Genomic DNA, 62183 nt, shown 5'->3' with positions numbered 1-62183 from the left:
TAACTACAATAGAAAAAATGTCATAATATTTTTAACGACGCGTTTCGCTTTCAACAAATTGACATTAGATTTACCAGAATATCACAAGCTGCTTACTGTTTCCTTCACTTTAATTCAGGTCACAGGAATTACAGTTCGTCGTCTGAGAACTTGTTTGATCTACAGACCAGAGCGCACTCAGGCCAATGTCGACTCTAAGCGTTCGGAAACGATTTGATTTATAAGCCATGATCCATGATCTGATACATATCCTGACCGGTTTCGACCATAATTTCTTGCTGTTTTAACTTTCGAATTCTCAGTTTTTCGAAATTTTAGTTTGGAGACTTTTCAGTTTACTGCTATTTATTATTCAATGTTTGGATTTCTCAATTTTTCAATTTCTCGGTTTTCAGTTTTTCTCTTCAATTTTACGATTTTTAAATATCTCGATTTTTCAATTTTTGTCTTTTATAAACTCTTTATTTGTCGATTTTTCAATTAATTGATTTTTCAGGTTTTTTGATTTTTCAATTTTTCTATTTTTTCAGGTTTCGATTTTTCAACTTCACTTTTTTGATTTTTCGATTTCTCAGTTTTTCAATTTTTTAATTTCTCAGTTTTTGGACATTTCAGTTTTCGGATTTTTCAGTTTACTTATTATTCAATTTTTCGATCTTACGATTTTGCAGGTTTTTGATTTTTCAATTTTTCGATTTTTTTAAGGTTTCGATATTTCAATTTCACTTTTTTGATTTTTAGATTTCTCAATTTTTCGATTCTTTCGGTTCTCAGTTTTTCGATATGTCAGTTTTGGCAGTGAGTATAGATTTAAATACAGTCACTGGTTTAGGGATTTTTCAGTTTTTCGATTCGTCAGTTTTTCTTTCATTTTTCAGTTTTTCGGTATTTCAGTTTTGGGATTTTTCAATATTTCTGTGCTTCGACTTTTCCATTTCTGAATTGTGGATTTTTAGATGTGTCGACTTTTTACTTTTTCAATTTTTAAATTTTAGATTACTCAATTTTTTGGTATTGTAATTTTTCAATATTTAAAATTTTAGATTTTTCGATTTCTCGATTTTTCATTTCAGCTCTTCCATATTTCAATTTTTCAAATGTTTCGATTTCTTAATCTTTCGATTTTTCGACTTCCCGGTTTTAGATTTCCTGTTTTTCAATTGTCGTTTTTTCAATTTTTCGATTTTTAAATTTTAGATTTTTCAGTTTTTTGACATTTTAATTTTTCAATATTTAAAATCGGGAAACGAAGAAGCTGACAGGGCTGCTAAAGAAGCAGTCGAATCGGAATCTGCCGCAGAAATTTTGTTAGTCCCAGCACCTGACGCCAAAAGTTTATTTAAACAGGCTATCATTCAAAAGTGGCAAACAGACTGAACCTCTACGCCTACAGCATTGCAGCTGATTAAGCCAGAAGTTAACTGTATACTTCCACTTCCGCCAGATCGTCGTGATCAAGTCGTTTTAACGCGGTTGCGATTAGGACACACTCGGCTCACCCATGGATACCTGCTCAACCGCACCTCCCCAGCTACTTGCCAGCAATGCGGATGCCGTCAAACTGTCCAGCATCTCATCTGCGATTGTCCCCACTGGCAAACCCAACGCAAACATTTCCAAATATCACCCAACCTCGCTGAAGCGCTAGGAAGTACCATCCCGAACATGGTCAACATCCTTCTGTTCCTTAAACATATTCAGCTGTTTGAATGCATATAGAAGGGTTTTTCTTTTTACTAAGTGTGTTTTCCTACCATGTAAGGTTGCTAATGACCTAGCTGTCGATGCGACCAAATGTACAAATAAAAAAAAAAAAAAATTTTAGATTTTTCGATTTCTCGATTTTTCATTTCAGTTCTTCGATATTTCCGTTTTTCATGTTTTCGAATTTTTCAAATGTTTTTATTTCTTAATCTATCGATTTTTCGACTTCCCGGTTTTAGATTTCCTGTTTTTCAATTGTCGTTTTTTCAAATTTTCGATTTTTCAATTTTTCAAATTTGACATTTAAACTGTCAATTCTTCGATGTTTTGATTTTCCCATTTCTTGACTTTCGAGGGTTTCGATATTCCTGTTCTTCAATTCTTTAATTTTTCGATTTTTCATTTTTTAGTTTTTTTAAGGTTTCGATTTTTCGACTTCACTTTTTGGATTTTTCGATTGCTCAATTTTTCGACTTTGTAGGTTCTCAGTTTTTGGATATTTCAGTTTTCGGATTTTTCAGGTTTTCCATTTTTCAGTTTTTCTTTCATTTTTCAGTTTTTGGATATTTCAGTTTTGGGATTTTTCAATATTTCGATTTTTAGACTTTTCGATTTTTGACTCCTGGATTTTTCGATGTTTTGATTATTTTACTTTTTCGATTTTTCAATTTTTCGATTTTTAAATTTTAGATTTTAAATTTTTTAAATGTTAGATTTTTCGATTCTCAATTTTTCAGTTCAGTTCTTCGATATTTGAATTTTTCAAGTTTTCGAATTTTTCAAATGTTTCGATTTCTTAATCATATTTTCCAATTCCCGGTTTCAGATTTTCTGTTTTTCAATTGTCATTTTGTCAAATTTTCGATTTTTTAATTTTTCAAATTTTTTACTTTCATAAACTCTCAATTTTTCGATTTTTCAATGAATCCATGTTTTGATTTTCCCATTTCTTGACCTTCGAGTGTTTCGATTTTTCTGTTCTTCAGTTCTTTAATTTTTTGATTTTTCAGGTTTTTGATTTTTCAATTTTTCGATTTTTTAAGGTTTCTATTTTTTGACTAGACTTTTTTGATTTTTAGATTTTTCAGTTTTAGAATTTTTCAATATTTCAATTCTTCGGCTTTCTATTTTTGACTTCTGGATTTTTCGATGAGTATACCTTTTTCCTTTTTCGATTTTTCAATTTCTGGATTTTTAGATTTTAGATTTTTCATTCTTTTGATATTTTGATTTTTCAATATTTCTTAATCTTTCGATTTTTCGACTTCCTGGTTTTAGATGTTCTGTTTTTCAATTTTTCGATTTGTTAATTTTTCATTCCCGATTTATCGAGATTTGATTTTTCAGGTTTTTAATTTTTGATTTTGGCCTATTTAGGTTTCTCAGTTTTTCCAGTTTTCCATTTTTTTCGTTTTTTGATTTTTCCGCTTTTCCAATTTTTCAACTTTTAACCTTTTGTATGTCGATTTCTGTATTTTTCGATTTCTCGTTCTCTTGATCTCTCAATTTTTCAATTTTTCGAATTTTTCAAATGTTTCGATTTCTTAATCATTTTTTCCAATTCCCGGTTTTAGATTTTCTGTTTTTCAATTGTCATTTTGTCAAATTTTCGATTTTTTAAATTTTTCAAATTTGACTTTCATAAACTCTCAATTTTTCGATTTTTCAATTAATCGATGTTTTGATTTTCCCATTTCTTGACCTTCAAGTTTTCGATTTTCCTGTTCTTCAGTTCTTTAATTTTTTAATTTTTCAGGTTTTTGTTTTTTCAGTTTTTCGATTTTTTAAGGTTTCTATTTTTCGACTTGACTTTTTTGATTTTTAGATTTTTCAGTTTTAGGATTTTTCAATATTTCAATTCTTCGGCTTTCTATTTTTGACTTCTGGATTTTTCGATGTGTATACCTTTTTCCTTTTTCGATTTTTCAATTTTTGGATTTTTGAATTTTAGATTTTTCATTCTTTTGATATTTTAATTTTTCAATATTTCTTAATCTTTCGATTTTTCGACTTCCTGGTTTTAGATGTTCTGTTTTTCAATTTTTCGATTTGTTAATTTTTCATTCCCGATTTATCGAGATTTGATAGTTCAGGTTTTCGATTTATCAGTTTTTTCTTTTGGCCTATTTCGGTTTCTCAGTTTTTCCAGTTTTCCATTTTTTCGTTTTTGATTTTTCCGCTTTTCCAATTTTTCAACTTTTAACTTTTTGTTTGTCGATTTCTCTATTTTTCGATTTTTCGACTTCATCACTTTTCGATTTCTCGTTCTCTTGATCTCCCAATTTTTTAATTTTTCGAATTTTTAAGTTTTTTGATTTCTCGATTTATCGAGATTTGGATTTTTAGATATTTTGATTGGCAATTTCTCAATTTATAAATTGTTCAATTTTTAACTTTTCGATTTTTCGATTTTGGCCCATTTCGGTTTTTCAGTTTTTCCAGTTTTCCATTTTTTCGTTTTTTGATTTTTCCGCTTTTCCAATTTTTCAACTTTTAACTTTTTGTTTGTCGATTTCTCTATTTTTCGATTTTTCGACTTCATCACTTTTCGATTTCTCGTTCTCTTGATCTCCCAATTTTTTAATTTTTCGAATTTTTAAGTTTTTTGATTTCTCGATTTATCGAGATTTGGATTTTTAGATATTTTGATTGGCAATTTCTCAATTTATAAATTGTTCAATTTTTAACTTTTCGATTTTTCGATTTTGGCCTATTTCGGTTTTTCAGTTTTTCCAGTTTTCCATTTTTTCGTTTTTTGATTTTTCCGCTTTTCCAATTTTTCAACTTTTAACTTTTTGTTTGTCGATTTCTCTATTTTTCGATTTTTCGACTTCATCACTTTTCGATTTCTCGTTCTCTTGATCACCCAATTTTTTAATTTTTCGAATTTTTAAGTTTTTTGATTTCTCGATTTATCGACATTTGAATTTTTAGATATTTTGATTGTCAATTTCTCAATTTATAAATTGTTCAATTTTTAACTTTTCGATTTTTCGATTTTGGCCTATTTCGGTTTTTCAATTGTTCGACTTTTCGACTCCACGATTTCTTGATCTTTTGATTTTCGATTTCTCGGTTTTTCGATTTTCCAGTTTTTCGATGTTTCGATTTTTCAGTTATCCGATTTTTTAAATTTGGCAGTTTCGATTTCTCGATTTTTCGTTATTCGGTTTTTAAATTTTAGATTTTTGAATTTTACATTTTTTCGATTTTTTGATGTTTCATTTTTTTATTTTCAGTTCTTCGATATTTCGATTTTTCCATGTTTCGGTTTTACGATTTTTTAAGGTTTCGATTTTTCGATTATTAGATTTCTCGATTTTTCGAATTTTCGATTATTTTAATTTTTCATTTTTTTGTTCTCACTGTTAATATCATCTAGTGTATCGAAAACAACCACAGAAATTGTCACCAAAAACATTTAAAAATTCATACAAAATAGAACATAGTATTTCCAAAACATTTTCCCGAAAAAAATCCATTGGGTTATTACGATTTCAACAATATTCTTAGTTTAAGACGTTTGCTAGTATAAAACATAAATAAAGAATTAATTCTTATTAGGTAGACAAAATATGTAAAATCATCTAAATATTTGCGAAAAATATTCGCTTCTGAACGCTTAGAGTCGATATTGGCCGAAGCGCGCTCTGGTCTGTAGATCAAACAAGTTCTCAGGCGACGAGTTGTAGTGAAACAAGTTTTTTTATTGGCATCTACTATTTAAATTTGGCGCTTGTCTTTGGCGGTTGCGGACTCCAATGTCAATAAAGGTGCTTTTCCAAAATCAGCCTGTATGTCGCATCTATATTAATCTATGCTAACAGTCATCTTATAAATATTTGTGTTCAAATAAAATCAAATTAAATTACAGGTGGATATTGCGAAAGAGGATTGCCTCAAGAAAATAAATAGAAAAAAATTTACATACAAACTAAAATTACTGAAGTTTTATAGAAAAAAAAACACTCTGCGTGAAGCTACGTAAGCTGATGGAAAAAATGTGTAATGGGTTAAAAAACATGCTTGAATCCCTCCTTACGCGGCGCCACTGACCAAAACACCGACTTCTGTTTTCAATCCAGGAACTTTTATTTTTCACTAGATCGTTGAATGCGTCCTGCGGATATCGCTAGCATCAGAACCAGAACTGACGTAAGGAAAATTGTGCAGGTTTGTGGTTCAGGTTCTCACAATTGTTGGTGTTTTGTGTTGTAACAGTGCTTTTATTGCGGTAATAATCGATACAAGAAAAATTCAGATAATCTGAAGTACCGTTTTGCAGTTTCCCCCTGTGACAAACGGAGACAATGAAGTACCAACTAATTACATTGTTTGTAATTGTAAGCGTATGTCAGGGAGCAAAACTGGGTAACTTTCAAATTCTTCCGTTTTTATATTGTTCATTGACGACTTTTTATAACTTTTTCAGTTGGCGATAGTGTTGTAATCAACGGTCAAACAGATCCTATCCCATCAGTAACTGAAATTACACCGAACGGTAATGATACTACGACAGTACCAACAACCTCCACTTCTACTCGTGAGTATAGTAATTAGTTAATTAAAGTTTTGCTGCAAACGAATATAAGTTGTATGCATTTCATAATTGGATTTTAATTTCCTGATTGTGATCATGTTTAACAAGAATTTAATGTTGGAAATGAAAGGTGATGTCAGGGTCAATGTAATGCTGCCACATGTAGGTATATTGTTGATATCCTTGTTTTATCTTTTGTTTACAAAAACAAACGTTTCAATTGTCACTGTAAACAGAACTAGGTGTTTTAGTATTATATATTATTGTAGACCTTGACTCATTAAAAGTGTATGAACATAGTAACTACGTAGTATTGGTTGTATTTATCTCATGTGTTGTTAGTTTGATAAGTTCAAATACTGACCTTAGAATCAACTCTAGCAATATTTTGTTACTTGTTTTGAATATTTAATTGTGGGATTTTACCATCACTGTAATCACTTCCCTTTACATCAATTTTGTGTGCAGTCAGCATATTTTTTAACATTTTAACTATTTTAATTAGTCAGACTTGGCGATTTCTAGTTTAAATCAGAGCTATCTAATGTTAGCCAAGCATAAATAATTCGGGAGTTTTTAAATTTAAGGTTATTTTTTGGCCAAGGTAATTATAAAGGATTGTATATCAAGTTGGCTTTGAAATTTCGTATATTTGCCGCTTCGTTTTGATGAAGGATCACTGCTCGTCGTCGCCGGTCATAAATGTCATTGATAACCTAAATTCTAATTGTTCTGTGTCTCATGGAAGCGGCAAATTCTTATTATGCACTTTAAACATTTAGTAACAGTACTTACATTAATACATAATCAGGGGACGTCTGGTATGTTCTGATGGTAGCTACCGTGCTTGTTTATTTTTGACATAATGGACATACGATATATGCTATTACAAACATAGAACAATAATTAAATAAGAATGTTTCCGTTATAGTGATTAATATGCAGTTACCGTTTCATAATGAACATGTCTAAAATAAAATGTTTGCTTATACTATTGTTTTTTAGCGAAGCAATTTGTATAACTGTGATCATAATTATAAACGAATTATAATTTTAAACCATAAAATTGGATTTTTCTGCACACGTTTTTTAGTAAAATAAGAAAATTATCGTTTGTATATGTTTCAAGTAGGAGTAATATAAACTGGTATTAGATGTGGGATTTTATTGATAGTAGTATTTTTAAAACATTACAAAATATTTGTTCATTTACAGTGAGCGTCGACAGTATTATTTGGAATGGTGCTCGTGTGAGTAATAATTTGTTAATTCCAGAATCAAATCCCACCTACGTTAATTCTCGTTCCACCGTTGAATAAATTTATTCCAGCAACATGCTCCATATCTCATAAACCCAATAACCTCTGCGCATTTATTCGGTTTATTTCCATCTGGATGCTCGTCTGGTTTATAATAAATGAGAAATTTGGCGTCGTTTGTTAGTTACAATTGTTTTATTTTAGGTGTCAACATCTATTGTATTAATTGTTTCTCACCGTATTCAAGAGTTGAAATGGTTGTAAAAAATTACCAGTGCTAGATTTTTGGACTATTTCCAAAAACTGACGGCTCAAATTCAGTTCAGTATTTTTAGTGTCGCTTCATTGTGCTTCACACCAAGTCGAGTATCGACATTTGTTTCGAATTTTAGTTAGTGAATTATTATGTGATATCAAAGTACAAAGCGTTGAACCTCTCGAGGTCAGTTTTTTTTTATTTTTATTATTCTTGTCAGTTTGTGTGAGCGAAACGTAATGCATAAAATATTAAACAAAGTGCCAAAATAAAACGGACTTAATGGATCTTTAGGGATACATTTTAAAGTTATATTCAATCAGAAAAGTTAGGTTATTGTTGTTATTTGTGACAAAGGTAGAGTAACCATTAGTCATCACTAGACAGCGGATTTCTGTCGGGCTACGTCACGATATAGGTGGGGACGCGCTGCATCGCCGGGACTCAGTAGCGGGTGATAGGTAATCACTGAATTTAATTGTCACTTGATTCCATAAATACAATTAACGATTTATTAATCAAACGGCTAAGTAAATGAGAACTGGAATTAACAGCAGAGTGCAACGAAGCAGCGTTATTCTAATCTCAAATAAACGAAGTGCAGCCGGTAACTGCAATAAATTCCCATCCCGTACGAGCCGTACCGAGTTTGGCCTTGTCTAGCCCGACAGAAATCCGCTCTCTAGTCATCACAACAAGGCGGCAAAACTGAGGAAATATCATAGGCAACTTGATGCACGTTCGGTTATAATCACCTTCTTTAATAAGATGTAAATTATGTGTTCATGAAAGTAAGCATTGTGTGTATTCCACCACCTACATTTTGTAATTATTGACTGGTTTTTTAACCACAGAGGTATTAGTACGTAGAATAATTGAGTAGGCTATTTAAGTACTGAGTGATTAAAAAAATTCAAATTAGAGTGAAATGGAAATACCATATGATCGAAAAAAAACGTCATCTAGTGGAATTAATTAAAAAAAATGTGTCTGTAAATTCCGCACTATCGCAGCTGTTCGTTTAATAACCTTGGATAATAAAAAAAAGTTTGTTTTGTTTTAAGCATGTTTTTATTCGCTGACAATACCAATGCCAAATTGATAAGTAACTTTAATAGAAAACAACAGTCCTGTCACCACAAAAAAGTAGGTTAGGTTTAACATGGAATAAATTTAACTGGCACAATTTTCTCTACAATTACATTAACGAAATTTGAAAGCATTGTCAATTGAAGACGTTTTTATAAACTGTTACTAAACAGGCAACAAATATTACTACGGATTCTAAAATTAGATTTAGTGCTCCTTTTTGGAAAAACTGTTATAGAAAGTTAAAAATCACATTGTCAAAACCGATAATAGTTATTTGTTTACGTATCAAGGGTGTTGTGAATTTTAATAATATTCGTGGTACATACACAATTTTATGTCTTACCGTTTAATTTTTGATGTTTACAAAAAAGTCTTGGCACATTTTTTTATTGGTTGCATTTAGTGGAGAAACACTAATTTATTTCTTCGGATTTAAACGGGGAATTATCATAAAAAATAGGATTTATGTTTCTTGGGTTTCTTGGATTTTTTAATATTTTTCGATTTTGTAATTTTTTTGGAATTTTGGATTTTTTAGTTTTTTGGATATGTTCAATTTTTTGGATTTTTGAATTCTTACATTACTTGAGTTTCTTGTTTTTTTTCGATTTTTTTGGATTATGTAGATTTTTTTGGATTTTTTGATAATTTTATCTTTATTTTCTGATTTTGAATTTTGTGGATTTCGAATTGTTTGATCATTTTGATTTTTTTTTATTTTCTGATTTTTTGAATTTCGAACAATTGGATCTCCCGAGTTTCTTGGGTTTTTTGGATTGTTTGGATTTTTTAGATTTTATTTTGATTTTTTTGGATTTAGTGATTTTTTCAATTTTTTGGTCGAGTTTTATTTTTTATTTTTTTTCGGTTTTCTGATTATTTGGAGTTTTTTGGAATTGTTGGATTTCTTGAGTGTTTTGAATTTCTGGAGTTTCTTGGGGTTTTTTTTATTTTTTCGATTTTGTGATTTTTTGGAATTTTGGATTACAGTAATGTTCGGTTATAACGAACCTCATGGAACTGGGAAAAGTAGTTCGTTATATCCGAAGTTCGTTATAAATGATCTCAAAAAAATCGATACATACATAAACTGAACTATGTATTTCAGGATGCAACATTTAAAAGTATTACAAAAATATAAACATGTAAAGATAATAATACAGTAGTACATATAAGAAAAAAAAACTTGATTAATAAAAAGTTGATTAAAAATAAAAGTTGTTACTTAAAATAATCTCAAAATTTACGTTGCTTCTTGTGAGAAAGATTAATTTAAGAGGGTTTTGGGATCGTTCCCTCTTTTTCTTCTTCTTCTTCTTCGTTATCATCATCGTCTTCAGTCTCATCTTCTGTTTGAATGTTGCATTGAACTAATTCTACAATAGCAGCATCATCCAAAATTTCAGACTTCACTAAAATATCGTCAAAATGGACGTATTCTTCGAAGTCGATATCAAATTCATCGTCAGAATTGCTTTCGTGCTTTCTCAGCCATTCAGCCAATAGTAGTTCGTCTTCTGGGGTGGAATTTTGTTTCTATAACGATAAAATATCGGTACCGATAAAATGTAGTCGTCTTTTTCTTTCGCATCTGAAATTTATATTTTCGTCCTTGTCATTTATCGCTTCGTATCGTATCGTATCGGTAGAAACAAAATCCCACCCCTGGTTCAAATTTTTCCTCACACTAGAGAAACCCAGCATGTCGAAAACAATTAGCAATTGTTTGTTCTGATACTTTTTGCCATGCCATACTGATAAAATTGACGGAATCTAATAGATTCACACAAAAGTGTTCCTGACCATTGTCGAGATAAAGCTGACTGATTAAAAAGTTCGTTATAAACGATTTTTTTTTCTTAAATATTAAAAATTTGGTTCGTTTTATCCGAAAGTTCGCTATAAGCGGGTTCGTTATAATCGGAAAAAATAACATGTATCTTATGGTACTTCAGTTCGTACTTTGCAAGTTGGTTCGTTATATCAGGAAGTTCCCTTTAACCGGGTTCGCTATAAGTGATCATTACTGTATTTAGATTTTTTTGGATTATGTAGATTTTTTTGGATGTTTTGATATTTTTTATTTTTATTTCTTGATTTTGAATTTTATGGATTTCGAATAAACGAATTTTTTGAGTTTCTTGTTTTTTTTTGGATTTCGTGGGTTTTTTTGATTTTTTAGATTTTTAGGATGTTTAATTTTTCGGATTATTGAATTCTTATTAGATTTCTTGAGTTTCGTGGGTTTTTGGTTTTTTTGGTTTGGTTAATTTTTTGGATTTTTTGATAGTTTATATTCTTTTTTATCTTCTGATTTTTTGAATTTTTTGGATTTCTAATAATCGGATCTCTTGAGTTTCTTAGGTTTTTTTTGAATTTATTCGGCTTTTTGGATTTTTTGGATTGTTTGGATATTTTAGAAGTTTTTTTTTCGGATGTTTTTGGATTTATTGCATTTTTTCAAATTTTTGGATAATTTATATCTTTTGCTTTTTTTCTATTTTCTGATTATTTGCAGTTTTTTGTATTTATGGGATATTTTGTTTTTTTTTTTGGATTTTTTCGCTTTTGTGATTTTTTGGATTTTTGAATTACTCTTATTAGATTTTTTGAGTTTCTTGGGTTTTTGGATTTTTTAGATTATTTAGATTTTTTGGATTTTTTGATATTTTTTATTTTTATTTTCTGATTTTGAATTTTGTGGATTTCGAATAAACGAATCTCTTGAGTTTTTTCGGTTTTTTCTGGATTTCGTAGGTTTTTTTGATTTTTTAGATTTTTAGGATGTGTTCAATTTTTCGGATTATTGAATTCTTATTAGATTTCTTGAGTTTCGGGGTTTTTTGTTTTTTTTTTTGGATTATTTACTTGTTTGGATTTTTTGATAATTTATATTCTTTTTTATCTTCTGATTTTTTGGATTTCGAATAATCGGATCTCTTGAGTTTCTTAGGTTTTTTTGGATTTCTTCGGCTTTTTGGATTTTTTGGATTGTTTGGATATTTTAGATTGTTTTTTTTTCGGATTTTTTTGGATTGATTGAATTTTTTCAAATTTTTGGATAATTTTTATTTTTTGTTTTTTTTTTCTATTTTCTGATTATTTGCAGTTTTTTGGATTTATGGGATAATTTCGTTTCTTTTTTTTGGATTTTTTCGATTTTGTGATTTTTTTAGATTTTTTGAGTTTCTTGGGTTTTTGGATTTTTTTAGATTATTTAGATTTTTTTTGGATTTTTTGATATTTTTTATTTGTATTTTCTGATTTTGAATTTTCTGGATTTCGAATAAACGAATCTCTTGAGTTTCTTCGGTTTTTTTTGGATTTCGTGGGTTTTTTTGATTTTTTAGATTTTTAGGATATGTTCAATTTTCGGATTATTGAATTCTTATTAGATTTCTTGAGTTTCGTGTTTTTTTGTTTTATTTTTGATTACTTACTTTTTTGGATTTTTTGATAATTTATATTCTTTTTTATCTTCTGACTTTTTGAATTTTTTGGATTTGAATAATCGGATCTCTTGAGTTTCTTAGGTTTTTTTTGGATTTCTTCGGCTTTTTGGATTTTTTAGATTGTTTGGATATTTTAGATTGTTTTTTTCGGATGTTTTTGGATTTGTTGAATTTTTGCAAATTTTTGGATAATTTTTATTTTATATATTTTTTTCTATTTTCTGATTATTTGCAGTTTTTTTTGATTTATTGGATATTTCCGTTTTTTTTTTGATTTTTTCGATTTTGTGACTTTTTGGATTTTTTAATTACTCTTATTAGATTTTTTGAGTTTATTGGGTTTTTGGATTTTTTTTATTTAGATTTTTTTGGATATTTTGATAATTTTAATTTTTTGATGTTATAAATTTTTTGTGTTTCGAATTATCGGATCCCTTGAGTTCCTTGAGTTTTTGAATTACTTCGGTTTTTTGGATTGTTTGGATTTTTTAGATTGTTTCCTTTTGGATTTATTGATTTTTTCAAATTTTTGGATAATTTTTAATTTGTTTTTTTCTATTTTCTGATTATTTGCAGTTTTTTGGATTTATGGGATATTTTTGTTTTTTTTTTGATTTTTTCGATTTTGTGATTTTTTTGGATTTTTGAATTACTTTTATTAGATTTTTTGAGTTTCTTGGGTTTTTGGATTTTTTTAGATTATTTATATTTTTTTGGATTTTTGATAATTTTAATTTCCTGATTTTTTAAATTTTTTGTATTTCGAATTATCGGATCCATTGAGTTCTTTGGGTTTTGGGATTTTTTGGATTGTTTGGATTTTTTAGATTGTTTCCTTTTGGTTTTATTAAGAATTTTTTTAAATTTTTTTGGATATTTTTTTTTTGTTTTGTTTTTTTGTTTTCAAATTATTTCGAATTTTTTGGATTTGTGGGATATTTTCGGTTTTTTGGATTTTTGGAATTGTTGGACTTCTTAAGTGTTTTGAATTTCTGGGGTTCTTTGGTTTTTTTTCGACTTTATGATTTTTTTGCAATTTTGGACTTTTTAGATTTTTTGAATGTTAAATTTTTTATATTTTTGAATTATTAGATTTCTTGAGTTTCTTGGGTTTTTTTGGATTTTTTGATAATTTATATTTTTTGATTTTCTGATTTCTTGAATTTTTTGGATTTCGAATTATCGGATCTCTCGAGTTTCATGGGCTTTTTTGGTTTTTGAGATTGTTTTATTTAGGGTTCTTTTGGATTTACTGAATTTTTTCAATTTTTTGGATAATTTTTATTTTTTTGTTTTTTGTCCATTTTCCGATTATTTGAAGTTTTTTTGGATTTGTAGGATATTTTCGGTTTTTTGGATTTTTGGAATTGTTCGATTTTTTAAGTGTTTTGAATTTCTGGGGTTTCTTGTTCTTTTTTAATTTTTTAGATTTTGTAATTTTTTTAATTTTAGATTTTTTGGATATGCTCAATTTTTTGGATTTTTGAATTATTAGATTTCTTGAATTTTTTGGGTTTTTGGATTTTTTAGATTTTTCGATAATTTTTACTTTTATTTTCTGATTTTTTAAATTTTTTACATTTCGAATAATCGAATTTCTCGAGTTTCTTGGGTTTTTTGGATTTTTTGGATTGTTCGGATTTTTTAGATTGTTTTCTTTTGGAGTTTTTTTGGAGTTATCGCATTTTTAAATTTTTTGGATAATTTTTATTTTTTGTTTTTTTTTCTTATTTGGAGTTTTTTTTGGGTTTGTGGGATATTTTCGGTTTTTTGTATCTTTGAAATTGTTGGATTTGCTGAGTGTTTTGTATTTGTGGGGTTTCTTCTTGGCTTTTTTAAATTTTTTCGACTTTATGTTCTGTAATTTTGGATTTTTTAGATTTTGAAAATGTTGAATTTTTCGGATTTTTGAATCATTAGATTTCTTGAGGCTCCTGGATTTTTTGGATTCTTTTGGATTTATTGAATTTTTAATTTTTTTTGATACTTTTTATTTTTTGTTTTTTTCTATATTCTGATGATTTGGAGATTTTTTGGATTTGTGGAATATTTTCGTTTTTTTTTATTTTTGGAATTGTTGAATTTCTAGTGTTTTGAATTTCTGGCCTTTCTTGGATTTTCAGTTTTTTTTTGTATTTTTTTAGATTCTTTGATTTTTTGGAGTATTTTGGATTTTTAGTAGTTTTTTTAATTTTATTTGAATTTCGAATTATTGGATTTCTTGAGTCGATTTATCCGATTTTTTGGATTTCCTCAGTTTTTGAATTTTTTGATTGTTTAGATTTTTTCGATTTTTGGATAATTTTTATTTTTTTATCTTCTAATTTTTTCGGATTTTTTGGGATATGGTCAATTTTTTTGGATGTCTGTAATTATTGGATTTCTTGTGTTTTTTTGACGTTCTGGAGTTTCTTGGAGTTTGTAGATTTATTGAATTTTTTTGGACGTTTTGAATTTTTTAATTTCGCTTGATTTTTGGCCTTTTTTTATTTTGTGGGTTTTTAATTTTTTGGATTTTTGGAATTATTGGATTTCTTCAGTTTCTTGGGTTTTTGGATGACTTTTTGGAATTTTTGGACTTCTTGGAATTAGCGCGGTTGCCGTATCTCTACAACTAGCAATACACTAAGTAATCATTTCCGGTCAAATACGTTACAATTGCAACTATTCTTAACACCCAAGGGTATTATTTGGTCAAAAACGAACGTCAGATCCACGCCATTATTGATCAATAAGAATACAGTAAGACATAAAATTTAATATATCATTGTTAATAAAATCTAAACAAATTCAAAGTGTGAAAAGACTAATACGACATGTCAAATATTATAAACTTTTAAAGAATTCAGTGCTTTAAACTAAACTGACAACAGCGATCTTAATCTATAGGTATAGAGTGTCCCAACGGTCTCTTTTGTAATAGAATAATGTAATAGAATTTATTGTATCTACAATTCACCCATATTTTAAAAAATATAGACTGTTCCATTACATACCAAAGATGTATTTTTCAGATGGAATATTCTGTAAGTACATTGTTATAGATTTAGGTGTTTTACGAGAAAAGTAACACCAAAGGTGTCCGATGCAAGTTTTATTGTTGTCAACAGTTTTCAGGACTATTTGCATTTTTATTAAAAAATAAAAAAAAACAATTGCAATAATTTTTTCTCGATTTCAGCAAAGACATCAACTTCGATACCCACTACTACCAAAAATCCAAATACTACGACGACGGTCAAACCAACTCCACCACCAACCAACGCTACAACTACTGAAAAGCCAACTCCTACAACAACTAACGCAACAACGACAACAAACAAACCTACTCCAGTACCTCCCGTGACAACAACAAAGGATACACCAACAAAGTCGCCGGTAACGACTACGGTGGCACCAACTCCGGCCAATAACCGGAAGTTCGACGGTCCGAGTTTCGTTGGAGGGATCGTGCTTGCGTCAGGTCTCATGGCCATCGGTTTCGTTGCTTTCAAATTCTACAAAGCACGCACAGAGCTTAACTATCATACTCTATAACATGTTTTGATTTTTAGAGTTTTGTGAAGGTTTTCGAAAAAAATGAAAAAAAGTAAGATTATTTCAATTGATATTCGAATTCGAAAGAATCTCTTTAGTTTTGTTTAATTAAACTGATTTATGATGTTGGTGCGTGTTTTTTTTTTGTTTAGATATATTTTAATCGAAACGGATTATTTTGAGAAGTTAATGTGTTATTTTATTATTTTGTAGTTTTTTCGTATGTTGTTGTTTCCGTGGAACCAAGTGTAATAGTGCAACTCAAATTTTAATTCTGTCCGATAAAAGTGCTCTTAATAGAGTAGTTTAATTACTCAATTGAATTAATGAGGGTGCGCTAGTCGTAAGGTCTAGTTATATATATTTCAAGATGTGTATATTTTTTCGATTTGTTAGGGGCGCCGCCGTGATATTGTTTAAGTAAGTGAAAGTGATATTTTTGCAAAGGCTGTGCCCCAGTAGGTGTATGTTAACTAGAATAGGTTTTTGCAATCTCATCCACAGTGTTTTGATTTGGTGCACTTATTTTTAAATACCAGCCTTCTCGTCTTGTATATTCGAATTAATTGTCAAGCTTTTCTCAAATAAAGTTTGTTTACGTATTTCGTTTATTAATATTAAACAAGTATACATAGCTCTAAGAAGGTACACCTTTGAAGACATAGCTAAGTCTAAGTAAACAGCAAGTAGTAATCTGAGTCATAACTCAAGTTATTATGTGTGCCGGCAAATTTTTATATGAACAAAACGCAAATATTATATCAGGAGTTCAAATTGTAGATCACGGTGACGGGATCGATGACTTTGATCAAGGCGATCGAGTTTACATAAGTTTTCAACGTTACGATGTGTTGTCGAGATTCACGAGCCACAACACATGCATACATATTAAGGTAAAAGTGTCTGCATCTACATCTCTGTATAGATGTGACATTATGTAATAAGATCTGAAATTTGTACTACCGAAGTTCTGATTACGATTGCTGAAGGAAATGAACGAATCTATGAACTAATGAAGAAATGAAACAACTGAGAGAAGAAAATAGAGGAGTAAAAAAAGAATTACAGACAATAAATGGAATACTGGAAAGAGAAAGAGAAGAATGGAAAGAAAAGGAGAGAAGCTTGGAAGAAAGAACCAATAATTTAGAGAAGAAGTTAGAAAAAAAAGAGAGGCAAGAAAGAAGAAACAATTTCATAATTACGGGTATGGAAATAAGGGAAAAAACAGATGCAAAAGAAGTAGAGGAATTTTTGAAAAAAGAAATTGAGGTAGAAGTAAAAGTGTTGGAAACAATAATTATAGGGAAAGAGGAAAGCAAGAAAATACTGCTTAAGACGCTTTGGGAGGAAAAACAAGAGGTGATGAAGAATAAAAATAAACTGAGAGGAAAGAGAATATATATTGATAATAAATGGACAGTCAAGTGCAAAAAATTCAAAAAGGAATTAGGGAGGTAGCTAAAGAGGAAAGAAAAAAAGGATACACAACAAGGGTGGGATATAAGAAGCTGGAAGTAGGGGACAAAATGTATACATGGAATGAAAATAAAAGGAAAATTGGAAGAAAAATTTCTCAAATGAAGTCAGCACTAACCGAAGAAAGAAACACAAAGGGGAGGGGTAGTAATGATAGGACAAATAAAGACTTTAGGTTTAAGAATGTAGATTTTGTACATAATAGGGGAATGGGAAAGAAGAATGGGGAAGATAAGCGTGGTTTAAAATTACTCTTTTGGAATTTTGCGGGTTTGAAAAAGAAAGATAATGTATTTTGGGACTACGTGAAAAATTTTGATTTAGTGGGACTAACAGAAACATGGATACTAGAGAGAGACTGGAACAAACTGAAAGACGTGTTGCCAAAGGAAATTGAGTGGAAATTGCAAGGGGCAAAAAAAGAAAAACGCAAGGGTAGAGCAAAAGGTGGAATCATAACAAGAGTGAAGAAAGATATAAAAGAAATAGAAGAGGGGTTGAAAGAAAACTGACTGTAAATAAAAAAGATGGAGAATCTGCACAATATATAGTAGAGGAATGAGAAACACGAAACAAGAAATACAAGAAAAAATCGAAGAGTCCGAAGAAGAATTTCTACTGTTAGGAGGGGACTTTAATGCCAGAATAGGGAACAAAAGCAGGGAAGAAGACGGGGAAAACACACGAAAATCGAAAGATAAAGTAGAAAACAAAGACGGTAAATTGCTATGGGAATTAATTGAAGAAAGAGGTTGGGAAGTCTTTCATGGGGTGAAGGAAGGGGACGAGGAGGGGGAATTTACCTGGATAGGTAAAAGAGGAGAATCGGTAATAGATTACGTAATAGTAAACGGATTAGCAGAAGAAGAGGTAGAAACATTCAAGATAGGAGAAAGATCACATGCCACTAGAAGTAAAAGTGAGGGGCATAAGTAGAGGGAGCGGATGCTTAAGGAATAAAGTAGGAAAAGAGAAGAAGATATGGGTATGGAATGAAAAAGGAATTGAGCATTGTAAAAAAAAAATGTTGGAAGTGGAATTTAAAGAAAAAGGAACTGAAAATAAAATGGAAAAATTAAAAAAAGAAATTGAAAAAGCAGCCATAAGAAAGAAATTGTAACGAGAAAGTTAGAAAAGAGAAACAGATGGTGAGATAGCAGATGCAGAGATTTAAAAACAGAAGCAAGGAAATATTTACGAAGGTGGAAAAAGGGGAAAGGTATAAAAGAAGAGATGGTGTTTAGAAAAAAAGGGAGCAAAGGGGAGGAAAAAGCGTGGCGTTGGGAAGATCGAATCATAGACACAGTAAAGGAGTTTAAATATTTATAGTAATAATATTTAGGAAAAAAAAAGAGTTATTTGGTTTATAAAATGTATCTATTTGGTTTTTGTTAATTAGGAAAAAAAAATGTAGGTTGTAAATCAAGAATCGTTTAAGCCCGTAAAACACTTACTACTACTCACAGCTCCCTCTAGCGCACCCACGCATCACGCATCCCCCCGGGCAGTACCATTTACCCTCAGGCACTACCTGCATTCACCCCAAGGCAGCGCTGTCAGCTAACGCCCTCACATCACTTTCGCCCGGCTACCCAATAAAGAAGCCCTTTGAATGATCTGAAAACAACAAGAAGTACATGCTAGAGCAACTTATAAGCTCGATAGCATTTTGTTCATTTCAGCATCGCCTTGCATCCTAGGGGTCTTGGTGGTCGGGAGTGAACAGCTTCTTGGACGAGTTAAGCATCCAGTGGCGCATCCAGAGGGAGGACCCACCGGGTCTACGAGTCGGAGTGCAAAGACTTTTCGTGTTTTAAGGACTATTTTCGTGTGCAAAGGCTTTTCTTCTCACAAGGACAAAATGTAAGAATTTGTCACCTCAGCCACCATCTTTGGCAGAGTTGAGGGGATCAGCGACGAAGACTCCCTGGAAGGTCTTCCCCCCTACTCACGGGAACGGCCCACACCTGGTGGAAAGGCGTCAAATTCCAAATTAGAACATGGAATGAAGCCATGAAACGAGTTCAGGCTTTCGCTCCACGGAAAGCCGCCTACAAGATCTACCTAGAGATATTCGAAAACAAACAGGTTGCAGATATGCCAAAGGATCTTTTTATCACAAAAAAAAGGAGTCTGCTCTCACAAATCGAGCAGCCCCTCGAAGAAGCTGTACAGTTGGACATGGTGTTTGGCCTACTACGCGCCGAAATCCGTGAGAAAATGTCCCGCAACATTATCACTACGTTTGAAGAACTCTTGATCGGTGCCCGCAAGGTCGAAGATGACCTTGCTGAAAAAATTCATGCTGCTCCTGCACCACCTAGTGGACCGAAGAAACTGCGCTGTGAATTTTGCCGTACAGCATGGCCGAATGTAGGAAGAAAAAAAGAAGCTGCCGGCCCCAGGTCGTCCCTGTCAAAAGGACGACTCCTGCAGCCACCGCTTCATGGACACTCCGATGCTACGGCTGCCAAAGGCCAGGGTTCATGCACTACCTGCAATCCAAGCACCAGTGCTGACCGCCCAGTAGGTAGGATTCTGCAGCTTAAACCTAACCACCCACGCCACGGCCGCGCCCTGAAGTGGCCATCTGCGCAAAAGGAATATGGGGAACAGCGTTCCCTGACTTCGGGTCGCGAGTCAGCGTCGCCATTCCAGGACTCAGGGATCATCTCCGCGCTTCCAGTGCAACCTTTATTAAAATTCCACTAACCATCGTGCTGGCCGACGGTCATCCGCAGCAACAGGAGGTCCTAACGACAAAAATAAACATCCAGCTGCAAAACAAAACCGTCTCAACCCAGTTGGTGTGTTTGGCTATTGCTCCGGATGTGTGAACTCTTCTGGGCATTGACTTTATCGAGGATGCCGCCGTGGTAATCCACTTCGCCGCCCGCCAATGGCATTTTTTCGAGAGACCGGAACAAAGCTTCCAGTTCGTCCAAAAATTATTTTCGTGTGCAAAGACTTTTCTTGTGTTTAAGGATTATTTTGGGTGCAACGACTATATTAACTTGTTAACCCCCTGAGATATTGTATATTCGTTGTTAATATAAGAGTCTAGGCTCACTGAAACAGCTACAAAGTTAAATTTATTTGTTATATTTTCTAATAGATATTAATAAATGTTGAGTGTGGTGGACAGGAAATTTCGTCTTTAAATTAACCTTATTATAACGCAAAGTCGCCTTTTTGTAAAGCGACCTCTTATTGCAAGTACCAAAAAGTGCATATTCTAGAGTCTTCCCCAAATAACTTAGCTATTAGAATCATGTACTACTTTGCTTTCCAAATTCACACTCTTGATCTCTTGTCTAGACTTTCTTCCAAGACTTAAGTTAACACATTCCTTTGCCAAATATGAGCAGAAATTACGATTCTTTGTTCTGATGCCATACATGGGCATAAAATTATGACCTACCAATCAAATTATTTAACAGTTGACGTGAATGATGCATTCTTTACTCAAATATAGACATAATGCATTCAGCACCAATGAAAATACTTCTATGCCAACTAAAATCTAGGATGACCTGGGTTCAGGGAGACATCGGCATTCAAGTTTATCTAGTCTCATTGTTTTTTTTTTTATCCTAATAACGCAAGAATGTGGCATACTTGTCCCCCAACTCGTTAGCACGGTCTTAAACTCCTATAAATAGCAAACCGCATTAGAATTGTGTTAGTTGAATATCGTTTATCAGCCGTTTGGTTGGTCCATTGAGAGCTCAATTCGGCTCAAGAGTTTCCACCACCGTCCTTATGTGGCCGAAGAACCGCTTCCTCGATCTTCAACTCTCGATCAGATGACGCTTATCGCGTAAGTTACCACTGGGCTAGTTACTCGTAACAATACTAATCCATATTATTCTGCTCTCGTACTGCATTGACCCAACAATTTGTATGAGATTCACAAAGCACCCTATTAGGTTCTCCTATTCGCTTGTATTCGGGCCATTTGTGCCGTACTGGGAGAGTCTGTCCTATAGAGCCCTGCCTACGATTCCACTTCATCTACGCGGTTAATTCAGTGATCGGGTATTCCTCTACCCTGAAGGTCTCATTTATATACAGGGTTTCTATAAATTATTATATCTCAAGTCGTCTCAAATCATCAACAATATCCTCAGATGAAGTCTTCCACGAGATTTCTCTTTGTTGATACCGCCATTTCGAACAAATCTTTTGATTACATCTCGAATGTGAGCCTTTAACGATGTTTCTTGGATTATTAAACCACGGTATTTGGCCAGATATTCTTGCTTACAAGCGGTTACAGAATGCACTAACTCTTCATTTACGAAGTTCCATTGCGATAACAAGACATAACGATGAAAGTGTCTTGTTCAACAGAATAAACCATTTTCACAGTCTTCGCTTCCTCGCACAAAAGCAAAATTTTCGTACGCAACCACCAAGAGTTTTGAAAATTACTGTTTTGTTGTTTTGAGCTTGGATCAACGAGAATTATTGTAATTCGCATTTGAAAAATGTGACAAGTGAGAACTGTCATAATGATGCATAATCACGGACACGGTGGTATAATAATAATAATAATAATAATAATAATTTATTGTACTCAACAGAGATTAATCTCCAATTACAGAATACAAAACAAAAGTAAATAGTAGTCTATCTTACAAATAAATAATTAAATACAACGTATGCCTGCAAAATATATCTAAACATCAAGAAAAAAAAAATAGAACAGTAAGGATAGCTCATTATAAAAAAGAGTAGAACAAAATTCTGACACTCTGTAATTATGTGTTATGCTGTAAATGTATGGATTTCGATTGAAAAAACTTCCTTACCGCTACACCCTTGGGCCAAAAAGATGCAGCCAGAATATCATTTTGATATACAAAATCGATAGTAAGTTTGAAAGAACTATATAACTCAGGAAATTTAGAGTCCAATTTAATAAGCTTAAAGTCAGGAAGACGTTTATTTTTCAGCACTTCTTCATGGGATTTTAACTTAAATTTGATATAGTCAGTAATCTTGTTCACATCAACATTAGGGTTTACTCTTGTAATATGTATATGACTGCTTTTTTTTCTGGTGACAGCTACGAAATCATGATCACTCGATGACAAATCTGACGAACCTGAACTAGAAGCTATATCTGCTGAGCCAATAATTAACTTACTTACTTTCGGCCGACGTTTTAAAGTAACACCTGTTACCTCCTTCTCAGAAGGATTTTTACCATTGTCTGAAGAATTATTTAGATCAACTTCATTACATGAATTCGTATTAGGATAAATAATAGTGTTCCGTATTTCAGGTTCACTTTTGTTTACCACTTTTCTTGCTTCCACACCACTCACGTTTTTATTCATAGTCTTACTCGAAAAAGCGTCCATTGATGATAAACTACAATCAGTGGAGCCTCCCAAGTTGTTCGAACTTTTTATCAAAATGTCTATCATCTCACTTTGCGTTTTTACACGATCCCTTAGCTCCTTTATAATTTCATCTTTTTGTTTAATAATATAATTGAAAACAGCAATATCAACCTTTTTCTCAGGACCACTCATTTGTTCCATTGCTTCAAAAAACTCAGAATCTTCGCACACAACAGGAGGCATTTTCACTTTATCACAGCAAACTAAAGACTTACTGTCCAAAATTTTTACATAAGATACACCCTTGGCACAACTAAGGTGGTACACATTATCACACGATATACATTTTAATGCACTGACAACTTTTGATTTACATTTTCTGCAGATTTGTGCAGACGTACCGGACTGACTACTACTATTGGCATCCATCTTGGCAAATGGTATAAGTAAGGTGTTTCAACTCCATTCATAAATTTTCATAAAACGGGCGCTTAAAAACTGGTATCGTAGTAGGTTGTGGGAGCTTAAGATGACCGCCACCATGTGGTAGTTAATTGTACTATTTGCACTATCGACTGACGTTTGACATGACATTTGACGTATATTTCCCCTCATCTTTCAAAAAGATGTCACAAAACCTAACCTATAAAGCTGACATTTGTGACAACTTGCATTCAAGGACATTTTTACGCAAATTTCATTCATTGTTGTGGACAGTTTCATCATAGTATCCAGTAGACGGCGCTAGGAACTTTAAGCTCCCGTGGCCTTCTGGGATCTCTTTGAAAAAAGACCATTTTAAACTCGGAGTTCGCAGACCTGTTATACAGGGTGCCGCATCCAAGTCTGGATATAGGGAATTAACATGGGAATTGGTTTTTATTTTATAATATCTCCCCAGATCACTTTAAAGCTATTATTGAGTGATGCCTTTGTGGAGGTCGAAGAGGGCTATCGGCCAGTATTTTTTTCAAATCGTTGCATCGCGCTCATTCACTGTAAAAAGGTTTTAAAAATCGTATTTTGAAATTCGCGCCCGATCCGATTTGTCGCGAAGTGCTCCGTCCCACTGTCGAAGTTCGGCGATCGCGTGTTTGAATTAATCATGCAAAATCCAAACGTCAAAGTGAAATTAGAAATTATTCTCAGAAATCAACGAACTCAAGCTGAATTATTTTATCCAGTGTGATGATTATTGTAAGTCAATTTAAACGGAATAAATGCACAAACTGAACAAAATAATTTATTAGGTTATGCTATATTCTACTGCGATTAGATGAAAAAGCGAGGGCCTGCTTGTTCTTCAACGGTTAATTTAATTAGTAGGTAATTTGGGTAAATTTCACACTTTTTTTACGAATCACTAAAGATTGGAAGTCAATTGATTTTACATTCGTTAAGCAGGGATGGAATTTTGCCACCTGGAAGCATGTTCGTTACAAGAAATTTTTGAGAGAGAAATGTAGAACATTGATTCATCAACATTTTAAAGTATTTTTCTCTATTACGAATGTGTTTTGGGATTCAGAAACTTTTGTATTACTGTTCTATTTGTTTATTTTGTTAACAACAACAAAAATAAAAATAATATTTCACAAAGCAAAGTTACATTTATTTTCAAAGGTTATAAAAAGTAAATAAAATCAGGTGGGCACAACGTTTTCTAGGGATCTTAGAGAGATGGGATAGAAGTTTCAAAAAGCATCATGACAAAAAATTGAAGCCTGAGGACTACTTCTCACGTATGGAGTTTTACGAAGAAACGCTTGAGAGAATCTAGGCTGATGGAGAGTTTTTCAGGAACATTTGTTTTACTGACGAATGTTCATTAGGTCTTTAGGGAAGTTATAATCGTCAGAACGATCAAATTTAAGCATTACACAACTCTCGTGGTCCATGAGTATCGTTATCAATGGCGTACAACTGTCAGTGTATGACTGGGGCTTCTAGGATATCATGTCATTGCACTTTTTTTCATCGAATCCCGAATGAATGCTCAGAAGTAGGACAATATGCTAGCTCAGCAAATACTTCCTGAGACTCGAAGGGTGCGGCATCTGCAGCAGGTCTTTTACATCCAGGACCAAATCTCCAGCCATAGAGCTCTCATAAATGTTGTCTATTTGAACCAGTATTTTCCCGCAATGTTGGAATGAAAAATTTGCACCGCCCCATTGGCCTGTGCATTCGCCGGATCTAAATTTTTTCTTTGGAGATTTTTTCACGACCATCTGTATTCAAACAATACCAGCTATACAAACAGAGAACGCTGAAACAAGCAGTCCAGCAATATTGTCTTCAGATTGCAACTCAAATGCTGATCGACACGCGTAGGAGTTTTGAAGATCGGGTTACTTACTGTACAGCTGCTGAGAGCAGTCTTTTTGAGCAATTCTTCAAAATAGTGCAATACTTCTCCAGATTCGTACAATATTTCATTACTTCATTCATCAACAATTGTTAAGTTTTGTTCTTTGTAGTTATCTAAATGCTTCATTAAAAGGTTCTCTTCAAAAGCGCCAGCTGTTTTGATGGTAAATCTTATCATCACACAATAAGAAAAGCGGGCCCTCGCATTTTCATCTAATCGCAGTAGACCATGGCATTTTAATGAGATTTTAGTAATAAAGACTCGACCAGCACCAGCAGCATAACCTAATAAAATATTTTGTGCAGTTTGTGCATCTATTCCGTTTAAATGGACCTACAATAATCGTCATATTGGATAAAATAATTCAATTTGAGTCGTTCAGTGATTAACTGAGTGAGGCAGCGCGAGTACATTCCTAGCTTGAGGGCTCCCGGTACATGTCAAAATGCTGCCGATGGGGTTTTGAGGAAGACCAGCTGCTCGAAGTCTTCATCTCGGGCTTTTTGGATACGGTCTGAGTCTGAGTGTAGTTCCGAGATAGCTCGTTTAACGGGGTCGCGCACTATGATGAATGAATGGATCAATTTGTGCATTTATTCCGTTTAATTTGTCCTACAATAATCATCACACTGGATAAAAGAATCCAGTTTGAGTTGTTCGTTGATTTCTGAGAAAAATTTCTAATTTCATTTTGACATTTGGATTTTGTATGGCTACTCCAAATACGCGATCGCCGAACTTCGACAGTGCGACGGAACATTTCGCGACAAATCGGATTGGGCGCGAATTTCAAAATACGATTTTTAAAACCTTTTTACAGTGAATGACCGCGATGCAACGATTTGAAAAAAATACTGGCCGATAGCCCTCTTCGACCTCCACAAAGGCATCACTCAATAATAGCCTTAAAGTGATCTGGGGAGATATCATAAAATAAAAACCAATTCCCATGTTAATTCCCTATATCCAGACTTGGATGCGGCACCCTGTATATGGCCGTGATCACGGACATAGTTTCAGCGAAGTGGGATTTTTGAAATCCATGGCCAACTACGCCCTTAGAATCATTTATAAAAGCCCTGTATTTATCACTAGTTTGTTAGTAGATCACCTATGGAGTGAACCCGCCTCGTTTTTCAAATTACCCTCTTCACCTCCCAAAGCGGTCATTCATAGGTCCGGGACCTAAAGGGCAATTTTTGTGATGACTACTCGTAAAAACTCGGACACTAAATATTGAAATAAACAAATTGTAGAAAAGAAGGCACGGGATAAGAGAAAAAACGATGAGGAGGTGGTAGAAAAATGTATAGGAAAAAAACAATGAAAGCTAAACAGAGGGAAAACGATGCTAGAATACATGAGAAGTTCAGTAGTTAATTTTAAAACAAAGGACAAGTATTTAAAAATACAGTGAGAAAAGGAACATAGAAGTATCACTACAACAAAGAAAAATAGAACAGAGGATTAAAGATAGTTAAAGATAGAAATTAAACAGGGTGAAGGTTTGTAACGGCATAAAAATAGGATACCGTTTTATTAAACATTCCATCATAGTTTACACTTATTATATTTATGCCAGAATCGCAAACCTTTTATGTTGTTCACCATTTGAGGTTACTGTAAACAAAACACGTCATCATCTTTTGGCAACCCTGTCGCCTTGTCATCTGAACTAGGGATTTTTGACTCGAACTGAACAACAGCGCCACCGGAATTGACACCATCTTGTCGAAAATAAACTTAATTCTAATTGGTTCCTAAAAAGGCGGGAAGGCTTCTGCTGATGACGGATCACTTTTTTTAGGCAAAAAAAAATATCTTCATCCGTTAGATTTTTGCTAACCTTCTTGTGTGGTTGTGCGAATTCTGTTCCCGGAATTTTTAGCTTTGAGAGACCTAAAAGTTTAGATTGGTGAAATTGCTTGGAGTAATTGTCGCTAAGGTCTTACTCAAACGACTTATTGTGTCGGATTTTGGAAAAAACCGGAGGAAAAGGTGCTTGCAAAGCACGCAACGTTTATTGGATTTTTTTTTGAACGCCACCACACCCTCAATATCTAGAGCAGCCTCGCCCATCCAGAGGTAAAATGATTAAATATTCTCACAGTTTCAACTTTTCTCGTCGATGAACCAATTTGTGCCCCATTGTCAATTTCCTGGCGAACTTTCTAGAACTTCGTTTTTTTTAGGCTTTTATTATTGGTGTGTACTACTCACCCGGAGTTTTCCACCAAGTTCCCTTCGTTTGGTGCTTCATTGCCTGGACGCTAAAGGAAAATTCAGCAGCTCCTGGAGCCACGATTTTCGGGGTCTTGCTGTGATTGCTCGATTATGACTTAAATCCGGATTCCCGAATCCTTTTTGAGGAGAACCCTTCCATCTAGCTGAAGGTGACGTGGAGGACACCGGAACGATAAGTACCCGGAATACCATCCTACCTACGATCGTGCGAGCGTATATTACGATAATACCATAACATCGTTGTAACAGTTTAATTTTGGCATTTTTTTTTGTGTGCCATTGTCGATTTTATTCACCTTTTTTTTTTGATTTAGGTTTTCTTGTGTAACTTACCTAATTATTGTAGTCCTGCAGTTGGGGCTTCACCTCACTGTGGTATAACTTGTGCACCGGTTGTTATTTTGGGAGCGCTATTTTGTTGGTTGGTTGCGTTATCGCTTATTTCCATATCACGTTACCGATAAGACGCCGTTCGACTCAGCTGATACGCTCTGCGTTTGATATAAGGTACGTTCACGAACATCGGTTGACGATAAAGTGCGCGAAATATAATAACAACTTGGTCTTATTTATTTGTTTATACATTTAGTTGATATTGACTTACGTGTCACTCATTGTGTGACAATCTCACAACGTAACAATTTCACCCTTGTACAACTTTCACTGTTTTTTTGGTCTTCGATAAGCTTTATCGATTTTTGGATCTTCTTGGATTATATTTTAGAAACACTATCTGTCATTATCATCATTTAACTAGACTCTTTTTTTCTGTTTACCGTACAATATAGACTGCAGATATAAATTTGTTCCTTTTTTTTTCCCTCATTGCGGGTTGCTAGCTGCTCTTTTCAAGTTTGGGGAGGCAAAACAGGATTAGACGATTGCGATAGGGGCGTTATAACGAACTCGTGGCGCCCTAATAATTTTTCTCTTTTTTTGAAACCCACCCACACGACTAGCTGGCTGGCCGCCACCTATCGCAACGCCTGTTTAAGCAGTTTGACGTCACAGGTTTAACGTGAAAGAAGACAAATAAATGCCGAAAATTTGACGGAAGAATAACAACAGGGGAAAAAGAAGACATAAAGACGAAATATAGGTAAATAAATGATATCGCTGAAGTCATGTTTCGATTTAGTTCAAACTTGAAATGGATAATATATATCCTTTAATAAAAAAAGGAAAGCTTAGAATCATAAATATGACCTCTTTGAAATCAAAAGCTAACTTCAAAGCGGTAAGAAACGAAACTGTAAATTGCACTGTGAAGTTAGATCCTTCTTATTTTTTCCTATTTATTTACCTGAGAGGTTATTTTTAATGACATAGTAAAACGAGTACCAAGAAGAAAAAAGATTAATGAACAAAATTCGTATGTAGGACATGATCTGGAGTGATATAGTAGGTCAAAAGACTCTGAGAATCTGGTGCCTGCGATAATAATTCAACATAAATATATTAAGCTTTGGGATTTGTTTTACAAAATTTTAAGATTAAATGAAGTCAGGGATATGTTTTAAAGGAATATTGACAACTTGCCCATATTCTTAATTCAAAACTGTGATACCCGTTTTTGATAATTTTTGAATTATTTAATTTTCCCGCCAAAATTAGACACGTCCACAAAATTATAAAACCCGCGAGAAAATTCAAAATTTGAACTGTGATTGTCACCAGAATGGAACCTAGGTTGTGATTTGTAAAATGACCGGACGCGTTCGTTCTTACAAATAAATACACTGCTGATGGAAAAGCGCAAGAAAATAAAGACAAAGTTGAAAGGAAAATATCGTGTATTCCCTTCCGGAGGAGGGAAAAGCTGTGGAATAAGCCCGCCAGGACTTCAAACATTACAAAGTTATATACAGATACTGAAAACACCGCAGACTTTACATACAAAACAAACAAAAAGAAACGCGAAATATTAAGTAAAGTAAACGGCTGGCAATACCCAAATCAAATTTAAATATGAACAATCGATCAAAAAAAAAAAAAAAAGTGAAAAACAAACTACGCAGCGCGAGGACGCTTCCTCATGAGGTTCTATTTGCAACACGCGACATGCGAATAACAATCGCATTTCTAAAGTTTACGTCCATATTCGCAAAGGGCCAGCTAGATATTGCAGATAAGAATTCACATGAGCAATGACAGTGAGAAAAAACTCTACATTTGAGTAATCCGTTACTCTGTTTCCAATTTGCAGTCCGTACGTTTATTTTGATTAACCTTAAAATTTCCTGATTTTTTACGATAACGCAATGAGTATAATAATTACAAGGTAGGAAACAAGCAAGCTGTAATAATGCTACACTCGTCTACCAAAAAATAACATGCTTTTTTTGGCAACATTATTGCATTTCGTCTTCTTGTTAATCAGGTTGACATGTGACATTTATCGTCAAATAACTGTCAACTACAGTGTCAAATAGCTGAAATGCTTACATCATTACTTAAAAAATAAATTTCATAGTTTACTGCACAAGTTTTTTCGATCATATGGTATGCTATAGGTACATCTATAATTTGATATTAGGTATACTTAATGACCTGAGCTAACCTTACTTGACCCGACTCAATTAGGAATTATAGAGTTGTATATAATAGACATTTTTGATGAAACAAATTTCGTTCACATTTAAGAAGATTATGTGCTTGTTAAGATTTTAATACCAGGTGACTATAAATGATTGAAGAAAATTCTTGGGTTAACATGTCAGTTCACAGATGTCAACCTTGACAGCACTCGCCTTACAAACGTGATGTGACTTGGTGTCATAAATTTCATTTTGACAATCAGGTATGCCATCATAAAATATTAAAATTGTTGCCAACCATACAAAAAATTACAATCATTAATGGTCACCCGGTATAATTAAGGTGATTTTTTTTCTAGTGCTTTTATTTTTTTATAACTTGTCTTTTAGCATATATGTGAAAACATAAGTTTACAGTGAAAAAAAAAAAAATGATAACGCCGCAGCTTTTAAAGTCAACAAAAAATTTCAAGATTCACACTGTATATCATACATATTTATAATAAACTTTGAAAACTTTTTACGAGAGGAATCAATAAAACCGTGCTGCATCTTCAACCCTTAATGGAAAAAGTGCCCCAGAGTATCGATGTACTTATCTCAAATCATTAGCTGGAGCGAGGACGTACTAGACCAAGATCAGTTTAGCGATCAGGGGAGCCATGATTGATTGCAAGTCGAGTGTAGTTTTTCTTGGAGTTGACTGACAGCGCGGTTTGTTGGACGGCTTTTTCAGGAAAAACCGTCCGAATTTTCAGGCCCTTGAAGAGCGCTGGGGCAAATTGCTAAATTTATCAATAATTTTTTCCCTATTTCCGTCGTGTAGGGCGAACCGACAAAACCAAAACAATTCTGAACGAGCAGAGGTGGTTTTGATGTTCTGGCGGAAACGGTCGTCTCCCAGAAGGAAATCCGCAAAAGTCGACTTTCCGCATGATAAAACGTAATGGGGTTGTATTCTCATTTTTGCCGACGTCTCTCTCTCCAGTTTTTCCGTTTTTAATAAGGCAAAAATACGGGCCGTGTCGCTTCGGTAATTAAAGAGGAACGTCACTTTTCTAACGTCTAATTATCAGATGGAGATGTAAAGTTTAATTAACTTCGGCCCCGTTTCGACGAGATATATTATAAGTTTTGGAAGGTACAATAATTCCATTTAGTTTTCTCATAAATTTTAAGCGAGGGAGGAGAAGTTATGACTTTTTCGGGCACCGTGACACGATGGTTTAATTGAATGTGTCGGCGCGGAAGTATCGAGTTACTTATTTCACTTGTTTCAGTTTTTCATGCTTTGTGGTTATCACAATGGGGGTGAAACGCCACTAATTAATTAACTATGACATTTTCTGCATTTCATATTTCTTGCTATATACTTACACACTGAGGTACGAACTGTCAAACTTTAAAGGGCACTTTGTCATGGTAAATGTATCAAAAGTTCTTAAGAAGTTGAGGTCGGCGGTAATTCACCGTTAATTAATAAGAGCAAAGCATTTGAAAGTCACTGTTATTAATGTGAAGTTAGGCTACAAACAAAGGTGTAAATTAATGTCATTAGAATTTTACAGTGTTTGCACTTTTGACAGAGTAAATACAGGTAAGTACCATACTACGGGACAGCATATCATTGTGTTGTGAAGTGTTGTTCACTTGATTCATTTCAGGGGATGTGTTCAAAAAAGCTCTGCAATCACGTCCAAGAGAACACATTTAGAGTTACAGTTGCAATTATATTTAAATATGCAGAGTGGAATTACCACCTCCACTAGTTTTGTACAAATGTTTGTAATTATTTTGCCTTAACATGTCTGTAAAAATTGAACAACATTTAAGTACATTTGTTTGTTCAGGTTGATTAATTTACAGAATCGCTGATTTTTTAACTTTTTTTGGAATTTTGCACAAAACTTTTTAATCACCTTGCTTTTACATCTGCATAAATTTCAACAATGTTAGGCTCATTTACACAACAAGACACCTATATTTTAAAACGTTTTTGAACTTATCTCAAATTAAACTGTCTTTTGGTACCAGATTTGTTGAGATTTATTTTAACAATAATTCCAAAAAACTTATTGGAATACATTTGGTACCTATCAAAAGAAAACATATACTCTAGAAAATCTCATCACAGTATCGGAATTGACACACGTGACTTTGTTGAAATGTTGATGGGAAATTTTTCCAATGGAAAAAGTTACTAGAGAAAGCACAACCTTGCACTTTATCCAAAGCATTCATATATTAGGAACAATTGTTTGACCATTCACCCGATTCCCTCGCACTCTGCGCCGGACCAAATATACATATAGTTTTTGCAAAGTACCACCGGACAGTGGAAATCATAAAAATTAAGCAACAAAGACGACCCTAATCGGATTACAACGTACCGAAAATTATGACCCCACCTCTTTTAGCCGGTCGCCGGGCGGTTTACCTAGAGAATCCTAGAAACCATATTCAGGACAGGACTCGTTATTACGCTTTTTACATTTATACTTAGCTAAATACGTGATTGTAAAATAAATGTTTTATTCTTTTATATTCGTACATTATAATATTATTATAATCATTACTAACGCTAAAATGATGTTGTTTACAAAAACTGTAAATTAGCATAGTCTGTTTTCGTAGCATACTGCGTTCGAATCAAAGGGAGGGGCGGAGTGTGTGTGACTAAATTATGAGACATTATAAAAACTCACTTGACATACACCCCATAAAACTTTTATGACTTAAGCGGCTTAAGCCAAAGCACCCTTATAAGTCAAACTGGTTATTGTATAACTTAACTCAGTTCACATATACCTAGTAAAACTTTACAACTCCATTATTGCAATAATGGACAGTAATAATCCTTGCGGATCGTGTCCATTATAAGAATGGTTTGGCTTAAGCCGGTTAAGTCATAAAAGTTTTACAAGGTGTACAGTGAATTTTGTATAATGAATCCACAAACACAAATTCTACAAGAATCTCTAAAAATGATAATCATACTTTTACTTCCAAAGCGTAAGCTACTTTTTTTTAGTGTTTAGAGGTTGCCACAAATAAAATTCCGGGGGACGACGGAAGTGCTGTAGAAGTAGCCCTCGAATTTTTATATTTTTGTTACAGAAAAGTGACTAACACATATGTGCAAAACTTTTTAAATATGATTGTTTCCTTACCTAAAAATTGATTATTTCGACAGAACTTCCCTCGCTTCTGAAGTACAGCTCAACAAATACTGCTTCTCTGAAAAATTATAAAATTTGATTTTGGGGAATTTTATTTTATGTGATAATCTCTATGGAGTAAAGATAATATAGAAGGTATTAGTCACAGTGTAATAGCAAAAAAGACAGCTGGGAGCCTCAAGAAGAACTAGTATTCTTAAAAAAAGACACTTGTGGCTCCCGACAAGATTTTGCCTTCTTTAAAAAAGGACAGTTGAGATCCCCGAGAAGGTTTTACATAAAAAAAGACATTTGAGACCCCCGAGAAGGTTTCACATTCTTAAAAAACACACTTGGCGCCCCCGAGAAGGTTTTACATTTTTAAAAAAGACATTTGAGACCCCCGAGAAGGTTTTACATTCTTAAAAAAGACCATTGGGACCACCGAGAAGGTTTCACATAAAAAAAAATATATATTTGTGGCCTCCGAGAAGGTTTCATATTTAAAAAAAATACAGTCGCGACCCCCGAGAAGGTTTCACATTAAAAAAAATATATTTGGGGCTTCCGAGAAGGTTTTACGTAAAAAAAGACAGTTGGGACCCCCGAGAATGTTTTACATTTTTAAAAAAGACAGTTGGGACCCCCGAGAAGGTTTCACATTTTTAAAAAACACATGTGGCGCCCCCGAAGAGGTTTTATATTTTTGAAAAAGACCATTGGGACCCCTGACCTGGTTTCACATTCTTAAAAATAGATTTGGGGCCCCCGAGAAGGTTTTACATTTTTAAGAAAAGACATTTGGGACACCCGAGAAAGTTTCACATTCTAAAAAAAAAACATTTGGCGCCTTCGAAGAGGTTTTATATTTTAAAAAAAGACAATTGGGACCCCCGATCTGGTTTCGCATTTTTAAAAAATACATTTGGGGCCCCCGAGCAGGTTTCACATTTTTAAGAAAAGACATTTGGCGCCTCCGAGGTTTTACATTTTTAAATAAAGAGGAACGTATTCTCATCTTTTCGAGAAAGTGAGGTAATTTCATCAATATAAAATTTGTTATGACGTCATAAACAGACATAATAAAGAATGTGAGAGAAAAAGAGAAAAAAAGAAAAAAAACACGAAGGGCCAAGTTTGGAATCGAACACGCGACGTCCGGTCCGCATTCCTGACTCCTAACCACTAGACCACGACCGGGATGCCTTACCCTAATGGTAAATTGTTATTCTGTCGTGCATTATGTTTTTGTAAAAATTTGGTCACGGTCACGGAAAAACTCAAAGCGAATTCGTACATCAAACTTATAGGACTATAATTTTAATAACAGTTAAATCAAATAAACATAGAATTCTTTTAAATGACGTCATCAAATTGTTGGTGGGGACGATTTGCAAAATTTTGGTTAGCATTTAATCATCTACATGATATTTTTAATATACGTACAAAATTTGGCAACAATTGGTCCAGCAGTTTAGGAGATTACGTGTCTAATAAAAATGGATACAGACACTAGACAGACAGACAGACAGGGGAGACTAATTTTTTCGTTTCCTAGGGGTCAAGAAATTATAAAAGTGGCTATTCGTCCGATGGACTCGATTATTATACTTCCTAAGCTTACGCTCGGGAAGTAAAAATTGGTCGATAGTTATTTCGACAGGAGTTCCGTCGCCCCTGAAATACAGTCCAATAAATCGCGCTTCTTTGAAAAAATAAGAAATTTGATTTTGGAAACTTTTCTTTACCTCTGTACATTAAAATAAATATAGAGAAGTATTACCAGTAAACGTATAAGAAATTCGTTTTGATACCCTATAATTTTTTTTTGTTTCTCTACCACATATCACTTATTTTTTAATGACAAACTATATATTTTTTTAGATATTTTTGTAGAACTTGTTTTTCTAAATTCATTAATGTATCACATTTTAATCACCCTTACCCCGCCACCGTTTAGCATTCCAACGCATTGTGTTACGAAAACGCACTTGTTTATATTTGGACTGAACTCTGGAGTGTCTTTATCCTCAACCTTGTATTGATAAAGGGTAAGATTATGCTTGTACGAGTATGTGTCGGTGAGTTTTCCTATTTAAAAATGTTCCGATTAACTTTATTTCAGCAAAATCACGTATGACAGTTTCGATACAAGCAGTGTAATACTAATAATAAAACACTGGGATGTAGCATTCTAGACATTTGATCAATAAAAAAATATATAATAGACAACCTTGTACGAACTCCGCATATACTGGTACAAAAGCTTGCCGTGCACTTTGGATTTTTTTTTTGTGAAAGTTTGGATGCCTTGGGAAAAATCTGAACAAAACGAATATAGGAATATGTTATTTCATAAAATTTAAACACTACTTGCTATGAAAAATTTTAAGGGAATGTCATCATGTTGTTGGTGGTGATGATTAGAAAAATTTTGGTTAGTGTTTTACCATACACATGATACTCCAATATTTGATAACAATCGTCCAGTAGTTTCCGAGATTATCAGTTACAATTTATAATATTATATAACTATTATAATATAGAATAAGTGCATCACAATTTTATCGATAATTTTGAGTAACAATAACTCGAATGCGTGTTGCATTGAAAACTGCACAAGTGCTTGGCACATAGTATGCAGTTATCACGTAATTGTATGCTGATTGGTGAATTTACAAATACTGACACTTTTGATTGGTCAGCTGACAACATGTGACATGTGAGTGCAGTAATCTGTCCGTTAACAATCTGGACATACGGTATACAGATTATGTAAAAAAATTAATGAGTTTTTTATTTCCTGAGGCGAAGCCGAGTGAGTTAATATCCTTGAAGGAAAATAAAAAACAGTTTAATCTTGCAATGCATATACAATTTTTCTTCATTTCGAAAATAGTTTGACATAAATTGAAAGCAACTGACGGAACTGGACCTTAGAGACATCTTCTCTCATTTTGATACTAACTACCAACGTTGGAAGCGGCATCAGAAGTAGATACGTTTGTTACGGGCGATGTTGCTGAAGCGGCGACCAACAATTTGCTTCCAGAAAAATCAAGAAATTTGTATGAAAAAGAATACACGAATTTTGCTAATAAAAGTGGCTACAATAATGGGTATCGCAGGAGGTTCTAGAACTGCCGAATTAGTTGATATGCAGATAGCTCCTATAGAGGATCGTGGTTCTATTCTTCTTGTTAACATTCCAGATACGAAAACCAAAAAGCCTAGAGTTTTTACCGTTGCCGATGATCAGAGCAAGAACACACGTTGTTTACAATTATACAGGATGTATAAAGACCTAAGACCAAAGAACGTGCCACGCAATAGATTTTTTATCAATTACAAGCGTAACAAATGCACTGCACAGGCGGTGGGAAAAATATGTTCTCTAAATTTCCTAAGCTGATAGCTGAATTCTTACAGTTACAGAGTGTGCTCTATACACAGTACATTGTTTCCGCCGCTCCTCGGCGTCATTTTTAGTTGACAGCGGTGGAGATCTACTAACTTTAAAGAATCACTGTGGAGGAATCATTGACTCAAAAAATACAAGTTTCTAAGAAGATTTTTTCTTGTATTGGTGAAGCGGAGGCAAATATTTAAAAAAATACATTCATTACAAGCGAAGCAATTATATCTACTGGTAACATTAACCTCCCAAAATTGAATCATTTAGAATGCAACGATCGTATCAAAATCGTGATCTTTTCAAACTTGTAACGTTAACATTTATCTATGGAGCAAAAATATGTAGTATTAATAGTATGTAATGTACCAAGGAAATAAATACCTGTTGTTTATGAGTTGCTACCTATCATTTTTTATGAAGCAGGAGTTAAATTTTTTTAACTTCCTAGGGATTAGAAACAGTCATTATATTGCAATAAGTGGGGATTAAAATGAGAGAAAATGGATCGGTGTTGAAAAAACTAGTTTATTTATTTTCATTACCTGATTACAAAGCTCTGCCTTGAACCATCAAATTATGTAAAATCATTTGTAGACGCAATAAAATACATTTCATAAAAATGAACTCAAGAGTATGGTTAGCATTTCTGCTTTCACCAGAAATTGAGACTACTCATAACTTTTGCGATCACAGTTGTAATTCGTAAGTTACATTCTTACTTTCGATTGATGCCATATATTTGGCATTTTCGTCTATTTTTCAACTATTTTCGAAAATAATTCAGAATCTGGTCAGGTCTTTTTTTATTTTTTTCACATCCTAGATTGTATTAGTTTCCAGTCCCACTCGACACAAGAAAATAAGTAACCCCGCCCACCCACCCTATCTCCTTTTCATTGATCGATTTTATTCGATCTGAATCAAATTAATGATCATATACTGAACAGAAATAAAATTAGCCGTTAGAATGAGAAGAGGGCGGGTGGGCGGGGCTAGCATTTGATAAGATAAAACTGATTTTGGCAGATGACATACATTGCAAGAAAATAGTGGGCTGGTGGGCGGGGCTAGCATTTGATAATATAAAACTAATTTTGGCAAGTTTGACACTTTCGTCCAGTTTTCAACTATTTTCGAAAATAATCCAGAATTTGGTCAGGTCTTTTTTTATTTTTTTTCATATCCTAGATTCTATTAGTTGCCACTCCCACTCGACAGAAAAATATAATTAGCCCCACCTACCCACCCATGTCTCCTTTTCATTGATCGCTTTTATTCGATCTAAATAAAATTAATGATCATATACTGAAAAGAAATAAAATTAGCCGTTAGAATGAGAATAGGGCGGGTGGGCGCGGCTAGTGCTTGCTAAGATAAGACTGATTTTGGCAGATGACATACATTGCAAGAAAATAGAGGGCGGGCGGGCGGGGCTAGTACTTGTTAAGATACGACTGATTTTGGCACGTTTGACATTTTTGTCAATTTTTCGACTATTTTCGAAAATTATCCAGAGTCTGGTCAGGTCTTTATTCTATTTTTTTCACATCCTAGATTCTATTAGTTTCCACTCCCACTCGACACAAGGACATAATTAGCCCCGCCCATCCACCCTGTCTCCTTTTCATTGATCAATTTTATTCGATCTGAATAAAATTACTGATCATATACTGAACAGAAATAAAATTTGTCGTTAGAATAAGAATAGGGCGGATGGGCGGGGCTCGTGTTTGCTAAGATAAGACTGATTTTGGCAGATGGCATACATTACAAGAAAATAGAGGGCGGGTGGGCGGGGCTAGCAGTTGATAAGATAAAACTGATTTCGGCACTTTTGACATTTTCGTCCATTTTTCGACTGTTTTCGAAAATTATCCAGAGTCTGGTCAGGTCTTTTTTTATTTTTTTCACATCCTAGATTGTATTAGTTTCCAGTCCCAGTCGACACAAGAACATAAGTAGCCCCGCCCACCCACCCTGTCTCCTTTTCATTGATCGATTTTATTCGATCTGAATAAAATTAATGATCATATACTGAACAGAAATAAAATTAGCCGTTAGAATGAGAATAGGGCGGGTGGGCGGGGCTAATGCTTGCTAAGATAAGACTGATTTTGGCAGATGACATATATTGCAAGAAAATAGAGGGCGGGTGGGCGGGGCTAGTACTTTTTAAGATAAGACTGATGTTGGCACTTTTGACATTTTCGTCCAGTGTTCAACTATTTTCGAAAATAATCCAGAGTCCGGTCAGGTCTTTTTTATTTTTTTCGCATCCTAGATTCTATTGGTTTCCACTCCTACTCAATCTTTGGAACTTGATGTTTTAAAATGTTTGTCGTTTTTTAGAAACATGTCATAATTAGACAGTAATTATGAAACAAAAGCAATTAATTGGATGATTATTATGTGTGTTAACATAATTAATCAGCTGGTCACTTCTCTGCCAATAAACGTCGGCTTTGCTTTTATCGAATAACTTCCACGGTCTTCCAACGCCTGCGTAATAACTAATAACATTCTTTTTGACCAAGAAATTGGTGTCATCTTATACTGAAACTGAAAATAAAACACAATTTTTTTTCCTGACCAACTAAGTTTACTAAATTCTTCTTATTTATCCATGTTCTTTTTGAAACTGAATTTTGCTTATGCCATTTCCCTTATACAATAACGAAAGTTCAGCCTGACTAATGTTTTTAGAACTGGAAGTTGTCGTGACTCCTTTTAAAATTTTGCTTAGGAAATATACAGGAAATTATTGTTATTATTGTTGATTTGAAAATTAGTGTTGCTGCTTTTTAGTTTAAATTATAGTTGGATTTGTTATAATGTACGAAGTGGTGGGCGCTAATTTTCAATTCTTTGTTGCGTTGGTGGTTCATACACTGCAAAATTTCCTAAGATCTTCAAAGGATATAAAGGCAGGACCTAGAGTCATTTGGGAAATAGATCTCGGTGGAATTGTCTCGGATGTTAAAGGAACTAGCATTGCAGTCCAAGTGGACATTCCAAAGTAGGATTGCCTGAGGTGTTTAATTTCTAAGTTGTTTTCCGTTTTATTTGTTGTTGTCTAGCAGGAATTGTTTCTTGTATAAACAGCTTGTGATGTTTAGCCCGTAACTCCTATCCGAGTGTGTATCTTGTAGTTAGCGACTAGTTTTAATTACGTAATTCGTTGTTTTCTCTTCTCAAATAAAAAGGCATTTTTGTCACCCTTTTTTAATATACATATTTGTGTAGCCATACTTTTATGTAATCAAAGATTAAATTCAGTCTCTTTGTTAAAAAAAAAATGCTTCCGTTCTTTATTTTAACCAAAGCGACCTCGTTTACGTCGTATTGCGTCATAATAATGAATAAAAGGAGCATATATGTCTCTATTTTCTTTCCTAGCTTGTTCACAGATGATGAAATATATGATTAATGGGTCTTTGCAAGCAACGGATCCCTTAATATATCATTTTTATTTATTTTTCAAAAATTGATATATTGTTATGCGAATTTATGGAAATAATTTCAAAACTAGTTTTACCATTTGAATTGTGCAACATTAATAATTTATACTTACAACTTTTCCACAAGTTTTACAGAACAATTCGCCATTTTCTGTTTGAAAGACGTCTTTGTTTTTCATACATTCCCTTAACTTCTCCTTTAAAGACGATTTGACTTTGGTATTTTTAAAAATGATAGAAAATTTTTAAAACACTTTTACACTTTTGAATTTCACTTTACGAAAACCGCACACGAACTAATTGATACAGGAAGAGAACTCGAAAAGACAGTTTTAGAAGGGCTTGGTGTATTTAAGATATCAAATTCTTTCTAGAAAAGTAAGAGACAACTTGTGTCTGATTCTGAAAGTGCGCTTCGGGGTATAGAAAAATCAGATTTTAGAATAGAATAGGCAGAAAAAAGTAAAATAGGCAAGTAGGCAAAAACAAATAGGACTCAAACAAAAAGATTTTCTCAGATATACATTTATAACAACAAGTATCAAAAACTAAAAAGCAATATTCTTAAATTACCTTTTTTTTTTAAAGATACTGCTTAACTTATTCTCTGGACCCTTATTTAAGGTAAATCCTGAGCTTAACATTAGAACCGAGCGTACAGCTTTCAGTCTAGTTTGTTACAGATCCAACTATCAGATTCACCTCCGTTTTTAATCTCATTGCATAAGCATCTGGACTTGAAGTTTCTTGATGAAACAGTTTCGATTCGTTCACCGTTAATGATGGCATCTCTTGCCTCAGTAATTCCGTCTGAGCTTCCTTGTGACGGCAATAAAGCGAACCCAGAGCGCCACCAGTAACTGCTTCGATGTCTTGTCTCATTTCGTGGCTCACTAACGCCGCTGTTTACATCTATCTTGCCATGAAAATCATTTGCATACATTAATGCAATTAAAGCTCGACAGATTTCGAAGGCGAACCAAAGAAAACAACATGCTTGGTTAAGTGCTGCTTGGATGGTGTGCCTGAATACCGAACCGAGGATTAGCATGAAAAGTCTTATTTCTATACCGGCACGCTTTATGAATCGAAAATGTAACGGTTTTATATTAAAACAAATAAAAGGGAATAGGATTGAGAAGATCTAAAGCCAGATGACACTTAAAAACTCGCCCAAGTTTGTACGAAGTTACTTAATCCGCCGCCTTATTTATGACAAGCTTAACCGCCACACGCTCAATATAAGTTTCATCATTCCAAAGGGTATATCTTAATATCCTCTCATATGTACCATAATTTACAACTAAATAAAGTTGTTTAATACTTGTACTTGCTTGAAGCGGAATAAACTAAAGTTGTGCAAAGTAGTGACACAGTATAAATGATAATGATTCTCGAAGGTTTTCAGAATGTTAAGAGGATTATTCGGCATTGATGTATATGCTCCTACATACATACGAATTTCAATTTTATGTAAAATTATTCCACTTTAAGTGCCAAAATTAAGACTGTGGTATCGTTCTCTTAGACAAATTGGTCTAAAGATGTTTATAAAGTGCTTCATTTATTATTTTTTTGGGACCTCCTGTATAAGCATTTCGTCAGATGGTGTTGCAGTCTTCCTTAGTTTAATCTAAACAGTTTAGTCTATTTGTATACATTTTTATTGCTGTTTCGCTAACGCTAAAGGCTAAAATAGTTAGTAGTTGTAAAGTTGGCGCTCTATGACGCTTATAAACTTGATAAATAACTCTTTTTCCGCTCAAGTTTTATTCGTTCGACGGGCGTTAATACGACCTGACTGCAAGTGAAGTGTAAAAGCAGACACGTATCCGAGCTAGGTACTTATAATGATAATGATTAATTTTCTGTCAAAACTTGTGCAAGATATAAATCTTTGAGTGGCTGCAGAAGTTTACGCGCCCATCCAGCCAGATACTTGGAAATTATCTCTTCTCGTTATCCGTTTTAGTTATTTAGGCCGCAGTAATCCAAAAAGCTGCGATAGAAGAAGCAACTTTTGTCCTTTAACCAGTCTACTTTGATTAACGACTTCATGCTGCGAAAGTCATTATACGTCTTAGTAAATTACGCAATTTTCGCTTCATGATGTCGGACTTTATCTGCTTACGAAGTATTTCTCCTTCCTTCTCAAACACTTTCTTTTTTTCTGTTACCACAAGTAGACGACTGTGCAGCAAGACAAAGACATGTCTTGGATAATTAGACTTATTGTAGTGTGTCTACTTTTTCTGCATCATTTTTTATTGTTACACGAAAAAAAAAACTATTTATAACAAGTGATGTTGTTATTACATTCATACGTCATATGCAAATGTTGAAATAACGTGAAAAGAAGGACACAAGCAGTATAAAAATGCATTTAAATACTGCATATAATATTATATTCACCTTCTTAGACGTCAAGAGATCAAGTTTTTTTTGTTACCATGACTAACCGACGTGTTTTTTACTGTCATACTATGCTGTCATACCTAACATGTATGTTTCATGCATGCTAGTTTGTCACTTTTCAGGTACCAGAAAAATCGTGTCTTTCTTTTTTTAATTAAGTAAGTAATATTTTAAAGGCATTAACGTCGTATTACGTTCAAAATGTCAAAAATATATTTTCATTGCAAATAAAACTAGCGATCAAAAAATGATACTTGCAGGTCCACAAAAATCTGTCTAACCTAAGACCGGAGGACCCAAATCTAAGGTTTACTGTTTTTTTTTTTTGTAACTTACAAAGACTTCGTAGATATTTGTTTTCAAAATATCTTTATAGATGAACTGTTCAACTGTCTCAAAAATTCTTGTGACCTAAGACGAAAACTTATCAATTCCATTCTCGGGCAAAACAAAACCAGCCCAAAATTCAAAGTGGTCATTACCTCCTTACCATTTAACATAACCCTATTGAAGTAGCGTGAATGTTTTGTAAATTCTACTAAAACAAGCACATAACTTTTCACTCTTCATCTGAAAATAAGGTTGAGAATTTGTGGCTTGAGGTTCTTTTCAAATGTACTCCAGAGATGTGGCAAAATTTTAGTAAACATTGTATAGAACTTATTTATAACTGAGAAAACAAAGCGAAACAAAATACTGTCTAACCCACAATCAACCCGAGTGTGCTACGAAATTCTTCTTGAATTTTTTTTCGTACTTTCACACCTGCCTTGTGAGCGGTTCGTACTTGCCATTTTTTTTATGTCTAAACTTGAAATGACACTCTAGGTCGGCCCACTAGAGAAGATATTGAAGGTTTAGATATCGAAGGTAAAGACGTAGAAGGAGTCTCTGCTCTCAAAGATATTAACTCCTCCTGTGCTGCCAACCATAAGGTATTTTGCTTAAAAAATCGCTCTTCATGTCTCCTACACTTGTCAAATCTTGAGAAAAATTTAGAACACAGCCGTCTATTAATTAATCTATCATCGATGTATCATTTTCAAATTGTCTCAAGTATTCAAGGGTTTGATGAACGTATGTGCTGTGACATCGTCATTTTAAATTTTTAAGCAATTTTAACATGTAGGAGAACTCATATAACTGAGGAAAACCTAGAAAAAGTAGCAATTGTTATTAGGAATTCTCGAAGTTGTAGACCATGACTGCAGTAGCGCTGGCGATCGGACGGCAGCCTGATTATGATAATCTTAAATTTTTATTCATTTCTATTAATAAAGCAGTTGTATCGAGTTTCATTAATAATAAAAATAAATGATCAAGCACTTCAATCAAATCCAAAAATGACCAGAAGAGGCATCTTTCAAGGCGATTCCCTCAGTCCGCTATGGTTCAAACATTAGGATGAGCTTTGGTGTTGAGAAATGTAAAACTCAAGCAGTCAGAAAAGACGTTCAGTAACAAATACCATATGCCTATAACCCAGAATAACGAAATAATCGAAGCCCAAGAACGAAAAGAACACAATATTTGGGCTTCATCAGTCTTTCTATCTTGATCGCACCAAAACTAAAACAAAACTCAAAGAACAATATCTGGCAAGATTACAATTAGTTTTGAAGACACAGTTAAACGGAAATAATTTAATGAAAGCAGTAAATACACTCTGTGTTCCATTGCTACTGTTTACAACTTGCTAACAACGCCTTTAAATGAGTCTTTAAAAAGATCCGTTTTTGTTAATCAGCGGGCCGAAAACAAAGGGCACGTGGATGAAACAAGGATTCGACAGTATTTACACTTTAAAAATTGTTTCTACTTTTAATTTTCAATCAGTCTTTCACTGTTTGGCCATCACTCATTTTTTTTAGATATTAGGTAGCGAAATCCTCTTTTTACAACTTAACCTAATATGATAGACTTCATTTTTCATTAGGAATTTTTGCATGTGTGAAATTGGTTGCCAACCAAATTATAAGATTTACATGCCCTACCAAAGCCCCGTCCAAAAACATCCTGAAGGATTTAAGGTCGATTTATAAACTTGCCGCTAACGTTCGAGATGACCAACTTTTTGGCTTGTTTTTTTCTTAATATACATAGTATTCTTTGAACAACTCGATACGCAAAAACATGTTTTTTATTTTTTGTAGAGAAATAAGGATATTGCAATTAAGCTACGCCCCCTTGGCTGACGTCGAATAAAACAATCATCGCAATTGAGATAGGGCGGGTGGGTAAGTTTTACATTTTGCCTGTCTACGTGTAGTCATCTTTTCACAACAATAAACTGAAAACATGCTTAAGTGGTAAATTTGTATAGGGAAATATCAATTTTCCAATTACGCTCCGCCCCTCGGCCTGACAACGAATGAAAATTTCACCACAATTGAGATTGAGACGGACGGATGGGGATTCTTTTTTGGTTTCCTTTTTAAATTAATACATTTAGATTTCTTTGTATAACGCGATTACATAAGAACATATTTCAAATGCTAATTTCTCGTAGAAAAATAAGGATTTTACAATTAAGCTCCGCCCATCGACTTACGACAAATAAAAAAAATCATCAGAATTGAGATAGGGCGGGTGGGCGGGGCTTATATGTGGCCTTTGTTTTTCTTAATACATATATTACATAGCCATCTTTTCACAACAAGAAACTTAGAATATGGTTAAAATGGCAAATTTTTGTAAGGAAATATGGATTTTGCAATTAGGTACCACCCCTAGGTCTGCCAACGAATGAAAACTTCATTACTATTTAGATCAGGCCAGGTATGGGTGGGGCATAATCTTTGGCTTTATTTTTCTTAATATACCCAATATTTTTTGAACAACACGACACTGAAAAACATGTCTTTAGTTCCTCGTAGAGAAATAAGGATTTCGCAGTTAAGCTCCGCCTGCTTGGCTCACGACAAATAAAAAAAAAATTATCACAATTGAGATAGGGTGGGTGGGCGGAGCTTATATTTTGCCTTGTTTTTTCTTAACATACATCGTCATCTTTTCACAACATTGCCAACATTATGGGGCGGAGCCTATTGCAAAATTTTCCATTTTAAACATATTTTAAGTTTCATATTGTGAAAAAATGGCTATGTATATTAAGAAACAAGAAAGCAAAATATAAGCCCCGCCCACCCGCCCTATCTCAATTGTGATGATTTTTTTTTATTCACTGTGAACCAAGGGGGCGGGCGGAGCTTAACTGCAATATACTTATGTCTTTACAAGAAATTAAAAACACGTTTTTTGAGTATCGTGTTGTTCAAAGAATACGATGCACCTTAAGAAAAAAAGGCAAAATATAAACCCCGCCCACCCACCCCATCTCAATTGTGATGATTTTTTTTATTCTTAGAAACTTAAAACACGTTTAAAATGGTAAATTTTTGTAAGGAAATATGAATTTTGCAATTAGGCTCCTCCCCTAGGTATGCCAACGAATGAAAACTTCATTACTGTTTAGATCAGGGCAGGTATGGGTGGGGCTTAATCTTTGGCTTTTACTTTTTCTTAATATATGTACATAGTATTCTTTGAATAAGACGAAACTCAAAAACATGTCTGACATGGTAATCTCTTGTAGAGAAATAATAAGAATTTTGCAATTAAATTCCGCTCTTTGGCTCTCGACGATTGAGAAAAAATCATCACAACTGAGATAGGGCGGGTGGGCGGGCCATATATTTGGCCTTTTTTCTTGATATACGTAGTCGTCTATTTAGAACAATAAACTTAAAACATGTTTAAAATGGTAAATTCTTCTAGACAAATGTGGATCTTGCAACTAAGCCCCGCTCCTTGATCTGACAACGAATAAAAAATTCATCACGACTGAGAATTGAAATTGGGGGAGGTATGAGTGGGGCCTAATCTTTGGGATCATTTTTCTTAAGATACGTATTATTCTTTGAACAACACGATACTCAAAAACACGGAATGGGACTATTTGGCGCGGCCGACTTGGCGCGGCCAACTTGGCGCGGCCGACTTGGCGCGAGCCATTTTGGCGCAAAGCCAACTTGGCGCAGGGACACTTTGGCGCAAGCCATCTTGGCGCGAGCCATCTTGGCGCGAGTACGTCGGTATATAATATAAAAAATATTTATTGTTCGTACTTTGGTTGGCACCCTGTTATTTATGCTAAGTGTAGGCAACCAAATACATATTTTCATTCGCACAAATTCCAATAACTAAATGATCTACGGAGCAAGAAGTTCCACGTTTAGGAGTATGTTTATAATGGGGTGCAGGGCGCGAAGCGCCCGTGTGTCCATTAAAAAGTCGACATTACCCCTCCCCGCGTTTGAGGCTATAAAAATTAGGTTATGCTAACAACGGGTGCAATTTTTGTATATTTATATCTATTTTTCTTGGTGCAAGTTCATTCGCGCCAAGATGGCTCGCGCCAAGATGGCTTGCGCCAAAGTGTCCCTGCGCCAAAGTGTCCCTGCGCCAAAATGTCTCGCGCCAAGTCGGCCGCGCCGAATTGTCCTAGACCGTCAAAAACATGTTTTTAATTTCTCGTAGAGAAATAAGGATTTTGCAGTTAAGCTCTGCCTCTTCGGTTCACGACGAATAAAAAAAAATCATGACAGTTGAGATAGGGCGGATGGGCGGGGCATATATTTGGCATTTTTTTCTTAATATACATAGTCATCTTTTTAAAAAAAGAAACATAAAAGATTTTTAAAATGGTACATTTTTGCAAAGAAATATGGATTTTGCAATTATAGGACGGAGCCTAATTGCAAAATTGATATTTCCTTACACAAATTATCCATTTTAGACATATTTTAAGTTCCGTGTTGTCAAAAGAAGTCTACATATATTAAAACAAAAAGGCAAAATGTAGTATATGCCAAGGTAAGACTAATTTTGGCAAATCATATAGTCTCTAAGAAAATAGAGGGCGGGTGGGCGGGGCTAGTGTTTGCTAAGGTAAGACTACACAATAATAACAGTAGGCATTGGAATGAACAGAGTGTCAGTGGGTGGAGCTACTACTTGCTTAGTAGACTATTAAGAAAAAAGCTAAACTCAGTTCCGCCCACTCTTTTTCTCTATTTCACTGATTTATATTATGTACTATATAGTGGGAATTGAATTCTATTTTGACAAGCGGTAGAATCAAAGATTTAAAACAAAGTAAAAAGTGGCCCTCCCCACCCACCCCTATTCCGTTTTGATCATTCATTCTTAGTGGTTCTGAAGAAAGAATTTCAATAATTAAATGGTCAAAAACTTAATTGGAAAATTTAAACATCTCAATAAGAAAATCATTCAAGCAATATAGAAACCATCATCCCACGTCATCAACTGAAAGTTTTTCATTAGCAAGACAGAACGGGGGAAGAAGATTTCAGAAGTTAGAAAATTTATACAATGGACAAGTTTCCGAATTGAAGATATATTTCCTGAGACTCACAGAAAGAAACGAACTGTTTCTCGCCATAGCAAGGGTAGACGTGAATCTCACACCCTTAAATCTCTCCAATACAGAAGAAATCCCCACACCCCACAATCTAGACAACATAATAAATGGGCTGAAACTAAAACAACACCAACAAGAAAATGTCATCGATTTGGGTCAAAAAATCAAGTTTATATGCCGAAACAGAAGGGTTTTTGTTTGCTATTCAAGCCAAGTAATTAATATCAAGAATTAAAGAAAATATGTATATAATCAAAGATCTGAATATAAGAAACATACCACACCAAAATTTCAAAGTATCTACTATTCTCAATAGAAATGAAGGTAATGCTAAATCTTGAGAAAATTTCAATTCTACCTTTAGTTATCTCCAATGTAGGTATAGTAGCAAATAGTTAGTTTAGTTGAGAATTTGAAATATTTACACTTAAATGATTCAATAATTGTCAAAATGCAAAAACTTGTTTTTTAGGAACAGACAGAATAGGTTAGCACCGGTAGGTCAGAGTAGTGTACTTTACATTTCAAGTGATGCGCGGATCGGTAGTTACGCTAGGCTTTTGGTGATGGGGTGAAATTAGAGAATAATAGCAGACGAATTTGTTTGCTGTTATTCTAGGATCTCAAAGTTTTTTAATAATCTGATCAATGCATGGTTACTTGGTTTTAGTACCCGTAATGAAGTATTTCCTGAATGTCGGTCATTTCCGGATCACTGGTAGGTCCTAATAATAATAATAATCATCATCATCATCTGATTAGTGCATATCATGGGTCTTAACCCATAATGATAGAAGTTTTGGCTGAATGCCGGTCATTTCTAGGTTAATGGTGCATCTAAATAATAATAAAAGTAATAATTCATAGTTAAAAATATATACCTTTGCAATTCCTGACCGAATCATGTATTAGTACTATTCTTTAGATATCCATTAAATTACTGATAGTTTATTGGAGTATTTGTTATTCTTCATTTTTGATAATTTCCTAGAACCCTATAAATTACGACGTTTATGGAAAAAAAGACACTGACAGTTCAATTTTGGTCGTTTTTCAGTGTTTTGTTTTCGCTACCAAATATGTAAATATCTCTTCTATATGAGACCCACTGATCCAGAGATCTTGCTCAACATGATCGGGCTGTTTGAGAAACGAGTAATATAACAAGTTTTTTGAATTGCTCAACGTTACAACTCAGTGCAGATAAAATTCCGTGTATTTTTATAAAGTACTCTGTCAAAATAATTTTTTTTTTTAAGTAAATAGCCTTTGCACATTATAATAAAATAACTTCCTCAAGAACATTTCTTTGATAACATCCTCCCGGCGCTATGTTTCAGGGTGTTACCAAGCAACGTACTTTCGACAACTGTGATTACATTATTTCGTTACTTTATTACTGCCCTTGGGTTATTAATACTGAAAACACAAAAATGATTTCCACATTTATGATTTAATTTATAAATAATTCAGTTTCAATCTACGCAAATGAAATACGTGTACCATACAAAAGACTTAATTTTCAATTCAGCTAAAACGCTATTAATATCTACCTCGGAGCGACGCGACAGCTCATTCTTTACGACGGTCCATGAACCGTATGTGCATACATTTCTGCATAATTGTTCGGTAACCGATTCAGTTCTACATAATTCGCTTTTAGAATAAATAACAATGACTAAGTAAACATGTTTTCGTCAGTTTTATTATATACAGTGTACTCTCTCTTGTGCGGACACCGTCGGTCGCACAGAATTTGTCCGGTCAACAGGGGTGTCCGTCTAAAGAATTTGTCCGCTTAACAGGAGTGTCCGTTCTTGAGGAATGAACAGATTTTTTATTTAATACAGTTTTATTTAAGGTAGAATAATAATAATAATAAGAATTGACAATAATACATGAAATATTAAATTTTAAACCTGATTGAAATAATCTTGTAAGGTTGTCTGCTTCAAATTGGACTGATTTAATGAAACACTTTCAAAATGTAACATCAAGTCACAGCAAATTTGAAATCCCTTCATGTCGTTTTTATTCGCACAAAAATGTTTTAGCTTTTGCACACCTTCTATAGCTTCCCTATTCGTTTTCATGAATCCAGATGAGACATTTTCCATGTATTCTGTCGTTGCCTCGCCTTCTTCTTCCTCATTTTCTTCTATCTCGACATCACTTGGCTCGTCTATCTTCAATCTTTCATCGTTAATGCATAAATCATTATCAAAATTAACAAAATCATCAAAGCCAACATTGCTGCTGATCCGTTTCATTACTCGAGTCATTTCTGCAATCACTGCTAAGGGAATATCATCGTCGTGTTCAAAAGCATCATCTATGGATTTTTCAAAAGTGTCATTCCTGAATCTAAATCCCGCTTTTTGAAAGCTATTTGTTATTGTCGCAGGAGTCACCTTCTCCCATGCTTTTTGAATAAAGTATATTACATCCAACAAGTTGATTTTTTTAATCAGATCTTCTAAAGAAGTGGCTTCATCCATTCTAGCCAGAACATGTTTCACAATCATGGATCTATACCAAATTTTGAAATTTTTAATAATCCCTTGGTCTAGGGGTTGGCACACCGACGTAGTATTTGGTGGCAGAAAAATTATTTTGATATTTTTTAATTTTAAGTTTTTGGGGTGCGATGCCGCATTGTCCAGAAAAAGAAGAATCTTCCGTATTTGAGAAGCCATTTTTCTATCAAATTTCTGCAGATAGTCACTCATTATGTCGGATGTCATCCAAGATTTTTGGTTAGAATACCATGAAACGGGTAAAGTGCAGCAAAAATTTTCCACATGCATCCATATCACATTATTGACGCTGTTTCGGCGTTTCGTCGCCAAGTATTGTCCGTACAACAGAGATTGCGTTCGAAAATTTGTTTTGAAAGCACTGTCCGTGTCCGGTTACAAGGGGGTCCGCTTAAGAGAACAACATTTATTAAGAAATGCCTATGCGTTGGCCGGTCGCAGAAAAATCGTACGTACAAAAGGGGTGTCCGCTTATGAGGAGTGTCCGTTAAGAGAGAGTACACTGTACATATCACAAATTTTACTGACTGTCTATTCATAATGTTAAAAAAATAGGAATTTGAGAAATGACAAAACTATTTTTATATTTTTAGGTTTGGAGATTCTCAGTGTTTTGAACAGAAAACATTTAGTTGCATAAACAAATAACTGTCGGAACGGGTACTAAAGTAAATGTGTGTACTTTCTGCATTATGAAACACGACAAACAGTTGTATTAATTATAATTCTGTCGGCAGATGGCGGCACGGGCCTGCGGATTTGGAATGCGAAACTGAGCAGTGGCTGGGAAGCACTGCGGGTGACAGTTTCTGGGAAAGTTTCACAACGGAAACGGAAGAGTTGGGGTTGCTGAAATTCTGGAGAACAGTCGAAACGGAAGCTATGGATTCTTTCGTTTTAACATTAAGAGTTAAAGGGATGGGGCGTCCTGAAACTGTCATATCTCTTCGTGCTTGTTCAACCATTTTTTAGCTTTAATTAAGAAAGTTAAACAATGGTTGCTTTGACCAAGAAATTGACATCAGTTCAGCCATAAAAAACGCCCTAACTTATTTGAAGTGTTATTAAGTCGAAGTCGGCACAGGTTTAAAACGAGGCTTTCGTAAGTTAAAGAGGGTTATTGACTTTCTAAGGGCGAAACATGCATTGGGTTAATGAGTAGCAGCTTCTTTGATCTTGTTTGGCGGAGTATTGACTTACAGGTATCTATTTGTTTTATGTATTTAAATGTGGATTAAATAAGATCGTTGGGGGTGGTTTAATGCTACTGGGGTGGTGAATGTTTGAAACACCCTGCATTTGCTTCACTTGCAATTTTGATATATTGACATCAGGGTAATTAAAGAAGTTAACCAATTTAAGTTGGGGGAATATTTTCGCAGTTTGGAAGTTTAAATTGTGCGCGCTTATATTTTAAAAGTAACGTAGGTAAATGGAAGATTTTTTAAGTTTACACTTTTAGTGTGCTGAGCGAATATCAGTAAGCAACGTAGGTAAACAGATATCCCCTTTACACAATATATTACCTGAATTAGTTAGTATCTGTTGACACAGTGTGCAGTGTGAACAGCTGCAATAAGAAAATTCAAGCGATTTTTTGTTATTATAATGAATGTTTTAAAACGTTTGTCTAATTTATAGTTCGGTGTGTTGTTTTATAGCCAACTTAATCTTATTAAAGTTGCAGGAAATTGTAATTAAAACGTTCCATAGGATTCAAGTTAAGCGAACATAAATAATGTATTTTGTTAGTTTTTTGAAACTAAAGGAATATACTGGTCATTGTTTCAGGAAGTCTTCTGCTTCCTTGTTAGCAGATTGGAAGCGCAATAGTCCCTCGAGTATTAATGATTGTTGTCAATCTATTAAATTTTTATGGTTATGACGAAAGGATAAATAAAAATCTGTTTATGATTATTATTAATGTTATTATTATTATTATTGTTAAAATATGAACCAAATCAAAAATAGAGAACTGGTTTTCTAAGGTTTTATAAAGGTAATTTGGAATAAGTATAAAACATTTCCGTAACTAATTGCTTGACTTTAGTGCATTAAGGTAGCTGGAAGAAGTTCATTTAGAGTAAATATTCTCTGCGGTTCGAAAGCTCCAATTTCATGCCTGCTGTCATTCACTGTAATACCTTAAAAATTAACGTAACGGCTAGCAGAGATGCTCCTCCTAAATGATCCTCATTAGTTACCATCACGGCGTCATTTAAAAATTACGACGCCTATTTGGCTCTATAACACAAACTAATTCTTAATATCATAAACGTAATGGACCATAAGAATATTAACGGCAGTTTCCTTAACTTTTCCATAGTCACTAGGGAACTTTCAACGCTCCATTGATTACAGCATCTGCTCCTGGGAAGTGTAATACCGAAAATATAAACTCTCCTTCCCGGTCTGCAACTGTAAAAACTTGTTGCAACGACTTACCTATTCTCACACTTAATTCCCCTAAAGACTATAAAATCGTCGGCGTAAATGGAGACAATAGGGGCGGCTCCTCGATGCATTCATCATTTTCAGACCTTACCGGCCGTCCAAAGTGTACGTCGGTGTAAAATTGTTCACATCTTGAATGCATAATTCAGGAGTTGCTTCGACAGTGGCTTTAGTGTCGCGACGACACGTGACCGACCTGACGATTAGTTGTTAAACACAGACTGTCGATGGTCGCAACGCTTTTCCTAACATTTATTTAGTGGCAATCGCGTGGCGGAATATTTACTAGGTGTTAGGTGGAAGCTGAACTTACCTTGGATGAGGGAGGGTGTGAAGTTTAAACATATGCTTGGTTCACTAGATGCATGAGAATTCGAATGATATGTAAAGTAAGGTAATAGGTTGATACGTTGTGTTTAATATTTAAAATTTGCATGCAATTAGATAAGATTTACTAGACCCTTTATGACTTAAATAACTACGAGTAGATTGGCAATGTAACGCCCGTAAGCATCAGAAGTTTCGTCTACTGCAAAATATATAAATTGGTTTTTTACAATTCCTTTAATACTAGAAATAACCATTTACAGCAACCTGTAAGAAGTGCTGACTATACCAATAGCAGACCTAACTTCGGATTTTACGGAGTATTTTAGGAAAAGATGTAGTTTCTATTTTTTTAACTGACAAATTAAAACATACACATGCATAAATATGCAATGGGGCGTCAAAATATGCAAAATATACAATAATAATTAATCTACCTCAATCAATTTAAAAAAGGATAACTCATATATACTAAAGCATTTATTTGTCATATTATTATTTGCTTTAAATTGTACTGTTTCTATTTTTCTCAAATTATTATTAAATAAATTTCACTTGAAGAGTTTCTTTATTTTATTTTATTTTAATTTAATTTGTAAGGATCACTTCAAAAAATTGATTTGAGGGGTTGCCACGAAATTCCGGTGTGACGGACGGTCTGGAATCTCGCCGATAACGTGTGGTGGCAAACTTCACGCCACCGGGGTGGCGCCTTCGGTCAGGAACGACAGTCGTTCGGGCGCCAGCTCCCTCTCCGGTTAAGGGAGCGCCGGGCTTGCCCTCAAGCCAGAGACACGGGTTTCAGGTGGTGAGAACCCGCGAGAATAAGAAAATAAAATAAAATGGCAAGAAATACTTTACACAATAAATCGGGTTTATTCCCTGCCATCAGCTACACGGCTAAGATAATAAAATTTACGGCTAATCTTACAATAAATAATTACAAACGAATTGCCAGAAAAAAAAAGAATAAGACGTCCAGCACGATCGTTCCCTCCTCAACGGTGACTTCCTTCAGGACGGGCTCCTCCTGGACCTGGGGGTGGCGACCTTGAAACTGAAAATCGTGCGAGGACGGTACGGCGGTGGTCGGAAGGTCAACTGCAGTTCAACTTTTACTTTTACTTTGTATGGAAACAGGCCACACCACTTCCAGATCCTTTAAGGTTTCAAGGCAGAGTCCTCTTCCACCGCGGCGGCGCGGCGATCGCGGCTTTACCCCCGGCTCTCGTGGTACGCGTCATGGTTTCCAGCCCGCGAAAATTCGCTTCGTTACAGGGTTTATACAATGCTTGTATGACTCTCAGTAACCTAATCAGAAAACCAGAATTTTTTCTCACACAAATTAATAAATATTTCATTTATTCCATGAATTAATTTTCTAGAACATCTCATTAACTTTCTAGAGGGGATGTAATATAAATAAGTTTTGTCGTTGTTTATCGTTGCAATCATTAAAACAATGTAAATATCTTGCCAGAATTTCATTTTGTAGATTCTAGGATAAATTTGTTTCCACGGATTTTATTTCTTACGGTAATCCATATTGTAGGCATTATTAAAAATATGGATTATCAAATTTTGGGATGACGTTATCAGGTCTTGATAAAGATGAAGATCTGGATAATCTTAAAACACGCCTAAAATTTTAGCTCAAGCAGTCCAGCATTTTCGACCTGATTATCTGTCTACTAAAGTCGTCAATAGAAACGGGACACCTACTTTTTTATATTTTAGAATGTATCCAACGTCGGGACTACATGAAATTAATAGATGCTATTGTTTAAATGGTCTCTATTACAATACTTCCCTAGTTTACGCTCGTTAAGTAATGAACATCAAATTTTAAAATTTGTTTTAAGGTATAAGTATAGTACACTGAAAATAACCTCCTTTTTTTCGTATATTTTTGGATTGTGAGCAGCAATGTTATGTTTTTTTTTGGATCTATCGATTAATTTGAAACTTTATAAATATAAATAAATAAAAATAAATGAAATATCATATATGTATTTCACAATTTAAACTAGGTACCAATAGATAACAGACAGTCATAGCGCACATAGCATTCGTGTGACAGACAGCCGGAAATGAAAAACATACGTTGACGTATTTTACGAGAAATTTCTAGAAACGTGATATAAAACATGCGTTAAAGTTACTCTACTGCAACATATTTTTTATTTGATGAACTCAAGTTTCTAATAAACAATATAGCAATTCATTTATGTTGTAGAGTTATGTAGTTTTAAAAAATTGGTCGAAATTTATTTCGACGGGATTTTCTCGCCTTGTAAGTTTTTTTGAAAAATTAAAAAATTAGATTTTGAACTGTATACGTTAAAACAAATATGGACAAATAATAGCAGTAAATATGTAAGTAGTTAAATGTGTTTTGATGAGCTATACATTTGTTTGTGTCTGTCTGGAACACCCAATTTCGTTTTGTATACCAATATTCTCGCTGCCAAGTTCAATTGTGGAATTCTCCTAAAATAATTAATTCTCTTTGATATTTTTTTATGACATAGCGCATTAGGTTTAATATCAAGCTTAAAATCTAATATCTGTACCTGAGAGCAAAAAGTAAGTAAGTCCATTTTTATCGATATTAAAATAATTGGTAATTTTGAACATTCTGAATTTGTTTGCTTTAATGAGAACACAAAAGTGAAAAAAAACATCTTTTTTCAAAAATCTTAAAATTAAAACTAATTAAGTCCTATATAGGACCCGGGTGGGTTAGGTAGCTTCGTGCTTGCCCGCTACACCCTGGGTCGTGGGTTCGATTCCCGCCCGGCTCTGGGTGTTGTGTATGTCCCCCGTTCCCCTGTAATTGGGCCTCCGGCCTGTTGGGGAACGTAATCAAATAAAATAAAAAAAAAATAAAAAAAATATATTTCACGTATATAAAATACGCAAGTCTAACTAATAAAAATACTGAATTAAAACATAGTTTTTGAATTTTGGTTTTTTCACGACTGTCATCATATTGCCACAAGTTGTCACATTTGGTTAATTATAACTTGTCTAGGTCTACGGGAGACAAAAATTTCTCTAGGGAAGGCTGAGTATCGCCTGGCCTCCCCGTAGCTACGATCCTGTCTAAAGGTGAGAAAATATGAAAGTACCAAGTCGCCCGATGGACTCCGGTACTATCCTTTCTTAGTTTACGCTCGATGAGCAAAACAATTTGAAAGTGTTTATGTTTATACATCGGAAGAATATCACGTAGACATTAATTTGATTTGAATGAATTTGTCGCCTCAAACCAGAGGTTGAGTTGATCGGAAACCCATCACCAAAGCCAAATTTGGAAATCTATTGACTCTGTTGAAATGGGTGCCCGAAGAGTATCGAGACTATTTTCGAAACTTACCCCACTCAGACCAGCCAAACGATTTTTAGAAGAAGAAATTTAGTGTTTTTTTGCCATGTTTTTAAAGTTGTAACAGAAAAGTAATTATAAATATGTTTTAATTTTGTATTACGATAATAATAAAAATAATTTTGGACTTACGTTGTTTTGATTTTAAAATATATCAGCATAACTATGTTTTTCGCGAAATCCAGATTGGTTTGAGATAAAAAAATTGGGTCTTGTTAATGTAATCCATTAGTTGTCCATATATATAAAACTTTTATTAGTGTATAATAGTATTAAGTCCAATATAAATTATCTAATACCATTTATTAATTTGTCATAATGCAAATTAAAAAAAAATATGTAAATGATTAAATAAAAACAAAAACAAAAGAATATTAAAAATTTAAAATCATTTTATCTCACTTTATTTATATATAGTTTTTTCTGGGAAACGATGATTTTGGACTTACTTACTTTTTGTTCTCAGGTACAGATATGATCACTAAGTATTTCATATCTTTTACAAAATCGATTATTACATCATTTAGGACAACAGAAAGATTACTTACTATCTTCTACATTAATAGACCCACTCCTAAACACCATCCACTTACACTTCTTCGTATTTATAATTAACTTGTTTTTATTTAACCAGTCATTAACAGTCAACAACGTCCTATTGATTTTTTGTATTGCTCTTTCAATGTTATTATCTTGGACTGGTATAAGTATGTCGTCTGCGAATAGGTTTGGGTTAATCAGGGTTCAGACATGAAATTATGTCGTTAATATATACTAAAAAAAGTAATGGGCCTAGCGTAGTACCCTGTGGTACACCAAACTTCGATCCTCCGAAAGTACCCCACTCATTTTACACTTTTGTGCACGATCTGTCAGATATGATGAAAAACATTTCCATTCAACATCTTTTACTCCCATACCATGTAATTTATTTAAAAGAATGCTTCTATCAATAGTTTCAAAAGCTCTCTTCAACTCTAAGAATACTGCTACAATTAGGTCCATCCACTTCTTCCATTTGGTTATTACCAGTTGTAAAGAACTTTCACAACTATGTTTTTAGCGAAAACCAGATGGGTTTGAGATAAAAAATTGGGTCTTCTTAATGTAGTCCATTAGTTGTCGATATATAATTTTTTCAAATACTTTCTCAAGAAAAGGAACTGTGCATATTGGCCGGAAGTCAGATGGATTAATAGCAGTGTTAATTTTTGGAATGGGCGTTACTGTGCAGACCTTGCATTGATAACATTGTATAACATTAAACGTTTCTTCCACTTTATAGCTGTTCAATTCAATAAATAGTTTTTTTCTTCATTATCAACGCAAAGTTGATTGGAGCAACTTCTATAAATAAATCAACTTTATTATTGTTAGGTTTACTTTTATATTTATTGGAAAAATTATGTTGATTACCATTGTTCAGATTGTTTTGCTCTACTATGGGTGTTGTATGGGATATCCAACTTTTTTTTAATGGCACTATATAATTTTTAGAATTTTTGTAGACCTTGTTTTTCTGAATTTATAAAACCTGACATACTTTAATCACCCACACTCAGCCACTGTCTATGGTTGGAACGCGTTATATTATGAAAAAAGATTTGTTTATATTTGGTCTGCCCTGCACTAGTCCTTAGGAAACAGAGAGGGGCGGGTCATGAGTTGAGAAGTTGATGAGGCCAGGCACAAGTTGTTCCAATATCTAAATGTCGAAAAAAATATATGATTGTCCTTGCGTTTTTAGGAGTACACATGGAATTTTTCTATGCCAGAAAATCTAATTTGTATTTGATTAATTATATTATCAAGAATTTGCAATAATTTCTGTTGTTTATCATTCATTTTATATTTTTGTTACAGGTGTTTTTTTTTTTAATTTATAAAGCTGGAAGATTCCTATTTCAACAGATTCCGCATTTTACGCAGTATCCATACATCTTTGTCTATCATGTGTGCGCTGATTTTAGCCGCCTTGTCGAAACAGGAATTATAATGTAACTGCCAATCTTAGATTTCAGGCTAGTTCATAATTTGTAACGATTTTAACTTTAGAGGCAAACCTCAAATTTAAATCGCTATGGTGTCTGGAAAATACGAGAAGAAATACAATCTTGTCTTAATTGTGCACAAAAACAGACTGATAGTTCTCAGACAAGAAAGTTGATATCAAAAGATATTTTGTGTGCTAAGATTGCCGCATTTCCCACATTTTTTGTAGTTTCCAACTCATTATTAAATAAATATTTTATGTGTCGATTTAACCTGTTATATCGGCACTACAAGCCACTTGAGTGTTGTTGATGCTCGCCAAAAACTGTGACCTGTGTGGGGGTTCTTAATAGCTCGAAAGCTTTAGAAAACGTGTTGTTCAGCTAGGTCTTTATTGTATTTATTCCAAAGGGTTGAAATTAACGTTTACCTAGCTTGGGTGTCAGACATGAAATGGACATGTGATATCATATCCGTTCTTCCAAAATCTAGATTATCAACGTTGTTATTACCTTATTCATGTTTCCCAGCTAAATATTTTTGACTTTTAAATTTATCATCATTTTGTTCTTTTTTTTAATGGTAAAAAATTTGTAACGAAAGTGTAGGCCTCTCTTTAGTATCATCTGCTAAAGAATTTATGCTATTCATTTTTTGTTTCACATCAAGTATCGATGTAAGTACGTTTGTCTTATCTTATCACATGGTCATTGAAATTTAAGTTTGTTTAAATTTGTCGCTTCATTATAATTTCTGTTTCGACAAGGCGGTAAAAATAAACGCTCATTTTAATAATTTATAGGCGCTCTGTATAGTTGTTGACGTGAAAACATTCGAGTTTTGTATTTCAATGAAAAAGTTATAAAATGTGTAGCTTTTAAATAATAAAAAAGCTGAAATGAAGTGATTTCATTTATATTTTTTAAATATTTGTTGCCCGGCGCCTCCACCATTTTTGATAGTTTTAATGAACAAGTGAATTTCTCTTGTAATCACGTCAGGTTAGTTTTTTTAATACATTTTATTTGTATTGTGTATGTCCTGTTACATTGTTTAAAATATTAATAATCCACCCTTTAACTAAACTGACTGCATAAAGTCATTTTTCTAGAATTGTTTTCCGCAATTATCCACCATAAACATTATACACGCTCTTAATTGTTTATCGAAATTTCAAATTAATTAAAAAAGATAAACATTGATCAAACTCGGCTTTTGTCACATTTACCGTTTTTCGAATAAACGACCCACTGCTGACTGTTACCTGGAATACACGGATTTTTTTTGAATAAGCTTTGTTTTTTTGTTAAAGAGCTTTTTGTTAATCGTGGAAATGCAAACGTGTTTTCATTGAGTTTTAGATTGTAATGAAGTTGGAGAGGTCACCTGAATTATGAATCCGGTTAATTGCGAGATCGTGTTTGCTTTAGCGTGTTTATTTTTGGAAGTATTTTAAACACACAACATTAAAAAACATCTACAAAATCCCAGAGTTGACACAAAACGCCGACGCACTTTCTAAATTACGGAAATGCCAAAGGTTTGTTGTGTGTTTATGAGGGCATCGAGAAGATTTTGTAACGCGAATAACCAGCAAATTATTTTTTATTTTTCAGTGACTGTTGACACTGATTTAAATATCTACATATGGTAAAACAAAATCGGTAAAAATATTCTGCTCAGTATAATATCTTTTCGACAAGTTACCTTTACCGATATATTATACAATTGTTCAGTGGAAAATATAAATGTCATATAACAAATTTTTTGTTACAGTAACTAATTTTAACGATATGTTTTTATCATGGAAGTTATGTATATTATTCATTTTGTTCAGTAAATAAAACTATTGTCCTGTAAAAATAACGAAAGCTTAGTTAAAAATGTTGGATGTACAGTAGAAATCATAGACGTTCAGTAGAAATTGAACAGGTTTGTTAGAAAATTATGATGTTCTTTATAGTTAACACCCACACATGATACATAACCTCATTAATTTTTTTAGAATATGCATGTTAATCTTTATTATATAGAATCATTTATTTGTTATAATTGAAACAATGAAGAACGTTTATTGTTATTATTATTTTACTGTTTATTTTTATTTTTTTTTATACATGAAAGTGTATTCTATATTTAAATGTGATCTATTTTTTTCTTACAATTTTATGTTAATTTTTATAAAGAACAATGTATAGGACTTTGTTATTTTTCCAATAAAAATATTTGTTAAAAATATTGTTTTCTACCTATTGTTACAATTACTATGTACTTATAGATTACTATTTTTTACTAAATATGGGTATTCATTAAAACGTTCCATCGTCAGTTAGGTCAACCAGACACTCTAGCATTTTTACTGAACATCTATTATTTTTACTAAACACAGCACAATTAAATACTTGCACATTGTACTGGTCAGGTTTTATTTTAATACTTACAATTTCTACTGAGCAAACTTATTAATGTACGTAACAAACTATTTAAGTGACCTAAAAAAATGCATTTTATACTTATCATTTAATTACAAGCCAAACAAAATCTAGGTTAGGTAAGATTTTTGTTTAAATATGTTAATACGGTACATACAAAACTGCATTAATTGCCAGTTATCATTCTTATGGATCGGATACAATAAAAAAAAATTCATCACAACTGTTAAGTCATATAGAAACAAAATACTTAATTCAATAAACAGAATTAGCACTATATTTTTGACCTCCAAATTCCCGTCCGAAATCTGCGGTGATTTCGGTTTTAATTTCATCAGGCAATTGTGATTGTATACTAATTTCAACGTGAAATTATTACTATCATCGATTTGTCAGCGTGTACTGAAAAGCAAACTTCTAAAATCGTGGAATTATCTCAAGTCAAACTTGTTCTCTTTCTATCTTATACACTTTGTGTGACAAAAATCACGAAATTTTGAGTAGGTCGTAGAGTCTTATGTCAAATTTTCAAATCTGTCATTTGTCCCAGTCAAAAATGAAACAATTTAACGACCAAGCAAAACAAATAATTTTAAATGTGTTAGTCTATCTTTATAGAAACCAAGATAATTTAGAATTTAAGAAAAAAAGGAAGACAAAACTGGCCGTAAAAATGTTGAAAATTTTGGAAAGATCTACCAAAAATCTCCAGGTCTAAGTGACTTTGACTACATGAAAAATATGTCTTCTAGAATTAGTCACATAAAGACAAAAGTGAATCCGGTAGATTTAATATCAATCCAGGAAATTATCTATAAAATTTTTGTTTCTAAAGAATATATTACTATTAAGTTGCCGCACGACAGAGTAATGGTTCTAGATCGTTAACCAACTGGATAAGCAAAATTGATTTCAAATTTAAGAAAAATACTAACAGATTATTTTTGATTGTTTGTTGGTTATTAACTTTGGTTGTTCTAATTAAGATTTCAACGTGTGATACATTTCTACTCAAATATTAAGAATATGCATTTTACAATTATTACAGTTGGAATTTTTTGCAATAAGCTTTTCTTCGACGACAAAGCTCCATTTCCATTATGAATATTCCCACCGTTCTAGCGTACATCTGAAGTGTAAACTTCTCAACAATTTATTTTCAGCAAAAACGGTGTAATAGAGTCGGTTATAGATTTGCCAGACAAGCAGGAACAGTATGCCTTTACGTGCTTTGACCGCAAGGGTCCGTGCATGGCGTCGTTCCTGCTCCCTTGCTGCTACGAATCCAATTTGCGGCAAATCAAAAGCTGCCCGTCATTCACCACGCAAACCGACACCAACA

General features: G+C 33.6%; 3 protein-coding genes and 1 long non-coding RNA gene across 4 annotated transcripts; 1 reads left to right on the top strand and 3 right to left on the bottom strand.

The window, feature by feature from the left end:
* The first annotated feature begins 5827 nt into the window (after positions 1-5827).
* On the top strand, positions 5828-16442 carry LOC135128981 (adipocyte plasma membrane-associated protein Hemomucin). The gene is made up of 4 exons (XM_064056060.1): positions 5828-5938; positions 5990-6075; positions 6137-6247; positions 15485-16442. Exons 2-4 carry the CDS (start codon positions 6015-6017, stop codon positions 15838-15840), a joined length of 528 nt encoding a protein of 175 aa, XP_063912130.1. The 5' UTR covers positions 5828-5938; positions 5990-6014; the 3' UTR covers positions 15841-16442.
* Positions 16443-21893: 5451 nt separating this feature from the next.
* LOC135128990 (uncharacterized) lies at positions 21894-23441 on the bottom strand. Its single transcript, XM_064056070.1, has 2 exons — positions 22476-23441; positions 21894-22420 (listed from the first exon to the last, which is right to left on the bottom strand). The coding sequence occupies exons 1-2, from the start codon at positions 23097-23099 to the stop codon at positions 22391-22393; spliced, it is 654 nt and encodes a 217-aa protein (XP_063912140.1). The 5' UTR covers positions 23100-23441; the 3' UTR covers positions 21894-22390.
* Positions 23442-26543: 3102 nt separating this feature from the next.
* On the bottom strand, positions 26544-27761 carry LOC135128980 (uncharacterized). Its single transcript, XR_010280484.1, has 4 exons — positions 27619-27761; positions 27262-27482; positions 26994-27212; positions 26544-26940 (listed from the first exon to the last, which is right to left on the bottom strand). It is a non-coding gene; the product is annotated as an uncharacterized LOC135128980 (long non-coding RNA).
* Positions 27762-49290: 21529 nt separating this feature from the next.
* Positions 49291-50407, bottom strand: LOC135128814 (tigger transposable element-derived protein 6-like). The gene is made up of 2 exons (XM_064055892.1): positions 49777-50407; positions 49291-49355 (listed from the first exon to the last, which is right to left on the bottom strand). The coding sequence occupies exons 1-2, from the start codon at positions 50405-50407 to the stop codon at positions 49291-49293; spliced, it is 696 nt and encodes a 231-aa protein (XP_063911962.1).
* Positions 50408-62183: the final 11776 nt, after the last annotated feature.

This window comes from Zophobas morio, unplaced genomic scaffold (assembly GCF_036711695.1).
Source record: "Zophobas morio isolate AGI-343-1 ecotype UQ-CSIRO unplaced genomic scaffold, CSIRO_AGI_Zmor_V1 ptg000014l, whole genome shotgun sequence".
In the NCBI taxonomy this organism is placed as follows: Eukaryota; Metazoa; Arthropoda; class Insecta; order Coleoptera; family Tenebrionidae; genus Zophobas; species Zophobas morio.
Note: the sequence above shows the minus strand (reverse complement) of the source record. Positions and strands in the feature narration are given on the sequence as shown.

Bases quoted from the DNA above. Each gene is read 5' to 3' on its own strand.
- LOC135128981 (XM_064056060.1), top strand. From the start codon at position 6,015: ATGAAGTACCAACTAATTACATTGTTTGTAATTGTAAGCGTATGTCAG. The intron at 6,076-6,136 runs GTAACTTTCAAA...TAACTTTTTCAG, and splicing joins ATGTCAGGGAGCAAAACTGG to TTGGCGATAGTGTTGTAATC. The intron at 6,248-15,484 runs GTGAGTATAGTA...TCTCGATTTCAG, and splicing joins AACAACCTCCACTTCTACTC to CAAAGACATCAACTTCGATA.
- LOC135128990 (XM_064056070.1), bottom strand. From the start codon at position 23,099: ATGGATGCCAATAGTAGTAGTCAGTCCGGTACGTCTGCACAAATCTGC. The intron at 22,421-22,475 runs GTAAGTAAGTTA...CAGGTTCGTCAG, and splicing joins CTTTAAAACGTCGGCCGAAA to ATTTGTCATCGAGTGATCAT.
- LOC135128814 (XM_064055892.1), bottom strand. From the start codon at position 50,407: ATGGCTTCTCAAATACGGAAGATTCTTCTTTTTCTGGACAATGCGGCA. The intron at 49,356-49,776 runs GTGTGCAAAAGC...CGAATTATGTAG, and splicing joins GAATAGGGAAGCTATAGAAG to AACTGAATCGGTTACCGAAC.